The sequence below is a fragment of the Aythya fuligula genome, chromosome 28 (assembly GCF_009819795.1).
Source record: "Aythya fuligula isolate bAytFul2 chromosome 28, bAytFul2.pri, whole genome shotgun sequence".
In the NCBI taxonomy this organism is placed as follows: domain Eukaryota; kingdom Metazoa; phylum Chordata; class Aves; order Anseriformes; family Anatidae; genus Aythya; species Aythya fuligula.
The window spans coordinates 1190507-1262595 of NC_045586.1; the positions used below are offsets into that span (position 1 = coordinate 1190507).

General features: G+C 41.6%; 4 protein-coding genes across 6 annotated transcripts; 2 read left to right on the top strand and 2 right to left on the bottom strand.

Moving 5' to 3' along the window:
* Positions 1-1911: 1911 nt before the first annotated feature.
* On the top strand, positions 1912-2388 carry LOC116499716 (scale keratin-like). Of its 3 annotated transcripts, none has more exons than XM_032204542.1 (2): positions 1912-2255; positions 2310-2388. In XM_032204542.1, exons 1-2 carry the CDS (start codon positions 1912-1914, stop codon positions 2386-2388), a joined length of 423 nt encoding a protein of 140 aa, XP_032060433.1. The 3 variants fall into 3 exon arrangements, with proteins under 3 accessions (XP_032060433.1, XP_032060434.1, XP_032060432.1); XM_032204543.1 differs by having other exon boundaries at positions 1912-2126; positions 2235-2388; XM_032204541.1 differs by having other exon boundaries at positions 1912-2388.
* A 6221-nt stretch (positions 2389-8609) lies between these two features.
* On the top strand, positions 8610-9008 carry LOC116499767 (scale keratin-like). Its single transcript, XM_032204605.1, has one exon. The coding sequence runs from the start codon at positions 8613-8615 to the stop codon at positions 9006-9008; it is 396 nt and encodes a 131-aa protein (XP_032060496.1). The 5' UTR covers positions 8610-8612.
* Positions 9009-13726: 4718 nt separating this feature from the next.
* LOC116499597 (feather keratin 4-like) lies at positions 13727-14080 on the bottom strand. Its single transcript, XM_032204349.1, has one exon. It carries the CDS (start codon positions 14078-14080, stop codon positions 13727-13729), a length of 354 nt encoding a protein of 117 aa, XP_032060240.1.
* Positions 14081-19088: 5008 nt separating this feature from the next.
* Positions 19089-19307, bottom strand: LOC116499533 (beta-keratin-related protein-like; the record flags this gene model as incomplete). The annotated part of the gene is made up of 1 exon (XM_032204287.1): positions 19089-19307. A coding segment is annotated over exon 1 (219 nt), but the record flags the coding sequence as incomplete, so codon positions are not given.
* Positions 19308-72089: the final 52782 nt, after the last annotated feature.

A 72089-nucleotide genomic window follows, 5' to 3' on the forward strand; every position in this document is an offset into this window, starting at 1 on the left:
AAAGGATTCCTCTGTCTCTATTGCGGCATACCCCTAGGATGCTTTCTTTTGGGTGTCATATTGGGCTCATGTTGAGAAGCTGAAAGTGCAAATGATAAAAAATGATGACCTCCAAAGTTGCTCCAATTAACTCCATTTTATTTCCAGATAACCTAGTTTTCTAATGGAAAAACATGTGCACATTGGGTGACCACAGCGCTGATGAGCTGCACATTAAGCAGCCATGTTTTACCATTAATAATGGAGAAGCTACGGAAAGCATTAGCGTTATTCCTGTTGTAACACCAAGGATGTGAATGGAATGATAACAGGAATTAATATTATATATAATCTTTTGAGATGAAAGAGACTATTGTGATGAAATGCACTTATCATATTTCATGAGAGTTCAAACCAACAGTCAGCAAAACTTTAAGGACCTATGTGTCACATTAGTTTTGGGTTTGCCCCAATTATGCATATGCACAAATTGTACCTTAGGTGATCCCCATCATCTAGGGAATTGTATAAAAACTCTCCTAGTCCAGGGCTCTTCATTCCGCTTTGCTTGCTTTATTCTCCCCTGTGAAGAGGGTAAGTATCATTCTATGTGATCTCTTTCCTAAAATCGAAGTATGTTTTTCCAGACTATTTTAATTCAATATTTATGGAATCATCCATAAATGTACTAAGATTCTTAATAATGTTGGATTATTTCTCTGTGATTTTTTTTTTTATTTAGTGTTGGACATCAATATATTCAAGTTTAAAGTGGTAAAGTTAGGATTTTCAAAATTGGTCATTTCCTTTTAATACAAACTTGAGCTAGCAAAACAGCGTCCAAAACTTCAGCAGAAAGTTGTTCTTGTCAATAGGAATTTTTAAAGGAATTTGCATGTACATTTTTTATATGTGTCTATTTAAATGTATGTATATTTTGAGGGGACAGGCTTACCCAGAAGGGATACAGAAATATTGTCTGAAGAATGTAGAGATGAAACTAGGAAATCTTAACTTACTCTTCACATTGTCCTTACTTTGAGCAAGGAGTTGGACTAGATGACCTTCAGGAATATCTTCTAACCTAATATTTTTTATGGTTCTATGGTTCATTATAGTTCTAATGAAAAAAAAAAAAAAATCACAGGAGGTACTGAGTCACAATCTTCCCATGTTTTTTATTGGAGACTAGATGGAATCCTATGGTCATATTCATTCTGAAGTGCTCAGACCCCAACACACTTATCTGCAGTAGTGACATAGCTGTAGCTGAGTGTACCAGGTTCACATCTGGGAACTAATCTTTTTACCTACCCTGTGACTCTCAAACTACTTTGCAAGCACTTCAGGGCAGGGAATGCCTTCTTTAATCTGTGTTTATAGGAGGCTCAGCATACTGGTAGAACAATTTTAGGTATTGCATTTTGAAACAAGTTACAAATCAATATCCCAGAGTTGTTATTCCAGCTACTTTTTTTCCAGCTAATTTACCACATGAGCTTCACTGGTATTCAGGTTACTCTGCTTTGTTTTTGCTATTATAAAACAAGCATAAAACAACCTTTTAGACATGGACAATGTAAGAGTGACTGCAAAATATACTGAAAGTAATTTGCAGAGTAGGTGCTAGATAATATTATTGTAAGTGATCAAGAGTTGGGGAGAACAAAGAGCTACTTCTTACAGGAGAACAGGCATAAGAAATTAGGAATGAGACTATAAAAGAACTGACTTTTCAGTGTGCAATCTGGACAATGCTGATTTTTACAAGGAGAGTTTTTGCATAAATTATACTGAAGAGAAGGAAGCCAAGATCTGAAAGATAAAGCCACTATTCTAGTCCACATGTCCAAATTTTAAACCCTTTTTCCAACAGAATTTGTACTTTTAATTTACTCTTCAGTGTGTTTTGCAGACCTCCATCCCTACAAGATGTCTTGCTACGATCTGTGCCCCACCTACAACAGTGGTATCAGCTGCCCCCAGCCCATCGCTGACAGCTGCAATGAGCCCTGTGTCCGGCAGTGCCCTGACTCCACGACTGTGATCCAGCCGCCCCCCGTCGTCGTCACCTTCCCTGGCCCCATCCTCAGCTCCTTCCCCCAGGATTCAGTTGTGGGATCCTCCGGAGCACCCGTCTTTGGGGGCTTTGGGGGCTCCCTTGGCTTTGGGGGCTCTTCCCTGGGCTATGGGGGTCTGTCTGGCTATGGAGGCTCTTCCCTGGGCTACGGGGGTCTGTATGGCTTTGGGGGCTCTTCCCTGGGCTATGGGGGCCTGTCTGGCTATGGAGGCTCCTCCCTGGGCTACAGGGGCCTGTCTGGCTATGGTAGATCCTTTGGTTCTGGCTATTGCAGCCCTTACACCTACCGGTACAACAGAAACCGCCGTGGAAGCTGCGGGCCCTGTTAAACACAAGAAAATCCACTGAATAAAGTACCTGTGAAAAACAAAATGCAGATTCACCAGTGAGTGAAGGAGTGTCAGCTTTGTGCAAGCACTTGCAAATCCTGCTCAGTGTTTCACCTTCTGCAGGCTCCAACCTCTCCTTTTTTCATTTGAATTCTTCTCTGATATATTCATGGGTTCAGTTCCTTGTTATCTTCTATGTTATCATACTGGTGTCTGAATGCAGTGAGACATGTAACTTGGTGTCTTTCAAAATGCATTTGACTCTGACATCTTGGATATACATTCTTGATATTGTGATACGTGTTTGTTCTTTTCATTCTCATTAAAATTCCATTGCATCATTTAAAAAGAAAAGTGTCTTGTGGTTTACTGTTTTCATCCATTCTGAGTTTGCCAACTTTTTTGAGTAAAACTGCCTGTTGTAGTTGGAGCTGCAATAATATTGTGCAAACCCTGCTCACATGGTGAAAGTCTTCACAGGGCACCCTTGCTAGACCTGTTTCATCACTGAACTACAACAACATGGTCACAATGTACTTGCCATAGATGAAAATTGGCTTTCTTTGCATGTTACCTTATTAGATTCCCCACTCATTAGTCTGTGAGATAATACTTTGAACTACATGTTCACACTCTGAAGACTGAGCCCTTAGTTATTGCACTACAGACTTGTAATCCAATGTTGTACAATTTCACCATGACAGCTCTTAATTGAAGCTTGGTGGTTGATACCAAATGAATTTCAGATTCTGTGTCTCTCTAGCACAGATCAGCCTGGGTCCATACTGTTAAATTTTCTCTCTCCAGTAATTTTTGGCAGTAATTTTGTGTGCATGTGACAATTCAAAACCACAAGGACCATTTGCATAATTTCTAAGTATATCTGTTTGAGTTCCTTGGTTTGAGAGTTCTTTAGATCCGTTTAAGTAATATATATATAAAGTATACATTTAATTTATATAAATATTATATTGGTATCCTCAAACCAAGTAAAAATACTGTACCACACATTTTCTGTCTTCTGTACCACACATGGTCTATCTTTTCTTGTTATCCGTAAGGCATGTAACAGTCTTCTGATCAAGCAGATGGTTATCACACAAGATGTTTTTCTTTCTGTGGTTCAGCTGCCAAAAGATCTCAGGCTACGTATTTTACTAGAATAAGAAGCATGGCTAACCATACTGTAGGAGTGCTCAGTGAATGTCTGACTGGAAGCTGAAGAGAGAATATAAAGAAAGCAATGCAAGAGCTGCTAAGCATCTCCAGCTCCTCTCTCCATTTACAGAGACAGTATATACTGCACTTCCTCTGCACCCAGTAGCCAAAAAGCCAGGTATGAATCTGCCTTTTATTTGTTCTTATTTTCTAGTCATCACTGATAAATTGACTAGCTTTCCAGCATTAGCAAGACTCACAGCTTCCATAATGGTATCCAGCACCAAAACAACAGCCAGAAAGAATGTACAACTTGCCTAGTCCTGAAAATCTGAGAAAATCTGCTGTGGTAAAGACCACCATAACCAAAGTTCCCATTAACAAAAGGAGCCCTTAAGGATGGGTACTGACAAAGATCCCGCTATGCTGTCCTGGAGGAAGGAACTAAGCATCTGGTCTGGCAAGGTGATGAGAGCGAGTGGTGGCTGAATCACTACCCTCAGGTCAGGGCAGTCAGCTCATTGCAGCTCCTGGCACTGGGTCCAGATACAGACTGGTCAGCTGACAACATGACAACGTCTAACTGCAGCATAGCCCAAACCCCCTGCAACAAAAAGCTTTGAGCTCATGGTTATGGGAAAGGCCCAGTAGCCTGTATCCACAGGAACACTGACTTGGTTACAGATCCATCCTACCTGACTGCAGCTACCTAGCCCAGATCTACTTGGTCAGATCAATGTAGTTCCTCATATTTGTATGAGCCTTCTAAGAAAAAAAAAATTAAGTAAGAATGAATTATTGCTTAGAGGAAACACAAGAATATAGAAGGCTACATGCTTCACCAGACAGATGGCTGCTCTTATCCTAAGCCTTTTCTCTGATACAAGTCAGTTCCATGTTGTCTGAAATTTAGTGCAAAGATCCTGATGCTGTCCATCACTGAATGAACTGCCTAATGGCTCACTGGGCTCCTAACACCCAGAAGGCCCTTTTTGCACTGAGTAAGGGAGCTTTCCTTGTGTCCTTTTAATGCCTGGCTTTCTTCCATACAAACTAAGTTGATATGGCATTTGGAAGACCAAGAAACTAGGAGGACATGTTCTCCGTTCGACCTGACTGTGACTAGGAGTGTAGGAGTGCAGAACAATTTGTAGGATTACAGTCTGAGGTTTTGGCTTCTGCTTAGAAGATTATAAACCAAGATCTGGGCTAGTGGAGAGCTGATAGCTCCTGACAATAGATTTAAAAAAATACCAGTTCAGCCCTAAAAGACAGCATATAACATTGCTGCCTTGTAAATGACAAAAGAGGAGTAACTCAAATTTACATAAAACCCAATAGTTTGATATCTAAAGAATATTTTTTCTCCAAGAAGAAGGCAAGAGAAGCAAATCGCAAGGCAGCTTTGAGGAGGGACTTTTATACACTTCTCAAACTGCCTGAAGGACCTGAGGCTCCCATTAGCACCAGCCCACATTTATCACACATGGTTCACCTCAAAATGATGAAACAGTTTTGCTCAATATTTATGTTTATTAGTTGATTCAAATTCTCATGCTGCTTGAAATGCAAATTACAAAACAAATATTTCTTTCATCTTAACACTTAATTGGCAAGATTCATATTCCTGGTAACATTCCACTAACTCCATTAGAATGACAGGAGGAATTATGCTGGCTTCACTTACTTACCTCTTGTTTATATAGTTGACATAATGATGGTGGCTCAAATGTCAACCACAATTGACATCTGCTTTCATACGCAGGTTTTCTTTCCATCCTTCCTTACCCATGCTAGATAAAGTATAATTGAGACAAAACGTGGTGTCTTTCTTGTGAAATCAACAATCTTTGCATGCAGTTGGAACTTACATTTGAACATGACCACCTTGCATTTTTTCAGGGGAAAAATCAAAAGAAATATTGTAAAGTACTTTTTAAAATCACCCAGACTCATGCCTTATCTGCCAAATATCCAGTTCTTCTGTTTCTTCATATCTGAGAGGTAAATCCATTCATCAAAACAAAGGTAAATGGGGTAGACAGTTCACTGAACTTGACTTGGAAAGTCCTAGGAAAAGCTTTCAAAACACGAGGACAGAGGCAGGTGCTGCAGATCTTCGTGATGCAGACAGCAAAGGGTCTGTGAATTCACGCAACATCAGCATTGAAGGAGTCTGTACACAACGAAAAACAAATAAATACAAACCTACTTTGTAGTAAGAAATCAGCTGAAATCCTAGAGTTAGAAGTTATGAGCTGGTAATAAGAACAGGAAGAGTCCACTTGACCAGTAAAATTTCAAAAAAATGTATTTCAAATGCTGGGCTTCTTGAATACAACCACATACTTATGTTACAATAATGACGCACCAATTCATGCATAAACCATTAGAGAGGCTTTATGAAGTGCTTAAAAACCACACACAAAAAAGCAATTTAAAATCCTTTGTGAGTATGATTGTTCTTGTGATCCTCCAGTGCTGTCTCAAAGTCTGGAAGAAGAATCTCATAATTTAAATATAATTTCTGTTAGAAATGTTGTGGTGTTTGTAATTTAACAAACAACTGATCTGTAAGCAAACAAGGAAATCTGAGGTTGAATGAGGCACTGTTTATTAGGGAGAATTTCAGAATATGGGTGGGATATATCTATTTGAACCTTCCCCATTTAAATGCTGGGTGTTTCATTTAAGCTTGTTTTGTGTGTCAATGAAAGCAAAATTGCTATGTTTTGAGGATGATACAAATACTGGTAAGGTAAGCATCAGGATGAATTGTCTTGCAACAACTCTTGTTCCTCACCGGCAAATATCAGGAAAGCCTGAATAAGTGGTTCAGACAAGTCACTTGAGATCTGGGAAGTCAAAACAGGGCTCTGCAAGAGTATGCACTCTGCAGGTGATGTTCTGCTAATCAGGAAAGAAAGAGGAAAAAAATCCATTGCCATAATATTCCATTCCTTTTGCTGCCACTTACCCAGTGTGTCTGTGAAGAAAACACTTAAAAATGGCTTTCTGAAGGTATGGGTTCACTCTTGTATTTTATGACTGTGGGTGGGAACAGGATCAGAAGGTGTCTTCCACCTCACTGAATATCTCATTGCAAAATGTGTGAGTAGATTAGATTCTAGCCTAGTTCTGAAGTGCTTAAATATAAACACATATATGACAGCAAGTTATAGCACAGATTAAAATCATTACGGGAAGTTAATGAAGGAAGTGCTAAATAAATAGAACCAGTTTAATTCTGCTTGCAATGCCAGTGAGGAGGGTGGAATGATACTAGCAAAGAAGCTGGTAAATTAAGCTCTAGATGAAAGAGACCTGGGAGCTGGAATGTGCATATCATGCTATTCAGAGATTTAGGGTGATTTTGCAAACAGCGAGCAACAACAATTTCATCATTTTGGGAAGTTAAATGCTTCAAATTTGGGCTGGTTGGTGATTATGACCTCATGTGTACACTGCCTCAGCCCCCCCCAGGCAATCTGAAAAGCTGTATAAAAGGAGTGGGTACTCAGACCTACTTCATCTCCTCCTACAGACTCTCCTCTACATCAGGTATGTCTCATCTCTTTCTAAATGCCAAAATGTTTTTCTACTGCACCTTAGAATACAGTACCCCACTACCATGTTAAGTTTAAGTTTGTAGAACTATTTTGTTGTGTCGTACCCCCCTCCCCCCCCCCCCCCCCCCCCCCCCCCCCCCCCTTGTTTAAAGTATATTTGCAAGTTTTAGGAGACACAAAAAGGATTGAGGCATTTATTTCACTATTATTCATATTTTGGCATTTCTGTCCTGTTAGCAGATTGAAAATATAGGAAGGCATAAGCTTTAAAATGCAGAGTTCTCCTGTACCATTTCAGTTAATAACTAAATCAGAAAAACATGGCTATAATCTAAGCTGTTCAGGGACCCAGCTGAGTAAAGAGCATTATCTACATGGGAATTTTATTGCAAAATAATCCTAGCTTGCATTTAGTTTATACGGATAGGTAAAAACTGAATCCTACTTATTTTAAACCCTAGTTATTTTCCCTAGAGACAATAGCAAGGAAGGCAGGAAGTCTGATCTAGCGTATTTGTCAAATATCCACTTGCAAATTGAGATCCAGATTAGCTATTTGGATACACTGAGTTCAATGCTTTGATTCTCTGCATTGCATGGCTATTATATGAACAAAATATTTCCTCTTTTTTACTGGAAGCAGTGGCAAGCCACAAGCTTTAATAGCCAGTCTTTCTGTGGAAATGGTAGTTTGCAAACTGGATTTTTATCTGATGAAGAAAATCAGCTGCTTATATTTTCCCAATTTCCTCCACACTCAGTATAAAATTGTACAGCTATGACAAGAAATATGTGGATAGAAATATTTCATACGGTAACTTTATATATCAAGTATATGAATCTCTCTTTGGGCTCAAATACTTTGAGGGTTTTACCACAGGTATTAGAGAGATTAAGGGAATGTGGAGCTAAAAAGGAACAACTGGAAGTAAATTATCCCAGAGAGCTTAAAAGTAGACAGGGACCAGAAAAGAAGCATGAAAATCTGCAGTTAAAATAGTGTTGAGTTTATGTCTCCATTGCATGTTTCCTGACTCAAAACCTGCTTCTGTCTCATTTGGTACAATAAAGAAGTCATGTCTGGTGTAGATATTACAGCTCTGGGGTTTCAAACTGCATTGCTCAGGGAGGAGAACTTCTGTTTTCGTAACACTTACTGCTGATGCTTTTGTCCTCCAGGAGGGAATTTAAAAAAAAAAAAAAAAGAGAGAGAGAGAGAGAAAGAAAAAAAAAAAAGAAGAAAGCAGCAATTTCAGAAGGCTTGGAGGATGATACAATTGCAGGGATAGGATAGGGAGAGGATAAGGATAGGGAAGATCAAGGTGATGATGATCAATGCAAAATTTTGTGAATTCATCAATTTTGCCTGTGCATCAGACAATCATTTTGCTTGTTCCTCAACAAGCCAGCAACAAATGTCGTGCTCCAGTACAACTTGTGCTTTGTGTTTCCTCAGCTCTGTGCTCTGTGTTTCAGGTTCACCTCCCCTGCAGAGAAATGTCCTGCTATGACCTGTGCCCCACCACCAGCAGCATTGCCTGCCCCCAGCCCATCGCCAACAGCTGCAATGAGCCCTGTGTCCGGCAGTGCCCTGACTCGACGGCCTTCATCCAGCCGCCCCCCGTTGTCGTCACCTTCCCCGGCCCCATCCTCAGCTCCTTCCCCCAGCAAGCCGTGGTGGGCTCCTCCGGAGCACCCGCCTTTGGGGGCTCCCTGGGGCTGGGGGGCCTCTATGGCCCCAGGAGCTCTTCTGGTTATGGGAACTCTTTGGGATATGGAGCACAGTACAGTTACGGGAGCTCAGCCCTCTCCACATTCGGCAGCGGGTACTGCAGCCCCTTCTCCTCCCGACGTTACAGCCGGTTCCTCCGTGGCAGCTGCGGGCCATGCTAAAGGTAGAAGAGCATGGAAGAGTCTCTCATGAAGACATAAATGCAGAGCAGTGAGGATGGGGGTTCAGCAATTTGGCAGCCCTGCAGTGGAGCTGCTGCCACTTAGCATTTCTGATCTTTCATCTTCTTTTGGTTTTCCCTTCAGTTTCTAGTTTATTGTTCACTGTTGGCACCTGTTCAAGCTTTCCCATTTAAAAAAAACTATTGTGGGCCAGCATATGCGATATAAGCATCCCTCATAATGGCAACTGTCTTCATTAGGAGTGGCACAACAGACAGAAGAAAGCCAGCTGAGGACAGCAATATTTCTGAACAGGACATTTGTTGAACATTCTCTGAAACTGTCTGGAAACAGTTTTTTGTTGGTTTTTTTTTGTTTTGTTTTGTTTTGTTTTTTTTTCATATTCTGTGATATCTTGCTTTGCAAACAAAGGCATTTATTTCTCATTAAAGTTTTGTTGCATCACAGAAAGCTTTCTGGTTTCCCTTGCGCTTGTTCTGGGTGGTGTTCTGCCATGGCCAGGAACAAGCTGTTAACTGAGAATTACTGCTACAAAGCATTTTAGTACAGATTGAATTTACACAGTGTCATAAACATTTCCATAACAACACCCTGAGGAGGAGCTGTTCATCCTTTGAAAATGTTAATGGCTTGAAATAATGTAGTATCTTAACTTCTGTTATTTAAACATTATTTCAGTGGGGCCTTTCCAAGAGCATTCAGACAGATAAGTGTGGGTTTCCACATTGAGTTCCGCATGACCACAAATGCCACTGAGGTATTATCCAGCAGAGGACTTTCCAAAAGTAAATTTGCACCTGTAAATTCACAAATACAATGCTCAACTTACAGCCCTGACATTGCCCAGCAGTGTTTTAACTCCAGACATCGCAAGCAGCGAATGCAATGCTCATCCCTCCTTGTAGTCATCAGCCTGTCTGCCCCAGTAGGAAAGAGGAATAATCCCTGTTTCCTTTAAGAAATAACTAGTTCAGTAAGTATCGGGAGCAGAAGACACTCAGAGCTTCTGAGCTGTTGGTAATATAGCCAATTGTAATTGCAATGAAGCTGCAAATGAGGCATGTTCAGTGCTATGCAAACAAAGAGTAAAGCCAAACCCTGCCCTCAGGTGCTTTCAGAGTAAACTGACAAGACAAGCAAAGCATGAGCAGCCTTGCTCTTTTCCCTTTTTAGCAGATAAGCATCTTTTGTACAGAGATTAAAGGCTATGCTTTCCATACTGAGAAAAACATTAGTTAACATTCTCCCCAGGTGACATGGGAAATGCTTGGTAAAGCCCAGAATTGGATTCTCTCCAATGTCCCCATCTAACATTCAATGTACAGTCTCTGCTTCCAGAGTTCTATGCCATTGGTTAGCTCCAGGTTTGGTCTTCAATGGTGCTCACATCTCCTGTAGGAAGAGGAGGAAAATAGCAGGGATAAGGAGCTCACAGTGGAATATTCCTGTCTGGCATACATCAGGATGGAGAGCATTTCAGTAATGCTAATTTCTGTCTTAATATTCAAATTTACCTGTAGTCTAGTTCACTATTCTCACTACCATTTGTTAGTCAATTTGTTGGTGTTTAAAATTGAATATATTCCATTTACTTTATTTTTTTTTTTCCCCACGATAGAACTCTGAAAATGAAATAATCAAACTGGCATGTTTCCATGGACTTCTGATTATATTAGCTGAAAGACTGCATTACATGGCTAGTATACAGGACAGAGGAAATTTAACAGATTCAAGACATGACTTCTGAGATTGTCTTTTAAGTAAAAGGGGAGAATTAGCTAAAAAAGAGACAATTCTTCAGGTTTCTCTGACAGAACATTTTAAAATATCTGAAACATTCGAGTTCAGATCCTCTAGCTGCAAAACAGGTGAAAGGTTGACTGTAAGTGATCGATTTGCTAATTGCTCCAGGTCTAAACCCTGGAAGGAAGCTGGCATTCAGCAGGGCACATTTCTGGTTCTGCTATGCTAAGCAATTGCACCTACAGGACATTTACCAGTGGTGAGAGCCTGAGCCATGTAACAAACCATTAGGCTCCAGCAGTGAGTAAATATTTAGTGAATCCATCTATTTAAATCAAACATGAGAGGCTTAACTCCCACAGATATGTCTTGAGCTGTAATTTAGTGTGGAGGAGGATACACACTTTGGGCTATGTTTGCAACATCTTTATGAATCAACTTCTAATTGCATCTCCTTTAGTGATAGAATTACTTTGTACTAGGGTATAAACACATTTAGATGAGAGGAGAGTGTAGTGACCTCTATAGTTCAAGATGAGACAGTGACCTGATTTCATTTATTATTGCTTCCCATTTCTGGTTGTTACTTGTTTCACTGACAGAAGGAACAGGAGTCTGAGTCACTGGAACTAAGTGCCACCATCCTGAACTTCCCACGGCTGACCAAGAGCTGTGGGGGACCTCAGTCAGACGTGGTCCCTGTGTTGCAGTGGCTGACAAACTGTCAGGATCCCAGCACTCCTCCATAGGAACACCAGAAAGCAGCCGGTGTTCCTCCCATCTCATGTCTGCATGTGGTCTGACCTGAGATGCATTCCAGCTGCTAGTGAAATTAGTCCTCTTATTTTTCATCGTGTTCTTCTGTGATTACACCCAGGTGCAAGTGTAATCAAAGTTCAGCCTGATGTGCATTTAGGAAGTGGCAGATTGCTAATGGTCAGGAGCAGAGCAGAACAAAGGAAAGTGGTTAAAGAACTGTCCTTCTGTCTTTGCTCTGGTGTATGCTCCTAACATGCAAATTCAGACTGGCAGATGAGCATCGGTAATGCCAGTTTTGTAGCTCCTGCTCTCCAAAGGACTGTCAAATAACAGTGGTGTGCTCTGTCAAGTGCCATTCAAAATCATTAGAGATCACTGTTCAATTAGTACTGACTCCAATTATCTATTTATAGCATAGACTCCAGCGTCTGCTTCCCATGCCTGCCTTTTCTGTAGCATAGTAGGTGAAACATCTTCATCCAGGTCTGCTGACACCATTATTGAAAAGAGCCTCTTTTGTTGTGATCAATACCATAGTAATGTGGCTTAAAAATATCTGATTTGGTTGCCTTAGTGCTCTGCATAGCTGTGCAAATGAGTGCGCTTTTTTGACAACATCTGTGTGACTCCAAGAATAATCATACAGAGCACTGCAGACAGAAGAAGCATAAAAACAAGACAAAGCCTTCAGACACATCCTAACAAGAAAGAGGTGTTGGCTGGCTACCTCGTTGTAGCCTCATCTCATTTCAGGTACTTTTACAAGTGAAGTCACACCTCCAACCTCTTTGAAGTTATTACCACATGCTTGATCCTGCCTAAACAAATTTCACCAGCATGACGCTGGGCTTTACCCAGAATCAGCCTGCTGAAGCATGGTGAGGTTTGCCAGTGCAATACTGGCGTTTCACATGGGGAACAGCAGCAGTGCTGAGCAATGTCTGACCTCTGGTCCCTCAGAGCCCTGGCTGGTATTGCAACTGTAAGCAGTGTCAGTAGGAGGTGAATGCCTCCAAATGATCTCTTCTTCCCTATGCATGCAGGAGGCCACCAGATGACCGATAGCTATGCTAATTTTATGCAAACTGTCTCTCTAGAAAAACAGCTTCAAATGACTTGCTAAGCAGCTTGGACTTGTGCTGTCATTTATGAGTAGGTTGAAATTTAGGTGTAAGCCTGAGATGGAAATTAGTATTTGACATGAATTATACGTATGGCTCTTCAGAGAAGACTAAATGTTTTTTCTTTTATTTATTTTAACTGAAGCTGCCAAGAATTTAGAGGTATTAATGGGCTACTTCAAGAATGCATAGAATTTCAGTGAAGATTCACTATGCAGTTAAAATTTCCTGTTAGCCATTCAAAGGAATCTACCCACAGATTATTACGTGCTATTTTTAAACAATGGAAAATATCGTAAAACCAATCTAAGAGGTGTTATTAAGTCGGAGCCTTGGGCAAGTAGCGAGACACAGGGAAGATCTTCAAAATTACTTGTGTATTTAACTTTCTTCGCTAGCATGTAACAAATACACATTGAACCACACCTCTCCTGGAGGAAATTTCAAACTTAGTTGTATGAGTTACAAAAGCATGTTTATCCAGCATGAAATTACTTTTGTGCAGAAGGCAGTCATTATGCTACCTCCTGCTTAAAAGGCCTGGTCATCTTCCAATTTGAGGTGTTGAAAGAATGTGAACACTGTCACGGCTGGCTACAAAGACTGATGCTCAGTCAGAATGGTATATAAATAGAGAATGGTGGGCAAATAAAGAACAGGAAGCTCAGAATGTTGATGCAGAACTATTTATTGAGAGAATAAGAAGGAGAAGATGTGATGGAGCATGAAAAATTTGTCAGGGTCCCATTAAAGACTTCAAACAGAGAATTGTTCCCAGGCTGTGCATTCCACATACATTACTCTTTCTTTTTCATAGCAGAGGAAGATTTACACAGTGCTGTCCAACTTTTAAAAAGCCAAAGATTGGTGATACACCTAGGACATTATTATATGGAGCCACTGATAAGAATAGTCAGAGAACTGAATTAAATCATTAGCCTGATAAATACATGTAATTCTGGTGTTCAGAGATGGTGCTCATGCCCCAGAAAAGCCATGCCAGTAACAGAGTTTGTGGAGATGCATCTTCCTCTGTGCTGAGTGATTGCTCCTTTTATTTTATTCACTGCCCATTTAACATGGTCTGCACCTCCCAGCGCCATAGCCACTGGACCCATAGGAAGAATATGACTTCCCATAAGTGTACAGGCTTCCAGAGTCATAGAAGCCCCTGAGACCCTGAGAGCTCGTGTATCCAAATGAGCTCCCAAAGCCAGCTGGTGCTGAGCTGCCCACAATGCTCTCCTGAGGGCAGGAGCTGAGGATGGGTCCTGGGAAGGTCATGACAACAGGTGGTGGGTAGATCACAGCTCTCGAATCACCACAGGATGTAACACAGGGCTGGCTACAGGCATTCACCATTGGCTGCGGGCAGGTCACCTCGCAGGGTGCAAGGCAGCGGGAGCTGATCTGTCTGTAGAAAGACATCTTCTGAAAATGGAGACAGATCTGAAACACACAACACCGTGGCAACTTGAGACTGAAAGATCAAGAACCAAAATAATGGAGATTAGGCTAGGAAGAGAAAGAATGAAAGACAGGGAGAAGAGGTGGAACATGGAGATTTCAGCTGTCCCTTTTCTCATCTTCTTTTTATGCCCTCTTCCTTTCCCAAAACAATCTCTGTTCCTCCTGGGTCCTAATTTGGTACCTAAAAATATTATTAATGAGCAACGAAATTGTGTATTTTTGCTTGAGCTATCCCACTATCTACTATTTCTCTTTTCTGCCATTCCTTTTTGTACCTGAATTCTGTGACACTTGACTATTTTTTTACAAGTATCTGCAGAAAAGAACAGCAATACCAGCTAGCACTTATGTAGTAGCATCCCCTGCATCACCTGTAATCATTGCAGTATCTGCATGAGGCAAGTCATTGTTTTCCCAGCTTTAAGGAAGAGGTAACTGAGGCTGAGGAGTGAATGCATTGCCCAGAGCCATTTGATGAGGTAACAGGAGAGACCAAGTTAAAATTTGGGCAAGCCTGATTGTCAGTGATAGTGTTATTCCAGAGCCCTGCAGATGCTACAGCTTGCATCAAGATTCCCTGCAATCACCTTGCAGCTCCTCTGGATCTCCACCCTGCCCTACTAAAACCCATAATATGAAAAGCTGGAAATAGAGTAGGAACAATGTCCTACTGTAACAACTACATCATGTGATGCCTGACAGGCTTCAAATTAATTCAGAAATAATTGCAAGGAACAAGAAAAAAAACATAGCTAATGGTGGCTTCCTTGCTCAGTTTCAGAGCCAGAGTTAACTTTTTTTTTGGTAGTCACCATTGCAAGTCAATGTATCCAAAATAAGGCAGATTCCTGAAGGAAGAATGGTCAGGCTGAAGGGCACAGGAATTCAGCACATCTCACTATACATAAATTTGCATATCCTAAACTATCAGCTGCTCTGAAAATTCTTTTCCTGTTTTTTTACAGCCTGTCACTAAATAAGTAGGAAACAACTCATGCTGAAAGAAAGCTTTAAACATTTTAAACATTTCTTAAGTCATAGTTTTGTGTCAAAGTCCTATATTGCTACAGCAATATCAAAATAGCTGTAAGGAAAAAGGCTCAGACTTACCCCTCCACAGCAAAGAGCAGGTAAAGAGAAATGGTTAGAGCAGCCCAACACTATGAGCGCTTTTATGTCTTTTCTTAGGCAATCGGGAGGATGTGAGACATTCTTCATGTATGATGTCCTAATGCATTATCAAACAAAAATTCACTCCACCTGTAACTGCCCCAGATAATGCAATTATTTTGCTCAGCGACAGTGATTAGTATCATGTTCTTGTCATTATTACTCTGACAGACAAAGCTGTATGAAGCCTTTCCTCACTAACCTTCAAGTGCTAAATTCCTTTCAGGTATTTTTTTTTCCTCATTCCACAATGAATCTGTCTTCTTTTAATTGTTTTATTTCCCCTCTATTTCTCTGAATGCCTCATAGAGCAAAGATTGCTCAGAAGTTTAACAATAAACAGAATATGGTGACATAGCCGGAATACCACACCACTTTTCCAAATCATCTTCCAATAAGGGGGCATTGTGCAATTTATCCCATCATACTCATGCATATTATTTCCCATGACTGATATAAGACACATTAAACTCTATCCGCACCTTCCAAGACCACGTGAAACTGTGCATCACCCTAGGAAAACCTTGGGCTGAAATCTCAAGTCCAGTTTCAGCTGATGCAGAAGACTGGTGCTTATTTCAGCAGATATGTTCCTCTGCTCTAGCACCCTGTCTTCAGTTCTTCAGTTTTTTACTAGTAAAATTATTTTCGATAGAATCTATGCATTTCGTGTGTTCACACTGACATAATTTACAATAGCTTATTTTTATCCTCAAGAAGGTGTATTCTTTGCCTCTTTTCTCCTTCTGGGGAATTGAAGGTTTAATGACTGAGTTTGAATAACTTTCAGACTCCTGTCCCAAAATGCAATTTGTGTTCCAGTTTGCCCACCTGCACTTGGTAACCGTTTGCAATACAGTAGTGTAACGCCGTGCAGGTGAAACTTGCAGGAAGGCTGGGGAAACCTCTGTCCCAAGGACGCCTTGGGATTTCTCTCAGTGTTTCCCAGCACTGCCTATGGAGACGCCCTTCATGCTACTGATAGTGAAAGACTCAGATTAAAAAAAAAAAAAAAAAAAAAAAAAAAAAAACAAGGAAGGAGGGAACGTGTTTTCGGCAAACAAGCCACACGGTCTTCTCTTCCTGCCTGAACCACACCTGGTTTCACTTTGTCTGGAAATGGGTGATGACAGGGATGGTGCTACCTGCAAATGAATCACATTGTTCTTAGAGATGCATCCCTCTCCAATCCATCCTGCTCTCCTGAAAGGGCAGAGAAAGCAATGAAAGGATCTATCAATGCTACTGACACCCCAAAGTACTTCTCTTGATTCATGATATTTAGGGTGACATCCATATGCTTTAATTTTATAATTGTATGGACCCACAAATCAGGGTCTGGATTCCTGTCGTTATGCTTTTTCCAATATAATGGAAGTTTTGGGTGTTTCACTGACCTGAACCATTCTGTGATTTTGGCCGGTGCAAATACATTACAGAAAAATATTCAGAGACAAATAGCTCTTTGAAAAGCAAAGTTAGCACGACACATGGAATACATCTACACAGGTTGTCAAATGACAATACCCCTGTGGAACACTTACATCTATTTGATGTGAACTATCAGCAAGCACATTTACTAAATTAGCATAACATTTTTTCTATATCAAATATATAAATATATATTATTGTAACGCATCAAAAAAGACTTTGAGATGTATCTGCAAAAACTTCCATGCATTGACTTTGGATTATTGAACTACAAGAGCAACTGAAAATTCTTCCTGGCTGTCATGAAGTGCCACCACAAGAATAACAAACAGACACCTTTCATTGCAGTTTCTAATTGAATTCTTAACTTTGCTCATGATGCCCAGATATCTCTGTATGATTCTTCCAAGCCCATGGTGGATAGTTATGGAATCATCCACCCGAGAGCACATCTCATACAGTGTGGGTGGAATTTGTCTCATCTGGTAATACAGCACACCCAGGTTGCAAGGGCATGTCTACTACACCCTAGGAGGAGTCACATAACAGCACACTTGGATGAGCCACCTGAAAGAGAGACGGGAAATGCAAAAGAAAAGGAGCATTTGCTAAGGAGGAGGGGTTGAGCAGCACTTTCTGCTTAAGCACAAATATTTGTAAGTGCTTTACAAATAATTCTTATGCCTTGGCATTACTATAACTCAAGCCCAAAATCATGACTGTTTTTGTGGCCACATTAAGCTGTGGCTGGGATGGCCACAAAGCCTAGCCTGGACCACAAGATAAACATTTATAGGGATAAGAGGACTCAGCACTGCACTCTTGTGGCTTCATGGAGAGCGTGACTCGAGTGGAGTAAACCTGAGTTACTTCAGGAACTGCCAGAGGAGGAGGAGAATTCACAATTCTGGGCTGAAGTACTGGCATACCCTCAACTTGTCGTGAAAATTGCAGTGCCCTTTCCAGATCAGAATTAATGATGCAAGTCTGGGACTTTTAAATCATCCTTAATTATCAGAAGTGCTTGTATAGTTCTGTTGATTTAACTGTGTAACAACAGATTATTTTGTCTGATATAAGTAGAATAAAACCCTAATAACCTAATGAGGCACAGACGTCACCTTAACACAGTCTGTTATTAAAGTCCTTCTAGGCTATATTCCCTTATGTCCTATGACACGATAATCTTGGCATTTCTGCAAAACATACAGTGAGTAAGATTCAGCCAGCACCTTGTGCACAGTGATGGTCATGATACAAAGTGAGGACAATAGTAAAGTGACAATATGTATCTGAATATAAAAATAGACCTATGTTAAATGTTGATATATTCTAACCCAAATAACCACACTCAGCATCTATATTTTTTGGCTGAGTCATGAGGCATATGTACTTCCCAGCAAAAAGGGAATTCTGTGATGACATTCACTATTGTAACATGATAATTCTGGTTCCAGTGGCTGGGAAGGGGAGAAATTATGCATTGCACATGACTTATGCTGGCCCTGTGTTTGTATGAGGGTTTCTAATCACTGTTTATATAAGGGATGGATATAAGGGTGAGAGGTGTGAAGAACATGGGAAGAAAAATGAAAGCAAAATGCCAGTGGTAGGATGCAGTATGATTTTTTATTTGGAACAAGAAATGGCATTTACAATAACAAACCACAAAATGTGAAAGAAAGCTTCCAGTTTCTCAAACAAGATTATAAACACTTCATCAGCAAGCACCGAGCATTTCACACAAGGTACTTTTTCTTTCCTGTGACAGAGCTAATTTTTTCAGCCAAGTTCTGCTCTGGAATATACAAAAAGGTTTTGCTGATGATAAAACCTACCTGGAGAGCAAAGTAACTTTCCAAACAGGAGTTATGTTACATCTTCCAGGTTAAACACAAAACCAGAAAATCAGTATGTGTGTTCTCAGACAGGCTAAATAACAAATTGCTCAGTTTCTAACCCCTATCGCTCTGCCTCTGGCCAGTGAGGATAGAAAAGACACAGTTTGAGAAAACAGTGCATGTTCACAGCAGCAACTTCAAAAGCAAAAAGATAAGAAAAGCAATCAGAAGAGCGATTCCCATGGGTGCTGAGCAGCACCCACAGGTTGCAGAGGATTAGCTGGAGTCGTGGGTGACCAGGGCCTGGGGGAGCTCCTCAGCTCAGATGCACATCCACGTCTTGTTGTTGGGTCCCCGCTGTTTCTCCAGCCATCCACACGCTGCAGTGCTCAGCAGGGCCTGCAGGGCCTGCAGGGCCTGTAGGGATACCTTCTGGACTGCTGGGAGAAGGAGGAAGAGGAGGAGGAGGAGAAGCCCCCATAGGAGAGGGAGCCCTGCAGAGCCCTGGGCTGTTCCAGCCCCAGCCCCAGTGGGGCTGAGCTGCCCACAAAGCTCTCCTGTGGGCAGGAGCTGAGGATGGGGCCAGGGAAGGTGATGACCACGGGTGGGGGGTAGACCACGGCGCGGGAGTCCCCGCAGGAGGTGACACAGGGCTGGCTGCAGGCGTCAGCGTAGGGCTGCGGGCAGGTCACCTCGCAGGGGGGGAAGCAGCGGGAGCTGAGCTGCTGGCTGAGGTAGGACATCCTTCGGGTAGTGAGGTGAACCTGCAAGGTGATAGGAGCCTGAGTCAGCCCGGAGCCACCGCGGGGACCTCCTAAGGAGCTCCACCAGGCTCTGTGCACCTTATGCTGCCAAGGTGGCTGGGAACTTGTGGCAAGGTGCAGCAAATCCCTGAGCTCAAAGCAAAAAGCATGCAGGCTGACCCCATTCATTCCTGAGCCCCTACAGCCCACACTGCAACTGCCCAGTTTGGCCATGAGAATACCCAGGAAAAGGTTTTCACACAAAGCTAGGGACTGACAGTGCTGCAGCTCAGGAGTCGGTTAAGAACATCCCAAACCCACTGTCCCTAAGTAGATAAAGGAGGGTTAAGGGATCAGACTTACTCAGATCAACAAGGAGGAGAAGTGGAGAGCTGTGGTCTGAGGGCTGCTGAGCCAGGAGCCCTTATATACCATCCACCGGTTTGCCTGGGGGGGTTGAGACATCCTGTGTGTTTCATGTTTATTTTGTTGCAAAACACAACAGAGCTTGGCACTCCCCAGGCTCCTATGATTGCTTGATTCACCCTTTGTCTGGTCAATTATCAGTTTCTTCCTACACCCTCTTGTTTCTTCTTTAAACTTGAAACACCTTCACTTCCTGAAACGCTTTGCTGATTTTTCTGGCATTCCAAATATGCTGGAAAACTTACTTATGCGATTGCTCCACTAAGCCAGTATTTTTCACACACTCATCAGTATCACAAGTAGTGCAATGCTCCATGGGCTAAATGTCTTCTCTTAAATCCTTGCTGATGCTGAGGTGAAGCATGGTAGGGCTTATACCTAGACTAAAGATGGTAGATTGATTCTACCTGCCTTGTTTCTCATTCCGGCTATTCCCTGCAGGTCTGATACAACACACTAAAGCATAGAGTTGATTTGTTTAACTAATTCTTGCAGATCTGCTGTGATTTATTTTGCCCCTGAATGCTACACATTCCCTCCTGTGCCCCTCTGAAACCTTTGGACCACAGACCTGGCTAGCACGTCCTTCTGGCTGCAGCAATACTGTGAGCCTGTGTCAGATGTGAACAAAAACCTCCAGTAACTGTTAAAATAGTGCTTTTTTGTTATTATGTTATTAGCTTTTTTTTTTTTTTTTTTTTTTTTTTTTTTTTTTGGCTTGGATGTCAAAAAGAGCAAGACAATCAGATTAGCACAGTCTCATGTGACTTCAATTTGGTTTTTCTTAAGAGAAAAAAAAAAAAAAAAAACATCAGGAGAGCTGACAGCACTCCTGCTCTCAGAACTGGTACTCTACTTTGGGGTAAGCAACGTTGTATTGTGGTGTGTCACAGCTGCATTGCAACCACCTGGCTCCATTACCAAGAGGGGAACAAGTGTGTCCATCGGTTTGTGCTGAGCGCAGAAATCTTAAATCTTACAGGAGACTGTTGCAATGCCGCAAATCACTTGGAAGTTTTCAGTGTCCTCAGTGATTCAATGGATCATCACTGACCTGCATCAGGAAAAGAAAGGGATTAAAGCTTTCCATGTCCCTTTACACTTCCAGGGAAAAAATAATAACAGTCCCCAGGAAAGTAACAAGATATCTGGAGTTAAAGCACAATAATGAATACAGTGTATGAAAACAGCTTCTGATACAGAAACTTCAATAGCTCTAAGATAAAACAATCAAAGAGAAATATTGCAAATCAAGGGAAGTCTAACAGATGACTTCTTAGAAGGAAGAACGCTGAGGAAACCATGGGCTGAGTAATATTTCTTAACAGTGAGGAAACCATTAGCGTGAATGAGGAGTGATGTGTAATCTGTGTGTTTGTGCACTAATTAAGATTTTGTTCACGAGGTGTAAGAGACTCAGTGGGAAGCTCAGGAAATGGTATAAAAAGGGCACACAGCACAGACAGCTCACATCAGACAGCTGCTCTTGACTTCTCCTCTTTGGTGCTTTGAGTAAGTATGACATTTCTGACTTAGAGCATCACACTAGAAAATGTTTAACTGAATCTTTGTCAAATACTCTCTCTTTCTCTTGACATCCTTATGCCTCTCTTCCCTTGAAAACTTTTTCCTCTCACTGGCTTTAGTAGATGTAGTTGGTTTTGCTGCAAAACTTGTTGATGGGAAATCTCCAGGTAGTCGGCAACCTTAGCAGCACGAGGTGCACAGAGCCTGGCGGGGCTCCTTAGGAGGTCCCCGCGGTGGCTCCGGGCTGACTCAGGCTCCTATCACCTTGCAGGTTCACCTCACTACCCGAAGGATGTCCTACCTCAGCCAGCAGCTCAGCTCCCGCTGCTTCCCCCCCTGCGAGGTGACCTGCCCGCAGCCCTACGCTGACGCCTGCAGCCAGCCCTGTGTCACCTCCTGCGGGGACTCCCGCGCCGTGGTCTACCCCCCACCCGTGGTCATCACCTTCCCTGGCCCCATCCTCAGCTCCTGCCCACAGGAGAGCTTTGTGGGCAGCTCAGCCCCACTGGGGCTGGGGCTGGAACAGCCCAGGGCTCTGCAGGGCTCCCTCTCCTATGGGGGCTTCTCCTCCTCCTCCTCTTCCTCCTTCTCCCAGCAGTCCAGAAGGTATCCCTACAGGCCCTGCAGGCCCTGCAGGCCCTGCTGAGCACTGCAGCGTGTGGATGGCTGGAGAAACAGCGGGGACCCAACAACAAGACGTGGATGTGCATCTGAGCTGAGGAGCTCCCCCAGGCCCTGGTCACCCACGACTCCAGCTAATCCTCTGCAACCTGTGGGTGCTGCTTAGCACCCTACCCATGGCTTTCTTACGATCTTTTTCTTTTGATGTTGCTGCTGTGAAAATGCTTCTTTTCTATTCTTAGAAATCTGAATCTTGACTAAGCAAAACATGTTCCTCACTGTTAGAGCAATAAAACACTATTATCATTGAAACCAATTTGTATATGTTTTTAATTTTGGGGAGACTTGCATTATTTCTTTAGTCTTTTTTTTTTTTTTTTTTTTTTTTTTTTTTTTTTTTTTATAACCAGATGTTTAATATATGAAAGATTCACAGATGTGACCTTGCACTGTGATTTGCCCTTCCCATCTGAAACTTGAGCTGCAAGGAAGAGCACCGTACTGAACGCATTCAATGTAGATTACCAAGTTGTCCTGTTTGTCAAACACTGAGGTCCATCTTGTACACTTTCCTTTATTTTGCTTAACCTGTATAGTTCTTGCTTCCAATAAACACTTGTGATTGCATCCAAATACTATATATGTTTGCTTTCTGTTTTGGGATACTGCAGCCTCTGCAAACCAATTGAACCAAACCATCCCCTTATCTTGGAGATCAGTGAGATTAATATTATGCTCTCACAGACCTAGTGTTTATTTAATGCCTATGGATTCATTCATCAGGAAACTCTGCTTACAACATGCTAGGCTTGCCTGCGTATGTGATTTAATCTTTACAAGGAGCCAGGTGTGAGAAACTGCCCAGCCCTTAGTTAAAATTTTCAGGACTATAGTGAAGTTCTAAATAGCCAGTATAGTTCAACCGTACTTCCTGTGCATTTCTATGTTTCTTTTTTTGTTTGTTTGTTTGTTTGTTTTTTGTTTAATCCAGAACTATTCTAATTACATATAACAGAGTAATAAAAAATGAATATTAGCTTATTATAGTTCTATGTGACATAGAGAAGTGAAAAGGGAATATTGCATGGGGCACAGCACGTTCCCAGAGACAAGAAGTTATTTAACAATGAAACCCAAGTCTGAGATACAAGAAACTTGAATCCTCTTCCCTGTTCTGTATGTTCATAGTCAGAATTCTGAGAGCATAGAAGTACCCCAGCTGGGATTGCAATTAACCAATAGCAGATATATTTTAGTACCTTAGCTTCTTGTTATTGTACAGAGAAAAGGAGTATCCTACTGGAAACCTAAGAAATAAGGAGCATAAGTTGGAATCTGAGGAAGGTCAACAAACTCACATTTCTGAGGATAGCTTAGATGACCAAGAAAAGGCTACATTAAAGTGAAGCAGGTGCAGGAAGTTCTCAGAAAGTAGGCAGCAGTGACCCAACAGTGCTCAGGGACCAGGTGGAAGCACTAAATAGTGTGTTTAGCTAAGCAACCTCTCAGATGTAGCTTGCTATCACATTAAATCTCTTTAGCAGAGCAGTGTATAGTAACCCTGCTTGATTTCAAGATCTGGGCTCTTTTAGTTCACTGTCCTAACAAAAGTGTACTGGAAGATCAAATCTGCACCTCTGCTGCACATTGTGCCAGGTGTGCTTAGCTAGCTCCTGTTTTACAGTAAATGTCCTATGCTCTTTTGTTATGCTGTGTCTGGGCATGAAAATTGTGATACATCTCTTTTCCATTCCCTGTATTGCTTTCTGCCTCTGGTAGTTTTCTAGAAGTGCAAGGGATAAAGCAAACAACAGTATGGGAAAACTCATTGTTGAGAAGAAGACCAGAATGATGCTACTGATTATTTAGGGTCTCTGTTTCCCTCCTGCTATGGGACTTAACTAGAAAGGAAGCACCAATGTTTTGTTCAGGAGATTCTTTCAACCATGTTGTGTTATAAAACACATAGAAGAGAAAACTAGAATGCTAATATTATAATGCAGCATGACTTTTTAATAGGAGATAAAGCCGGAGGGTTTACAATAGAAACAACATGTTTACACAGAAACTGGAGAATCTGAGGCTTTAACAACTGAGGCTTCTTGTTCAGGAAACTTCATTTCAAGCACAGTGTTCTTTTCTTCTTCTGTAGCTGTAAGTGTGATGGACTGGTCCAGTTTTCATCCCTTAACATAGTCCTTGATGGACATCAGGCAGCATCAGGTCATAGCATCACAGCTCTTCCATTATGCTTGGTGTAAAATATAGGAGTGAATGTAGAAGCAATGCTAATGCATTTGAAAATCTGGACCACAAGAAGAATAGAAAAGCATGCTTATAATGAAGGAGGAAGAAGTGCAGAAGCAGATATGAGCACAAATATAAAATTTTAACAAGATTCAGCCTTTTTAAGACAGCATCTTAGAAACTTCTCTTGCTCATCCTATGCTTGAGTTTGGATCTTGCATTCACTATCCTGACTGCTCTTGGTGCAAGTATATTCTTGCTGGGTTTGGCAGGGCTCACTCTTCCTAAAGTGGTAGCCACTTAATCTCTGAGAGCAATAAGGGTATGCAAATTTGCTCCCCTGTGATCCCCCATAAACCTGAGAGCCTCTGTAGCCATAAGATTCCCCATAGCCAAGTGAGTTCCAAATGCCAGCTGGTGCTGAGGATCCCACTATGCTTTCCTGAGGACAGGAGCTGAGAATTGGCCCAGGAAAAGTGATGACAACAGGGGGTGGGTAGACCACCGCCCTGGAGTCACCACATGATGTGATGCATGGCTCGTTCCAGGCACTGGCGAGGGGCTGTGGGCAGGCCACCTCACATGGACTGAAGCTCTGGTAGTTGCACAGCTGTCTGTAGGAAGACATGGTTCTGCAATGGAAGTGGATCTGAAACACAGGAAGACAGAGAAATACATGTAAAATAAGTGGCTAGCTGGACAGAGATTTGTGTGTGCTCAGGTGTATTTGATGAAGATGTTATATGGTTGAGTAGCGTCTTGAGCAGAGATAAGGGTTTAGTTCCAGGCTCTTTTTCCCATCTTTTAGTCACACTGCTTGAATTATATTTATCCTCTCTACTTGCCAAACTCTTATCTCTTTCTAACCACCCTGAGTACATCAAACAACCTATATTTTTGCCATGTCTATACATGGTGCATCAGAACAAATCCATAAGCGCTACATCTAAGCAGTGCCAGGTTCAGCTGTGTTTCTTTCTCTTATAAAGGAGCACAGATCTATCTGTACTTCAGGAGACCAGTAGCCATCTCACCCAGCACCCTTTCTTCAGTAGCTGACCTGCAGGACAGGATTTTCTGCACCCCTGGTTACAGCTACCCAATTGCAGCAGTTGGCACTTTTATCAAAAGTTTAAAGGTCTCTAGTCCTAAAGATTAAAATTGTTGTTTGTACAGCAAGGGAAGTAGACTTTCTACACCAGTTCAATGCAGGACTTCTCAAAGACAGGACCTAGGTTTAATTAGAACTAGTCATTTTTTATTTAAACAAATTTGAAAACAGTAGGCATGACAGCAATAAAAATTTTAGAGCACCCTCTCACACAGGGCTTCAGAAATGAGTTTAACTTTCTACTAAATCCAAGACTGGGCTGCAGCTAGCCTCTACACTAGCTTTAGGAACTAAAGTCTCAAAATGCTCAAAGCTCAGACTTAACCAGGTCTGTGGGAATCCCTCAAGAAACTGGGTAATGCCAACCCCAGGTCTTCAGCAGGATCCATGACCTGCTGGCCCTGTCACTGCAACAGCAGACATCCAGGTAGGATTCAATTAGAATTATCATTAAAAGAGCATATCAAAAAGGCACAGAGAATTAAAAACTTACTTGAGTCCTAGAGGAGAAGTCAGGAGAAGCTGTTGGCAGAGAGATGAGCAGTGCGGGCTTATATACTGTTTCTCAGATAGCCTGGAGGATCTGAGGCACCTTTTGCGCATGAGGTTTGATTAGATTCAAAACAGAAGCGATTACATGTAACACCTCACAGTGTATAATCATTTTGCTCACTGTTTGCAGCTATTAGGCAATTCCCATCTTCCCCTCACATCTTACTATGTCATCCTACCCTAAACTTCTTGATCTCATTCAGATTCACCAGATTTCAGCCTCTATGAAATGAATCCCAGTCTTTAGCCCTCTGTGGTAATGAATGGTAGCTCAGTTATGATAAAATTTGCTGATGCATGTATGGTATTTTATCTTTTTATTTATTTACTTATTTTAAAATCCACTTAGAGCTGGGGCACGGACTGTAAGTATTATCTTTGAAACTCCAAGGTGCAACTCTGTTTATTTTGCCTTCTTCATGTCCCCATTTGAGCCACTCAGTATCAATCTGAGGTTTTCACTCCAAGACTCAATACTTTTAGAACAGGGCAATATCTGTATTCTTGGCCACAGACAGCCTTGATTTTGGAAGCCAACAGTGCAGAGCCCATTTAGGGAACATGGGGATGATCAAAATTTGTTCATGATGTCTCAAATGGAGTAAGAAAATTAATGGTAATTCTAGAAGATGTCTTTAAAAAGGATTTCAGTGATTTTGAGAAACCATTAACTGCTTTAGCCCTTGAATTTCCCTGTAATCTATCCACTACAGGGGACACATTTGGAGAAGGAAAATTCCATCTATTTTTACTTGCACTACCCTCTAACATGACTCTCCAGGGCAAGACTTAAAGTGCCTGCAACCAGACTATAAGCAAATAATGAATTACAGCAGTATATTCCACTAGACACTGTCATGACATCACGGACCATGCAACCAGGTGCCTAATACTACTTGGGATGGAGAAGTAAGTAAAAACTAGAAAATCATAAAAAAGAATCTTGATTCATTCCCACCCACAAACAACTAAGGGAGTGGATTGATACTAGGAAGGATCTGGTCATTGAAGTTTTGAAAGGAACCGAAACACAAGGTGTAGCATTGTGTAATAACATGATGAAGCAGGGAACACCATAGTAATTATGATAAGTCAGAAAAAAAAATTTGCATCATCTAGATGAACTGCATATGCAACAAATATCAGTTGGTAAAGCAACATGTTATCCTGAACACTGCTTTTTCATACTCATGAGGACTTTGAGAAAGTGGAAAACAGTGCTTACTTGTCAACACTTTTCTGGGCACTCCTTTTGTTATACAGTCTCTTCTAATTTGGTTAAGACTGAATTTATTCAACAGTTTCCCAGGTATTGAAATGCAGTCAGAAGAGCAGCTTTATGCAGTTGACAATTATTCTGCTAACATCCTGATTCTTCTAAGAGTTTGATATGAGTCTATCTCCAGGGAAGCTTTTCCATGAAACAGTGTGAAAACTCATTTATAAATTATTAGGTGGGGACTTCTTTGATGGCAGAGGATTGCTTAGGGTACCCCACTGCTCTTATTTTTTTCCATGGGTTAATCTTTAATGCATAACCTTTAAACAGCTTCATAATGCATAAACATGAAAGCTTTATGAAAGTTTTTTTTTGGAGGCAACCTTAGTTTTTGCATGTTCTGCTTTGGTGTAAGGTTGTCACTGTCCTTGGAAGACTTCACCAGCTAACTGACAACTCACACCAATTTCAGGAATTTCTAGGTGGCCATCTTAAAGTGTAATATCATCAGACTTTTAAGTAAAATAAAAACATGTCTATACTCTGTTTACAAGAATGAAAGACAGTTCAGGGATCTCAGGTGGCCATAGGTGGTTTATAACCAATTAGGGTCTCAAGGGAAAATGCAAATTTCAGAGACACCAGAGATGAGATATCTGATCCATACCATAGACCTGTAACAGCTCCACTCACAGATCTTTAGTTGACACAGACGGAAACGAGGAAAACTGTATCAAAATATGCAGCTAAGCACTATTTCTTCAGAGGTTTCATGGAAAGATGACTAAGCATTGCATAGCAGGAAATACTATTTACAACTTCAAAGTACCAGAGCCATTCAGCCGCTCTGAATTTAAGCAAGGAGGCAGTGGCTGTGGTCCTGCCCCTTGCCCTCTCCTCAGCTGTGTTTTTGGGGACTGATGGAAAGAAAAACAAAACAAAACACAAAACAGATAACCCTGCACAAATGCCCAAAGTTCTGTTCTTACTTTTCTTAATCATTTTTCTTAATCCCACTGACTTCATCTCTTTCACTGAATTTCATCAACATTTTTGAAGGGTACCATAGAAAACTAAACAGCAAAGAAGAAACAAACAAACATAAAACCCCAAACACTATGAATCAGACAACATGAGGCAAGAAACTGTCAATGGTGGTGCAGATTGTTGGGATTTTTGGTCTGGTTTGCTTTTTTTTTCTTCTTCTTCCCTGGCTTCATCGTGAATAATTTTTTTTCTCTCCTGTGATCATTGTGGGCTTAATGGTGACAGCTCATAACTCATGAGTGAGGCCCAGTGCAGGCAATGCTCAGCTGCATCTGTAGCTTCTCCTTGACCTTTGTGACCCTTCTGCAAAATTACATCACTCACCATTTTTCCTTCCGTGTTTATTTTCTATTGTATGGAGACAGGCTCTCTGTCTTTTTCTCTAGCTTAGCAGGGGAGGACCCTGCTGCTGAAGGTAAAAACCACCCAAATGTTAACTGTAACACTGTTGGGAATAGGCACACCTGTATTTTCCTACCACCTCTTCCTCTGAATCAGCAAGTGATGCTAAGACACTTTACCCTGATGTCTCAATTACCCTTCCTGTAACAACCACCTAGTCCACAGGTGTGTAGTGAAAATGCTGTCTTTTAACGTAAGAGTTGCATTCCTGACCACGTAGTCTCTAGCTGGGCTTCACCACACCTTCACCTGCCCTGCAGCTGGCTTTGTGCAGGGTGATGTCCCAGTGAGACCAGGCTCCAGGTATTTCCAGAGGGATGCACTCCATGGCTGGCGTCCAAAAGACAGACAGACATATGTCCCACTTGGCTATGGTCTGGCACCCATCATGGTATTGCATGTCCTGGCTGAGTTTGGGTACATGTTCCAGGACTTTTAGGAGATGGATCATCATCCCAGGGAACATCATCCCTGGGGCAGCAGGTATAGGGAACAGCAGGTCTGAAGAACTTTTGTTTCTTTCATCAGCAGCAACGGGGAGATGTTTCTACCACTGTGTCCATGATCTGCATGCTGCACTGTGGCTGCGCATTGGTGCCTTGGGTCTCCAACATCATATTGCAGGCTGACTCCTTTAAAAAAAAAAAAAAAAAAATAGCTGCAGCATGCAATTTTGTCATGGTCAGTAAGCACGGCTGTGATGTGGCTAAGCCCAACTCTGCTGCAAGTTCACATACTCTAGCTTGCAGAAAGCTAAGCATTTTCAAGACTGCACAAGTCAGGCCCTCAGAAATGTTGATGGGAGAGGAAGTCAGTAATCCTCATCAGGCTTTCTGTCTCAGGATGCATTTTTTTCTCTGTTCAGGGAGGAAGATAAGCCCCAAAGAGCTTGTTGTGACAAGGACTGAATAGAGCCTTTCCCTGTAGACCACACCCTGAAATGTGCACCTGGATTCCAGGCTTCTCTTGCCCCTGATTTTTTAGCTGCTGTGCCTGACCCTCATTGCTTTTCCTTCCCCATGTCCTTCTGTGAAGTACTGGGGTATATGGTACGGTTATGGTGGCTGGACGGTAAGTCCAGCCAGGAGGTCTAAGGAAGGGCTTCAGAAATACCTCTGACTGCTTTGCAAGGTATGGAGGCTCACCATGCTCTTGGGATGGTTGCATTTATATCACAAGATACTAAAGAAATAGGGGGATGAAGGAGCGTTCACTGTCTTTGTCAGATTTTCTTTTTGATCCTCAGGCTATCAAATGCAGCAAAAATGTAGTACACGTATAACATCTGTGTGAAGCATTCGGGATCCATATCATGGCCTTTTCAGACCTTAATTAATGCAAGAGACTAGTCATCCAGGTTTATTTCAGCATCAGTGGGATACAAATTTAGAAAACAAATTAATAAATGCAGAAAGCATTATAGTGTGCAATAGAAAGGATTTTATTGGGACTAACAAATAGAATTTATCAGAGCGTGACAACACTTCAAGGAACAATGCAGAAGAATTAAGTTAAATTTACACAACAGCAAAGTAAAAAGGGATTACGTGCAGAACAGGATCATGAGCAGAGATCTAATACAAAGGGGAACAGAGTGTCTGGGCTTGCTTCTCAGGGAGGCGATAGTGCCAGACAGCCCCAGAGGACTCTTGCTGCAGCCCTGCTGCTCACTCAGAGACCGTGGTTTTGCTTTCCCCCCTACAAGGTCTTGGTGCTGGGGAGATCACAGCGGGGCTTTGAGGGGCAGTACGTCGTCTTGCGGGTGTAGGAGCTGTAGGAATACCGGCCACCTGGGGCAACCCCAGACCCCGAAGGGCTCTGGACATCCTGGGAGCTTCCAAGGCTGAAGGAACTGCCCAGCCCCAGCGGGGCTGAGCTGCCCACAATGCTCTCCTGAGGGCAGGAGCTGAGGATGGGGCCCGGGAAGGTGATGACCACGGGTGGGGGGTAGATTATGGCTCGGGAGTCCCCACAGGAGGCGACGCAGGGCTGGCTGCAGGCATTGGCGAAGGGCTGTGGGCAGGTCGCCTCACAGGGTGAGGGACGGCTGTAGTTGCAGGTCTGCTGGTAGGAAGACATCCTTCTGCCTGGAGACGAGCCTGAAAGACACGGGGTGGGGAGAGCACAGGTCAAGGGTGGGAGCGTGGTAGTGTGGCAAAGGGGAGCCTTCACTTATCCAAAACAGTGACAGCGAAGGAACACATTCAGAGAACAAGTGCCCCAAGTAAATGCTTTATAACCAAAAGTCAGAAAGATAAAATATATTTTACTCTATTCCCTGTTACTCTGTTCCACATCTTGAAATGATGCTTACAGCACTCTCTACCTGAATTTCTTTAAAGTAAACAGAATTAACATTTTTCGCTTAACCCTCCCATGTCCCCCAAAGACAATTACTTACTTGGTTCAACAGCAGATGGAAAAAAATGAGAACTGAAGTGGTTTGGAGGTGCTTGGCTGCAGGTGCTTTTATACCATTCCCCAGTTTGCCTGGGGGAAGCAAAGCATTCTTGTCCTCATTAGTCCTCCTTGTTCTTCCAACCACCAAATACGCTTTGTTTGCATGTGTCAATCAAGGTAATTGCTTTGCATATAGTTTCTTGTAACTGAACTACTCCACCCAAGATGGCATTACTTTTAAGTTGCTGTCCACAGATGTCATGTCAAAATGGTGGGGGGCATTTCTGTCTTTGCTATAGCTCTTTTGACTTTGTTGTAAATAAAGGGACATTGTATTTACTTTGCTGTGAAGCTGCAAAATAAGTTTTCACAATATGTTGCTGCATTTAACTTTAAAATCTGTATATGATTTGGTCACATACTGGTGCTTGCTTGTATTTCTTGCTATTATAAATACTAAGTCAAAACTAGCATTAAAGGTCCCAGACTTCTGTCCAAAGCCATAGCAGTATGATTCTTTAATTACTGTTTCAGTTTAACTTTTCATCTTTTCTAGCAATTCATTTACAAAGAAAGAAATCTATGTTTTAGAAGAAATATTTGCAAATCATTCTTTTTAAATTTAAAGCCCATCCTTAGCATTGGACTGTTAGCTACAATATGCTGTTATGGGAAATAGTTTCACAATACCCAGATCAGACCATGGCAAAACAGGATTTTGTGTTTATTTAGATAATCAGATTTACTAGATTGTGCCCTGTTTAATGTGACAGGTCTTAAATTTTACACATACAACATGGAAACTCATGTCCAGCTCTCAGCTGATGTACCTGGCCTTAGAACCAACATAGAAGTATTATCAAATTGGTCAGCCTTAACTTGGGGAATATCCTTTAGTCTTAAAGCTTTCGTATATCATCACACATTTCTTACCATATTTGGAAACAGTACAGTACAGAAATAATACGGTTACATGTTGGCAACCTGTGTTAGCCACCACATCCCTGCCCTGTTATTTTCTAGACTGAGACAAGCCAGAAGCTCTGTGTGTTATGTTTGACAGTATCAATTGTACAGACTTAAGTTCCCGTAAATGAGTTTTTCTTCTGGTTGTGTACAGTAATTTTTCTTCCCTTTGTCTTGGAGATGCGTATTTAGGTTGTCAGTAGCTTCGAGCTGGACAATCTTCTGTTTTGTTTCTTGCAGTTCTCCAAACAATGGTACTTGACTCAGTGTCAAAATACGGGAAATAAAAGAAAGAGGAGTTGGCTGCTCAGGTGCCCCTCCCAGCTCTCCCACTGAATCAACGGATGTCTGAGTGCATTACTTAGTCTGATTTCATGATAGAATTATTAAAAGCCAATAAAAATAGTCTAATTCACTTGAGTGGTTTTGTATAACACAGTGAAAAAGCAACATTTTTGCATGAAAATACAGATTTGGTATTTCCCATACCCCACTGCCCTGACACTCGACTGTGCTCATTCTGGCAGCAGGAACTGACTCTGCCTTGTGAGCTCCTCAGACCTTCAAGTGTGTTGGCAGCATGGGTATGTGTTATGCAGCGTGCATCTTGATGAGCAGTTGACTGCTTTTACAGTCATTTCCATGGAGTAGTAGCCACCTTGTAAATACGGAAAGAAATTGTAGCCTTCCAGGTCCGCCTGGGTCACCATCCTTCATTCTATCATCCATTTGAGAATCCACCCTAATGCAGATGATCATTATTGTTGCATTGCCAAACTTGACCACGATCCATCTGGCTTACTAAGGATTTAATTCCAGAGGGATTTCACAGGACCAAGGAGAAGGTGTTGCAAGGCTTGGAGAATCCCATGCAAGGACTCCCCAGTATGGTCTTCTAGGTCTGACAGATCCTGGGGGCTGGCCCATAAAACTCATTTCATCTTAACTGCCTTCACAGATAGTTGCATACTTTCTGTACACAGTACAGTGTTTTTTGTTTTGTTGTGTTTTGTTTTTTGGTTTGATTTATTCTGCCTCCAAGTCAACCTTTCCCTTTTGCAGTTTTATACTATATTAAGTATTTTGCCCAGCAGGTGAAATACTGTTCTGTGCAAGCCTGTCTAACACCCACATGAAATGGGAAATTACTACTGATGATTTCTAGAAGGGATGATTAAGACGGAGGCCAAATAATTTACCAAACATCTCTTGGCAATTAAGTGAGACTTTGGGAGGAGATCTCAGGCATGTCTTGTACTTGTTAGTATTATTTATAATTGTAACTCTATTACCTGACAGCTTATGTAAATGAGGTTGGCACCCAGATACCATGAAAATGGAGATCTGGGACAGTCACTGCTGTCACTGTATCAGAGCCGGCTAAGTCTAGGTATGAGAGGAAGGATTACTGTCCCCTCATTGCACTGGAGAGGCTTACGCAGGGGGCGGGCTGTCCTCACCCCAGTGCATGTAGAGGATGACCAGGGTGTCTTAAAAACCTCTCCCCAGATTCTTGGCAAAGGACCTACTGGAAATCTGTTTTGACTGCTGTGCATTAACTGGAATGTATTTTCCCTGTCCTGGGTCTAGACTTGATATGTTGTTTTCTGTTTTCTGTATTGTAGTTTCCCTAGTAGAATCAGGACCAAAACCAGAGTAATGTATCTTTCTTTAATAAATAGCAAAGACAAGAGTGCATTTCCATCCCACCTGATACATCCACAGAGGCACAGATTACAGCTCACAGCAGGGCAGGGACATGAATTTTGCTGTCAAGAGGTAGTCATCATGTGTAATCTAATTCAGCACTTCAATTAATAAATACAGTAAGCAATATCTTTGACATGTAAATCCTTTAAAAAACATTAAATTTAAACCTAGGTACAGGAGGGCACACATCATTTCACCACTCACTATTGTCTATGGTCTCTTACATCAGATGAGGAGCTGGATACAATTTCCCGTTGTAAATGTATTTATTCCAAAGTCCCATATGTAGCTGGACCAGGATCCACAATCTGAAAGGGTCCTCCATGATGTTTCAGAATAAAGGAGTGGTTAAAACTGATATATTTTGGAATACCTTGTGCATGATATTAATTCTGCCCTAGTGTCTTTAAGCAAAGACATTCTTTTTCACCTCGTTTGAAATCCTGTTTCCAGTCCCTCCACAACCCTTTCAAAATAAGCTGTATAAATCAGCTATTAACATCAGAAAGGCTCCTGTATTTCTCTGTAACTGTGAACAGGATGATCACCATAACTTAAGCATTGTAGTGCTGCCATCTGTGGATTTTTCCACCTGTTGAGGAAAATGAATGGAATTTAAAAACAAACAACATCAAAATATACATACACACACATGAAATGTTTCTTGTTTAGGTTTTGTATTCAGGTATTAGTTTCATCTCACCTTCTAGCTAAAAGGTTTGAACAAAACCAACGCATTATATCCCCCCCCAAAATTACATATATTTTTTTTTCAAAGCAGTTCTCTCTCCTGCTGATCTGATTTACATGTGCTTTGAAGCTTGGACAAGTGAAGGAAGGAAGTTAATCTCTGCAATGAATAGTAAGAAATGAAGGATGAATACTGTCCCTATTTTGAGGTGTAAGATATCCTCATGCTGCCACGTGGATATGAGACCATTCAACTAAAAATTGCTTGACAGCAAATACGCAAAGAGATTCCTCCACCCATAAACGTGACAAATGCAGGAAAGTTTGTTTTGTAACAAGGAAGGACCGCATGCCCGATGTGTGGCTCAGACCCTGGAGTTGCTCTGAGGAAAAGTATAAAAGCAGTTGGAGCACGGAGCAGTTCATTCGACTTCTGCCTTCTCCTCCATCGTGAACTGAGTAAGTTACACTTCAGTTAAATCTGTTCTATGAATTTGAAGGCCACTTTAATGAGAATTTTAATGTACTTTTGTCTGAGCATTTAATGTCTTTGATTATTATTGGAAAAAGTTATTTTCATAAAAGGTTCTGTAATTTTGTTTTGCTTGGCAGATTTAGATTCTGAGAGCAATGGGCTTCAAGACCTAGTTGTAAATTTTGGTGAAAGAACACCTAATATTTTTCTCTAGGTCTCAAACTGCTTTGCAAAGAAAACAATACTTTCAAGAATATTTTCAAAATATGTTGTGAGACTAAAATGTTGTCTGTCCTTCATGAAGCTTCAATAACTTCTAACAGATCATCTTCAGTATTTCTGTATATAAATTGCAATCAGATTTTATACTTAGCTATAGAATATTAACTTTCTGAATACTGTGTGATGTGGATAAGTGAGGGCTCCCCTTTGCCATACTACCACGCTCCCACCCTTGACCTGTGCTCTCCCCACCCCGTGTCTTTCAGGCTCGTCTCCAGGCAGAAGGATGTCTTCCTACCAGCAGACCTGCAACTACAGCCGTCCCTCACCCTGTGAGGCGACCTGCCCACAGCCCTTCGCCAATGCCTGCAGCCAGCCCTGCGTCGCCTCCTGTGGGGACTCCCGAGCCATAATCTACCCCCCACCCGTGGTCATCACCTTCCCGGGCCCCATCCTCAGCTCCTGCCCTCAGGAGAGCATTGTGGGCAGCTCAGCCCCGCTGGGGCTGGGCAGTTCCTTCAGCCTTGGAAGCTCCCAGGATGTCCAGAGACCTTCGGGGTCTGGGGTTGCCCCAGGCGGCCGGTATTCCTACAGCTCCTACACCCGCAAGACGACGTACTGCCCCTCAAAGCCCCGCTGTGATCTCCCCAGCACCAAGACCTTGTAGGGGGGAAAGCAAAACCTCTGAGCCCTGCTGCAGGCATCCTCTGGGGCTGTCTGGCACTATCGCCTCCCTGAGAAGCAAGCCCAGACACTCTGTTCCTTTTCCTCTTAGACCAGCTACCTGCTAAAATCCCAACTCTGCATTCAAGAGGACATTTGAAAAATAGAGAAAAAGCCTCACTTTGAATTAAAGTGGCTTCCAGAAGACTAAAGAGCACCACATACTAGCTCACATATGTACAAGCCATTCTAGATATCTGAACTGATGTTTCCTGACTTGTGAAGTATAATGGAAAAAGTCACAAAGTGCTTGTTTGCTCCTAGTACCTGCTCTGTTTCAGGTAGTCTGGGATTTTTTAAAAATACAAGCAGTGGAAAATCAAACCTGACTTAAATGTAACAAAACAAGAAGGTCATGTTATGAGCTGCAGCCCCTGAAGAAGACAACCATGTCCTTTTGCTGCAAACCCTGCAAATACGTTCTGTACTCTCTGGATTGTAATGTTCTGCTGCTGTGAAGTCCTTGTCCTACTTTAATTAAAGCTTATATTGCACTGCATCATTTGTCTTCTGATTTCCTTTTCCCATCAGACTATAACTATTGGACAGAGATGGTAAGATGATTCCTCATCTGAGACACAGGCTTCTTTGGGTGTCCTTTGCTGTTGATTGACAAGGTGTACTGGGTGTGGGGGCACACTCCGCTCACCCACAAGCTGTGAACATCCTCAGGATCTTTTGTAAAGATTCCTGGTGGAAGGGGTACAACCTAATTTCAGTGCAAAAGTCTATTGGTAGATGTTATCTTCACCCTCCCCTGCCTTAAAAGAGTTGCACTTGGTATCCACACTACATTTTAAGTGCATTTGTTGCTCAGAGCCATTTGCCAGTGGCAGTCAGATGTAGGTGACAGATACAGGTTTCTGTCCCGGGAAGGCCCTAGTGAGTGCTCCTGCCAGGAGCTGGGACCAAACAGCTTGGAATCTGCAGTTTGCAGTAATATGTAGGTTCCTGTTGGGGGGGGGGGGGGGGTTCTCTTGCTCTAAGAGCTAAAAGTGAAGGGCTCTGACTCCTCTTTCCAAGGTGCTGAATACTTTAGGCCAGAGGAAAACTGCTTTTTGGTGACTACTAGAGACAGAGCATCATCTGCAAGAGCAAACAAGTAGCTCAGGACAAAGTGAAGTCTTTTCTTTGAGACTGAGGTGGAACAAACACAAGGTTGGTGCTGTGCAATACGGCTTTTAATGTGTGAGAGAAGCAGAGCTAGCAGTTGCAATAATGCAGGGAGTAAAGACAGACATTTCAGGAGTTTCAAGTATTAAAACCAAAGTTTGATATGGAGTCATACATTTGGTACAAGAAGTTCTGCTTTCCTTATTACAGCTACAAACTTGAGTTATATGTCCCATTTTAACCCTTTTACAATATACTTATTTTAAAGCAGCTAATAGTAAGACAAATGAGGTTTCCATTATTCTTCTACTCTAGTTTTGTGGAAGACCACAAATAATATACACAGTCTTGGACACATTAAATTAACCTCAAGGACATTGAGGACACCTCAAACAATACTTGCAATGCACAGATATACATTGTTTTTGTGTGTGTGTAGCTGAACATCCAGCCCATCGCCAAGGACAGTGCAATAAATGCGGAGGTGGAAAGGTAGAAAAAAAAATGCCAAAAGCTTGAAGAGTTAAGTGGAAAACATGCTTATAGGTTGAGCTGGTTATATTTTCTAATTAAAAGGTAAATTTTATTGAAAGTGGAGCTTCAGGTCAATTAAAATTGTAAGTTAAATCCATTTACATGGAGTGAAAATGACATAACAGTTTTGCAAAGGAAAAGTGGTTAAAAAATGTTTTAAACCATTTAACTTTGAGCTCTCCCTAGGACTAATCAATTTTACTCACTGCTTTAAAATCTAAAGTGCTGTTTTGAAAGGGCTCAGATTTTAAAATAATTATTTTTATGTTGTTTTCAAAGAGGATTTTTTATCTTTTTCCTCTTTGAATAATTAGTTTTCTTCGCTGAACTAAATCTTCTTTACTGTGTGTGTGTGTTTGCCCAGCTCTACCTCTAAGCCTGTTTTTCTGGACACTTCAGAAAGCACCCAGCTCCTGCTGGCTTCATTCAGAGCTGGGAGGTCTCAGCTCTGCTCAGATTCAGACCCAGTTTCCCATCCATAATTTTCTGCCACCCTGGTCGCTTCGTGCAGTGAACTTCACTGTATTTAGCATGGCCCCGAACTTCCTCGGCTGTAAGTGCTGTACCGGCGGTAGGAGTATGGGCTACAATACCCCCTGCCCAGTGGTGGGAATGCAGAACTGTAAGACTTGTTGTAGTTGCATGCACTCCCAGAGCCATACGCACCCCCAAAAAGAAGGGAGCCCCTTAAACCAATGGGATTTCCATAGCCCCTGTAGCCAAGACAGCCCCCAGCACCAAAGGGGGCACCGATGCCAAGTGGTCCAGCACTGCCCACCACGCTTTCCTGTGGGCAGGAGCTGAGGATTGGCCCTGGGAAAGTCAGGACGACAGGTGGTGGGTACACAACTGCTCTGGAGTCATCGCAGGACGTCACACACAGCTCATTGCAGGCATTGGCCAGGGGTGGAGGGCAGCTCACCTCGCATGGGTTGCTGTATGGTACACAGGCATCTCCACAGTAAGACATTGCTCTGCAAGACAGGTAGGTCTGAAATGCAAGGGGAAGATCAGAATAACATCCCCTAGAGTGATGGCTAGCACACACCAGCCCCTTCATGCACCCAGGATGTAAGGTGCATGGGCAGAACAAGTGGCAGAGAGGTTTTGGAAGCTGGATGCTTTGCTGAAGCATGTGAATACATTGCTTTCTGTAAATAGCTAGCCAGAGGGGAACAACAATATCAAGAAAGTTTCATCCCATTTTCAAGCTTAGCCTGGATTTATAACAATCTTTGGAATCAGAAAAGTCATTTCAGGGTTCAGCAAAAGCTCCAGCTCTGAGCTCAACTGTCCAAGACTTCTGTGGTTGCACGTGGAGCCAGTGCAGCAGCAGGATCCTGCCCTCAGCAGCTCTCCCAATGGTGCCCTGTATTTATTAGGTGAGTTTCGGCATCCCTTGGGGCACTAACTGCAGTGCATCTTCTTGGCTTAAGGCATAGATTAAATATAGAATGATTTTCCCACAAATGCTTGCAGTCAAGGAGCCTGTTACAGCAAATAATAGCACAAGTACAGTGGTAAATGACACCAGGCAGGGCCTGCAGCTAAAACATCTTGTTCTGTAGTGAAGGGGAGAGCTGCTGCTTGAGATCAAATCTGGAATCAGGCTAGCCTACTGCTTTCTCACTTACAGACACTTATCCTACTTTCTTCTAACATTCTGTTAGAAAGACAGCAACAATCACCACCCAGTAACAAGAAAAACATTGTTGGACTTATTTTTCAGGACAAAACCATGCCCTATCCTGAAAACTGAGGACTTCTATATGTTTCCACACACCTAGACCTTAAATACACACGAGATATGAATCTGTGAATGCTTGAAAGGAGAAAAAGGGTTACAATTTTAAACTTCAGTAGATGTATATTACATAATGAACATTTGATTAGATGAAAATATGGCTAAATAACCACCTTAAAATGATCTCCACTATCAGTGTACTTCTATAAAGAGACTGTACAAAACAAGGGAGAGAATTTAGACCCCATATGCTCAATAGCAAATGTCTAAAATCCACATGGGACTCAAAGTCCCCCATTACCTCCCCAGATCTGTCACAGAGCCCACAGTAGACTGCCTGCAGTCAAGACATGGCTATAGCTGACAGCTCTGCCAATTCTGAAAGTCACAAAGCTTTGCACCAAAACTCAAAGTAAAGATGTGGTAGTCAAAATAATAAGCCCAGACTTACCTGAACTGCTGAAGAGAGAAAGTTCGGAGAAGTAGGTAAACAGCCTTGAGCTGGAAGTGCTTTTATGCTTCCTCCAACTGCCTGGAGGCTAGAAGACCTATTTGTTGGCGATTATCTCATTTACTTGTAAATCAGATGATACCTGTGGATCATTCAAGTGCTGTAATTATTCTGCTTAGGGTTAATTGTTAGACAGTTCTGAGCCCCACACAGTGTGACACCCATCTCAGAAGTGACTGAGGTTTTTTTATGATCACTAGTTATAGCTGAAAAGTTTATTTTCAAAGAAAGTGTGCAAAATCCCCAATTAGATTTTTGAAAAGCTTGGCTTGAATTTCTTGTTCAATGTGTTGAAGAAAACCAAATCCTCTGGCTGGAAGCAGAGCTGGAAACTAGATATATCTGTGGCCTCTCCATTTCCATGGAGAATCGTAACTTCTTTACACAAGGAAATAACAAAGCTATCACTGGAGAAGTAGAGCTTGTGTCATTTCTGCTAGATAAGTTTAATCAGGAGAACTTAATTTAGCACACTGCAAGGACAGTTTTCTATCTCTTTTGAAAAATGAAAGTCCACATTTTATGTAGGGTAATCCCCTTTGCTATCTTTTCAATTGATAGAACAAATTTGTACCATGACCGGAAGGCTCCTATACTTCTGAACTCAGTTTCAGTATAGCGTGACCAAAATTTGTCTTTCATGGCAAAGCTGATAACCTTGACCTGCAGAGATATGAAGGGTCTGTTCAGGGGGATAAGATCATGTTTTAAAGTGAAACTATTACTCATTACCAAGACTTAAAACTGTAGCAACATGTCATTAATTTTATTATGGCACTGGATCTACACCACGTTAATCACACAGAGGTACTTTGAAGTCTTTTATTCTGTGGAAAAATTAGAACAACCTAGATAAGCATTGCTGAGAGCTTCCTCATAACCATCCCACATACTTTAAACATAATTTATGCCATAATGGACAGGGCTTAAATTGTCAAGGGTGTAAACAAGCATGAAAGAAGAATGAATTGCAGAAAGGCATTTATGTTTATGCTGCTCAGCCTACCCATGAGGCACCCTCTTTTATCCTGCTGAGCCAAAAGGCAAAACGCCTGCTCAGAAAGCTGCTTCACACCACCCATCGGGGTTGGCAGTGGCAGCTTGCAGCTGCCATGGCAATGGACATTGTCTGAAGGCCCACTTTATATTTTTATAAATGCAGGGTCTGTGTCCAGAGAAAGGAATGTCTGCCAAGATAACCGTGGCTATTGCAACCAAAGCCTCTGTCAGCGTCTGTCATTTTGGCAAACTGTGGGTTTGCCATTACATTTTATACTTGTCCCATGGTATCTCAAGGGGACACTACCTTCAGCCAAACCCAAAGCAGGTGAGGATGGGGAGGCACTATACCCCATACCAAGGGTGTTACCATCAACAGCTACAGGCACCTACATTAACCAGATACTGCACTGGGCTCATTCCTATGGAATTCCTTAGGAACCACCTAAGAAATTAAAAAAGAAATAACCAAATCATCCACCATAGACAGAGAGATCTCTGCAAGGGCAGAAGCTCAGAGGGGCCATGACACATTGATCTAAAACCTGCCAGGCTGTTTAAAAACTGCAGCCAGTGAAAAGAGGGAGATTCCTCCAGAAACACAGAAGAGAGCAGCTGGGGAGTGCTGACGCTAGTATTTTCTTTTGTATAGACAACAGAGGGACTTCAGCTGTCTGGCTAAGCCCTAAGTGAGGTGTCTGAAGTGAGTTCCTCCTACGTCTTGTCTCTATGCATAGGACAAAAGTTTTTGGGGACAGAATGTCAAGTTTCTCTAAGCCTAAAACACATGGCAAGAAGACATAATGATAAATCAGTAAAAATAACACATAAATGTGGCTGAATTCCTGGAGGAAGATTCCAGACCTGTCTTTGACACAGCTGACACATTTCTGGGGGATCAGTAGAAAAATTCAGATTGGAACTGTTGGACTCGTGAATTTACATGTATGTAGTCTGTAAAGTCCAGTACTTGTTAGAAGCTTAGGTTATATTGGACACCCTCAAGGGACAGATACTGCACAAACTCAGGTCATGAGACATTATGAGTTTACCATATAAGTATAAAATAATAGCATTCAAAATTGCAGGGGACAGCTTTATAGTTCTAGTAGTGGTACTTCTATTTAACAATTAATAGGTGCAAGAACAGTAGTGACTGTTAAGGAACAATGCTCATGCTAATTGTTTTAAAGCTGACTTTAACAGCTTTACCTGCACATTTACTAACATTTATCCTCAGCAGTCCCGCTTCCTCTGGTCAGCACTTTGGTCTCTAGCATCTGTGAGTCAGCAGCAATAACAAATGAATAATTTATAACATCAAAATATGACTTTAGGGATGAGTTTTCTGGGTGAGTTCAGAGCTACTGTAGCTTTGATGAAGATTTGCTGACCAGGGAAAACTGGACTTATTTTATTTATTTATTTATTTTAATGGGGAATGTATGCATTTTCCTGTCAGATCAGACCAGATCTTCCCCTGCAAGCCTTGGAAAGGACAGGATGGATGCAGCACTGCACAGTACCTGTCTCAGGACCCCAGGAGTGCCCTGGCACACACCCATAGCTCAGGTTAGATGCTGCAAGGCTGCCCAGCAACAAAAATGTCTAAAGAAAGCCTACAATCCAGAAGTGATGAATTACACATGTTTTCGAGCTATTGCCTCCAAACACCCATCAATTAGACCGGATTAAAATCACCACTGGGATGGATCCCAAGCTGTCATTATGGAAATCCTTCACCTCTAACCATCTCACAGGTCCTTCCCATTCATTACCCTATTCTCAGGAAGCTAAATAGGCTTCCCAGCCCAGCTTCAGGCTTCAGGAATGCCGCACCATCAAAGTAGTGAATGTACTTGTGCAACCCTTCTCTAAATGCTAAACACAGATGATGTGCAGTGGAGCATCCTTCAGTCAGCAGCTATGTGCAATGCAGCCATCTCCATGACAATGGGGGCTCCCTGTCATAGCCATGTTTTCAGCTTAGCCTATGGGGCTTCCAAAAATGTTTTTTAAAGTTTTATTTTAACCAACATACTGGGACCATCAGCTCTAAGGCTGTCAGTCAAAACTTGCTTGGGGAAATAACACCAGTGTTATGTTTCAGAGAGGAATAATTACTCAACAGTGGGGTGTCTCGCTCCAGCAATTACCAGGATACTAATAAGCCTGTGCATCACTGTGGTCAGAAAGCCACCTTTAACGTCTCCTGAAAGTCCTGTTCTGAGCAAGCCCAAGACTTTCCCAGGCTGTTGCTCCAGGGATCTCCACAGTGACTCAACATAATCTAGAGATCATTTTGAAACACTGGCAGTGAGCAGATCAACAAAGAAAAAATATGAACAGATTAAGTACAGAAACACAAATATGGTGAGTAGCGATGAGTAATTGTGGGGCACAGAGAGGTGTCCTGACTTTTTCCAATGAAGTACAGCCACCATCACCAAGAACTTTGTTGCCAGCCTGGTTTTGCTATAGTAATTGCACCATGTCTTTTTCTCTGTCCACAAATAGGCTTTGGTCTGCATGTATGTGCCATAATGTGGTCAGATTTGATTTTGGATGGTGCTTAGCTCCAGATGTGAACATTTGAAAGAATATTTTGAAGATAGGTCTCTCTAGCTCTCTTATTTGGAATATATCTGTTGCTTATGCCACCTAGTGTCTGGTGATTGATTTTTGGAGGCTGGCATAGCAGTGCTGCAGGGAGGGAATAGAAATTTGCATAGGAGGATCTACCTCTTACACATTACCTTTGCGAAAGAATATCTTTTGGTTCATTAGCATGTTTTACTGACTCAAGTTTTGGGAACTATTACCTAGAAGATTTTCAGGGGTGATTCATGTGCATTGATTAAATCTTGATGAGGGATATGGCACTGCAAGCATTGTGCTTGCCCAAGTGTGTGAAGAAACATTCCTAACTGCTCTGAAAATACTGTTTGCTCATAATGCAATAATTGCCGATACTTGTCAATCTTTTTCATACAGTATTGGCCTTTGTATTGCATTCTAACATAGCTGTTCTAAAGAATAACCGTAAGTAGCCAAGTGCATGGCTCAGAGCCAGGTAGCTCTGAAGGGGAGCAACATGAAGGTGAAAGCTTCTGAACTCACCCCAAAGGGGATTTTTTGTCCTTCATTGCTCTATGGGGGCCAGACTTTCCAGATACATTATATTTAATATGCTGTTCTAAAAATTTGCCACTTACCAGTGTCCCTTCCTCACCTGTAAATATGAACCAATACAGCCCTGAACCGTCTTTCTTCTCCTCCTTGTCTAGCTGTCTTTCCTTGCTACCATGGTGAAATCTGTCTTATTTCATTTATATCAGAGCAACTACACACCAGAAATCAGCTATGGTGTTGAGGAAATGCTACAGTTTATGTTAGACATGTCAAAAGATAGCAACAGCTGAATGTGATCCAAGCTTCTCCATGGAAGCAATTCATTTAGCTTTAAGGAAACAATTATCTTTTCTGTAAAAAGTGATGTAATAACTACTCTCTTTCCATAAAAACATTAGCGATGGCATAAAGTGGTGAAAAGTAAAACATCAGGGAAAGTGAGCTGTTTCACGATGTAAACAGAAAAAGACGTCAAGGGAAGGAACTGGCACAGGCTTTTCACCAGGCTAATTTTTACAAAAGGCAGCAGCGAAGGTTTTGCAGAGGCTGTGGATTTGCAGCAGCTTTCCTGGGCATGCAGTTGGCAGCAAGGACTCTGGATGTGAACCTAGACTATGTTCATGGCTGGTTCACCATTACCTTGGTCTGGGGTGTGCACCTTGACTTGCAGGTGGGTTTGTGCTCCTGGACGTGCTTGGAGCATGCAGCTCAACTTTAACGCAGGGCCCGAGTCAGAGCAAGCAGACGCCACAAGAGGGCAGCAGCTCCAGCACGGAGCTGGGCACCCAGACCTGCATTTCAGTCTGGTGCTGCTGCCCCACCAGCTTCTGGCCCCACAGGAGACACCAGCCTGCCCCAGAGCACGTCCCCAAAGGCTGCCAAAGGAGATGGAGATGAGGAGGAACTTTCGAATCTAGTGATGGAGAAGTTTGCTAATTGCCCCATCAGACTATTTCAGCCATAGGAAGAAGATGTGTTCCTGGCTTGTGCCAAGTGTCTGCATTAGTAGCTTCTGTGTTTTGTCTTAGGAGAAGGTTTATTGCTCTGATTTTCCTGTTTTCCTGTGCTTCCCTAGCTTCCCTAACATTCTATTTGTTTAACCTCTGGAAATAAGCTTGTGGTGGGGAGTTGGGGGGAGAATGTTGCTAATTGTGAATGCATAGCATTAAGTTCTTGTAGCCTGAGAGCTTGGGGCTTGACAGGATTGCAGTCTTAGAGGCTTCTTTAACAAAAACACTTAGGCTGCTGAGGTATTAGCCCTTGAAGTAGCAAAGTGTATTTAGAGGGATAAAAACAGCTTTGCGTTTTTGTTTGTTTTAAGTGTTAAAAAAAAAAAAAAAAAGGATCATTTAAAAAAATTTGATCACCTAGACAGTGTGCTTGTATTCATGGAAGTATTCAGGTAAGGGACCCAAATGTATTTCATGAACCCCTCTGTTAAACTTGAGATGGCCGGAAACAGCCATGCATCTTGATCAGTGACATGAAAGTTACCATCATAAAACAAAAGAAAAGCAACTTTATATTGAAAAACATCAGTTTACTAGGAAAAAAAATAATATCCTGAGTAAATATGGAGATAAATGCCTGTGAAATCATAACCTTTTTTTTCCAAATCAGAGTTATTACAGAGTCTTGGGGAATGTAACCCAAGTAATATACTATTAACGTTATATTAACATACCACTTTACATGTGTAATACATCAATAGGTGCTTGTGAAGCACCCTGATGGCCCTTTGTTCTGCGGAAGTCTTGGGATGTTTCTGGGTGGTTATAATTGCCAGAATGACATGGTATTTCCTAGGCACAGAAAGACCATGACTTAAATAAGCCAACACACATATGTAGCCATTAGAGAAGAAGGAAATTAACATGATCTTTAGAAGAAAAGCAGCATGTGAAGTTGCTTGGCGTGAGCAGGACCCACCTGACATCCCAAATGGCGTCTGCCCAGAGGGACCTGCTGCTGGCACCAGCTGGGCAGACAAAAGTATGTGGGTCTTTGACCAGGACGCCCAGAAGCAAGTAAGAAACTGGTGCTCCAGGTCCCCACATGGCTGCTAATATTTATGCATGAAGAGGAGTTCTGTGCGTAAGCAGGCTGAAAAAGTTTTAATGCAGAAATATGAAGAATAACTGCAACCTCAGTATTGTTTGTTCATAGAAGACTTCCAAAGTGGACTGGAAACATGTGAGAACATGACATTCTTTAAAAATGCACATTTTGTTATAATCTTGAGGTATATACTTTAGAAAACACAGATCCGCATTTCCCTAGAACTTGTGCTTACCGTTTTCCAGGCTGCAGCCTGGATTATATAGCACACATCCCATTTTTGCACTGATGCCTGCACTGCAAAATGAAATCCTTAATTTTCCATGGGCATCAAGTTTTGAGTGGCTTAGGAAGAGTCTTGAGGCCAGCTTCTGTTCCCCTATATAAGGCTGAGTGTCGCCAAGAGAGCATTGCAAATAAGTAGCAGAGGAAAAAGGAGATTCAGAAGGCCAGTGGTTTGATGCAGCAGCCTTTTAATGTAAATGTAAAGTGGAGTAAACATTTGCAGAAAGAATAATGCAGGCTAAAAGAGTATATTTCTAGAGACAAGAAAAGCTAAAACCAGTCACCCATTCCAGTGTGATACATTTCTTTGAGATGTTCACTTTCCTGAGATTCTTGTTGAGTATGACATTTAAATCCCTTTGTGTGCTTTAATTTTTTATTTTTATTTTTTAAATCATGGTCAAAGTCAAACTGGGTAGAGAAAGTTAAAAGCGCAGATGTAAGATGCAAAGCCACAAGGATAAAGAGAGCACTAATCTAAGCTAAAGTACTATATAGGAATTAGAAGTAGGGTCCTGATTTTCAGAGTTCTTCTCTCTACAGTAGGAAGAACCCTGAAAGCCATGCCTGTAAATCATGCACCATATCCTTTCACTTCTTTGCTTGTTCTTTTCCTGTGATTATACTCTGCTTTTGGCTGATCAGAGCTTCTTGCAGAAGCCCCTCTGGCAAGGATGCTTCCAGCGGGTGGAATAGGTGTAGGAGCACTCTGGTGCACATTGGGGCACGCATGGGGGCTCACATGGGGGTGGGCATGGGGGTGGGCACGGGGGCGGGCAGGGGGGCGCACACTGGGGCACGCACTGGGGCTCACACTTCGTGACAAGCTTCGGGGCACATGGTTCGGCGCAGGGCAGCACGCACTCAACACCCTTCTGTGTTGAACCGATGGGTACACCCGACTCGATGACCGTGGCCAACTCAGCTGATTCCGTGGAGCCCACGACGGTCTCCTGTGGGTAGGTGGTGAGGATGGGTCCTGGGAAGGTGACAACCACAGGAGGAGGGTAGATGATGACGCGGGAGTCAGGGCAGGCGACAACACAGGGCTCATTGCAAGCGGCAGCACGGGGCTCAGGGCATTTCACGTTGCATGGAGCAGCACATGGCTCAGCACACACAGTTTTCTCACAGGACATCGTTTATCCCTGCTGTAGGCCTGCAAAAAAGGAATGAATATAAACCCCAGGAGCCGGTAGGACAGGATCAATGCTGGAGTTAAGCTAATGTGAGCCTTGAAGAGACACCAGGTAGTAGATGGGTTAATACGCATCCTGTTGTGCTTTGCTTTGTTCTTCCCTATGTGTCCTTTCAAAGCCGGATTCCTTCCCACAGATGCCAAAAACCTCTTCAAGGCTGCTACTTAAATAACATAGATATGTAACATCTGTTCTTCTATGTAAATTGGACTCCAGAGGTTGAATTCACAGTAAAATTAGGATAACACCACACCAGGCATTGAAGAAATGGAAAACATGTGACAGGTTTTACTGTGGCAAATTGACATATTCTCTGGACTACAAAGACAAAAGGCAGAGAGGTGTAAGATCCCAATCTTATGTGTAAAAGAGTCAATCCCATAAAGAATGAAGATGTTTTCAGGGGAGTTAGTTTGTAACAGGTGGCTTCTATCCAGTATATCTAATATCAAGCTCACTTGGAAAATTAAAAAAATACAAGACTTCTGCAAGAGCACAAGGGATAGCTGAAGCCTAGCAAAAACTTGAATTCAGGTCTCCTGAATTTAAATATCAGAGGGAATTAAACTATTCAAAACCCTGAGCTGGCTTTTTTTTTTTTTTTTTTTTTTTTTTTTCTGTGTGTTTGTGTGTGTGAAACAAATTGAAGGGTGGGGAGGTAGTTTGGAAAATATAATAAAACTACATTTTGAGATGTCATTTCAAACTTAACCAAATTCCAAATCAACCAGCCAAATGAAGGAGCTAGGCTATCTGTTGTCTGAGATTGAATGGAATATTTCAGTTTTAGCCAAGGAGATTACTTATTTTTTTGTCTGGTTGAAAAGCCTGGGTGGAGCTCAGTTTGACTCAAGCTCTTTTTCTAGGATTAGTTTATTTTGTCATTGTTGTTTTAGACACAATGCCAAAATACACATTATTCACCTAAACTTTTCCTGACCCTTAAACCCTAATCCAGACATTATCTTCAGGTTCCCACCCTTTCATGCTAATTCATCTATTAGTTCCATCCTCTTCAGTTGACCTGCAACACTCTCAGCAGAATGAAAGCCAGAGAAAATGAATGGCTAAGAAATCAACCCAAACACAAACATACAGTACAAAACATTTATACTGGATAATATATTCTTTCACAGCCTGTTGAGTGTTTTGCATAAGAGCACTGCTTTGCATAAATAGAACAAAACCACCCAAAGCAACTTCCCAAAGAATATGCACCTTAAGCAGACATTCTCCATTTCTTCTGCATAGCTGCACTGACAGACAATTTGTCAATGCCAAGACGTTGTTCTGGGCCACTCAGACTGGCAGCAAGTGCCCAAGAGGGTCTCAGATGGAGCATTTCCAAAGTCCAACTGGGCACCCTGCAGGGCCACATCCACAGACATTTGGTGTCCCAATGGCTGGCTCCAGTCCGATGGGTGACTGCAGTTTTCTCATTGTCTCAGTATTTGTATTGCCTATCTCAATATATACTCTACATATCTCCATCCAAAATTAGATAGTAATCAAAAGCCACAAGGTCTGAACAATGCTGCCAGATGTATACCGCTTGCTAAGACATTCTAAGGCTCCCTAAAGCATTAAATCTCCATATAACAAAAGAAGAAGTTGCCTTTAATATTACCCAGATTTCAAATATAATTTTAAACTCCAGTCCATCAGTGCCTTCAAATTAATAAACAAATGACTCTTTCATGAAAATTAATTCCTGACAGTAGTACAGTCACAAAATCAAAAATTCAGCCCTGAAATAAACCCAGACAATTTTAAAAATGGTAATCCTCTCTTTTTTTTTTTTTTTTTTTTTGTCTTTTTTTCTTTTGTTTCTCTTTAGGAAGAAGAAATTTTATAAGAATCCAACTTACTCAGTTCACCGTGGAGAAGCGAAGAGAACCTGCTGGAAGGTTTCTGAATCATGAATGGTTTTATATACCTTCCTGGACCACCAGGCTGATGCAAGAAAATAACGTCATATTTGTGCATTAGGTTCCATTACTCCCCAAACAAAATTTGACGTGTAATTACAGTAATTGTTTTGCTTACTGTTTGTGTTGATTATCCTATTCTCACCAGCATGTGACTTGAACAGTCCCATCCCCAGATTCCTTTCATTTCAGGGTTTTAAGCATCAAACCCATTCTTGCAGCCCTGAGAGTGTAAAGACAGCCCGCGGGACTAAAGTCAGGCTTTTGTGGGAGCCCTGGCCATGTTGCCAGACTCAGAGGCTCTGTGGAACTCATCCTTGCTGTTCCTTAGAAAACAGGGGTTTGTTTTCCTTCCTTAACATCCTGACCTCCAAGAATGCATAAGAGCCTAACCTAATATTAGTAGTAAGTGTGCTCGCTAGTTTAAAGCTTGTTAGGACATGTTTACAGAAACTGTAGTCACTGCATGACTGTAGTGTCAGGATTGCCTTGGAGAGACACTCCTAGCAGGGCCAAGCATTGCCCGTGGTGCCCTGGCTCCTCACTTGATGTCCGAGTCTCTTCCAAGCAAGAATGACTTACTGTACAAAGGCTTGGCATGGCAGCCTCAGACCCATTTCAGCATGACAGGTGTCTTCCTCTGCAACAAGATCTCTGACCAAGCCCAGGAAGGAACATGAAGGGAGAAAGCTCCTTTTGGTTAAAGCGGGCTGGTGAGAGGGATCTAGGAATTGTTCAGTCTGGTTTGGATTAAGTCACCGTTCCTGCAGTCCCTTCCACTGTGGTTACGGTCACAGTTGCATCAGAAAAATGAATGGGCATGGAGAGTTGAGCTGTGGGAGGACCAAGGCAAGTGAGCAATGCTCTGGCAAAGCTGGTAATTCCCCAGTTGACACGTAGGTGGGCCAGGGAAAAGAGGAGCAGCTGATTTAGTTAAGATTGCTCAGGAAGGCTTTGGCAATGTGGAGGTCTAAGACTTGCCACTCTGTGCCAGCTTGACCTGCTGTGATGAACAGCATCTCATGCCATGTTTGAAGCAGAGACTCAGCCCCCTTGGATGACATAGTACCATTTAAATCACTAAATATGCCCTGATTTGGAAAGGTGAATATTTGTCCAACTTGTTTTAAATAGTATGATTAGGCTAACAAATGCAGAGCTGGCTTTTAATCAAAAAAGAGAGAGATCCAAATTCCCAAGGTGTTTATCATTGCCTGATTCAGAGAATCACGTGGGTGGCCCTGACATATATATTTTAAAGTGACGCTATGATTCAATACTATGGAGTTTAATACTGGCAGCCTGTTATTAACATCATAACACCTCAATACTTTGCATGTATAAAACACCAGTGGGTGTTTGCAAAACGATCTGAAAGCATTTCCTCAGAACATTTCCAGTAAGTGTTCTTGCCTAGAGGAGCCTCTGAAATCCCTTTGCTTCCAAGAGATAATTGATAGCACAGAAGTTACATCAATAGCAAACAAAAATGCATATGTATGAGAAGGAGGGAGGGGAAAGGAACCCAGAAACTCTTCAGTGTGTGCATGTACCCTTTGTTTGGGCTGGCAGATCCCAAGATCATGGTGACAACTAGAATTGTTATTGCCAAGCCAGAGCTGCAGATGTAAATTTTACCCTCTGTCCTGGAGCTGTGTGAGGAAGATGAGAAAGGATTTTAATAGTGTCTGCCAGGTGCTGTTGTTACAGGCACAGCCACTGGGAGCTTTGGAGGCGCGGAGTTCCTGGCATTCAGCTCCAGCTCCTTCCAGCAGCACCGACCCTGCCAGCAATCCTCCTGCACCCTTGCTAATGCTCAGCTCTCATGACAGCCTTCTCCCACCGCTTTTACCTGCATCTAGTGGCCTCATAGGCAGCTCCAGCTTCAGCCACCCATCCTTTGCCATGTTTCTGACTCGGACACATTTCCTGCAAAGCCAATGGCAGGAGTAGGGCTGTGGGAGGAGCTGCTCTCAGCTCGCCCAGCATCAGTTCATGATGTGGGAGCGGCTCCAGAGGGAGCCTTTGAGCCCAACTCTTGAATTCATGCGTGCATGTATTACCTTAGGTACATTTATTTATTTACATATATGAAGTCAGTGATGAGGAAGTACTTGCACAGTCACTGTTGGCAAAGGATTTTGGGGTAAATGGAAAGCTAGTGAAGTAACAAATGCTGTTGTGAACAGGAAAATTAAATGAATGAGAATTGTTTGAGGAGACCATTCTTCGGAAACAGTGCTGAGCACTGAGTTCAAAGAAGAAAAATTATTCAGGAAAAACTGGAATTATAGGAAACAGCTGTAGAAGAAGACTTTTCCCTGAATTATTCCTGGAAAAGGTTCTCTAAGCTGTTCTTAGAAGTGTTCCAGCACAGGGATGCTACTGTCTCATTTCTTAATCTGTCAGCACCTAGCTTCTCCAGCAACTGGAAGGGGATTTTTTTTCCACCTCCTCAGTCTTCTTTGTTGGAATGTAAGGTGGTGAATTCATCTCCTATTATCCCATTGGATATAAAGGGGTCTTTATTGCTTTTCTTCTTGAAGTAATGTATTACAATTTTATATCCTTTCATGTGAACTTCTCTAAAATAGACAAATCAAATGTGCTGGCTAGTTTCTGTGAAATAAGACCAGGAAGAGTTTTGAATAAATACACGTAAGTGCAAGGGGGAGATTTCTCCAATAAGGTAACACTGTAATTAGAGAAGGAAGAATACGCAAACATTTCATTATAATTATGATTAACCATTGAAATAACTTGGTAGATATGAATGATTACCAATTGACTTTAAATCGGAAGTGGGTGTTGTGTGTATGCATGTGATCATTTAAAGAGAAATTATGGAATAAAGACAAAGTAATGGGTAATATTTTCTGATTCATATAGTCCAGAAGATTCCTTCTGGCCAAAAAAAATTTACTCAGCAATAGACCTAAAATCACATTTTTTTTTGTTCTTGTTTTTGTTGTGAATTAAGGTACAAGGTGTCACCAACATCCTGTCTTAAAACCTGTGACTTCCGTGTTTTCATTCCAATTCACAGACTAGCACAGATATCTGAGGGGGAAAAAAAAAAAAAAAAAAAAAAAAAAAAAAAAAAAAAAAACACTTTTGTGCACAGACTCCAGGAGGAAAGAAGACATTACAAGATTTCTGAATTATTATTATTATTTTAAAATCAAAATCTATATATTTATTTAATAAACTTTATGGTTATGTCTATATTGACATTACAAATGTGTCTACAGTCTTTAAGTCTATATGTCTACTAGTTTTAAGCTAGTTAGTGTACCCATTTTGGGGCAGTATGGTATGGAATGGAAAGAGCTTCTTCCCATTGCCTTAACACTTCGGTAGAAATCTATGATTCCCTTTCCTGTTGCATCACTGGACAGGTGATGTCTGTGTGGAATCACTGCTTCTGTCTTGCTTTTCTCTCCGTTGCCTTTTCCAAACATTCAGAGGTATGGAAGAGATCACAGCAAATCTCATTTATTATTTTTGCATTCCAGTTTTTGTCTTTTCCCTTATTCACATACAGGTCTTATAAAGACACATACATGTGCTTCATGTTAGTCAGCAGAGAAGTATGACCAAATTCATAAGGATGATTTCAATATTACAGGATAGTACCTTCCTGGGAATTCAGTGGAGCAGGGAACGCTTAGTCAAACTAGAGCTCAAGGGCATATGTGCACACAAATCCAAATATTCAGTGTTTAATCTAAAAAACAGAGCCCTTCACATGGAAGAATTATTATATAACAATTAATTTAAACTGATAATGGAGGCTCCTGTTTGCAAGAGGAACGTATCTACCACTAGACCATATTTCTAGGAAGGCATCAGCTAATTAAACTTTTTGATTCTATGACAGGTGACGTTACCACAAATGTTAAAGGGTGTGGTATGAGATATAACTTCCCCCCATCAATCACAGCATTATGTCATAACAAAGGGGGCTGATTCTCCTTCAGAACATTCAAATTTCTCAAGGATACTGCTGAATTACCTACAAAATGACTTGAAAATATGGATTGAAAGAAAAAAGAAAAAAAGGCCTGAGTTTGAATGCAATATAATTTTAATGACAGGGAAGTACAGACATGTTGGGTGAAGACAGTCATACGGAGTACAGAGAACATTTCCATGTGAGGTCAGCATGGGCCATGGGTGCTGGAGTGGGAGACGTTGTTTCTTCAGAAGTTACCAGAGCTACAGCTTCCTCTGGTAGACCTCCGGTAACCAGAGGAGCTGCTGGCACCCTGACAGCTTCCCGTGCCAAAGGAGCGTCCTCCTCCATAGGAGCCCCCACCATAGGAGCTGCCTCCTCCATAGGATCTTCCAATGCCTCCTCCATAGGAGCCTCCCATGCCTCCTCCATAGCAGGTCCTGGAGCTGAAGGATCTTCCACCTCTGAATGAACCTCCAGAGCCAAATGACCTACCACCTCCATATGAGCCCCCCATTCCTAGGGAACTGCCTCCTCCGTATGAGCCCCCCATCCCCAGGGAACTGCCTCCTCCATACAAGCCACCCATGCCCAGGGAACTGCCTCCTCCATATGAGCCTCCCATTCCAAATGAGCTGCTTCCGCCATAGGAACCCCCAAAATCAAATGAACCCCCTGATTCAGCAGAGCCCAGTGACCCTGAATACCCTCTCCCAATAGGTATTGGGAATGAGGTGCCCACGATGCTCTCCTGTGGGCAGGAGCTGAGGATGGGGCCTGGGAAGTGGATAACAACGGGTGGGGGGTACACTACAGCACGGGAGTCTCCACAGGATGTGATGCAGGGCTGGCTGTAGGCGTCGGCATAGGGCTGTGGGCAGGTCACCTCACAGGGGGAAGAACATCCACTGCTCATGAGCTGTGATCCTGAATACATCTTTTGTGGTGCGTATAAACCTGCAGCACAGGTTAAGGAGTTAAAATAACATGTACACACAGCTCTATGCTTTTATACAACTTCCATGATGACCCAAAATATGTGTTTCCTCATAGAATATAATTTTCTCTTATAGTATGAGAATTACTCTTGTTATCTGGCTTTTATCTAGTCTGAAATTATTGTTCAGTATAGGTAAATCTAAATAATACAGAGCCAAATAGAACTTTTCTTGCAGTCTATTGTAGCTTACACAAAAGAATATATCTTTCTAAAGTACCTTCCTCCTGCCTTTGTTCTGAACTAGTGTTTGCTCTGGTTAGTATTCCACCACTAGTTCTGTGAAGGACAAATTTCTGCTTGATGTCAACTAATGGGTTCTTCTGGAAACAGATTTGACAGACCATGTATTTATAAGCAGAAGTCAACTGCATTTCTTGCTGCTGTTTATATATATATATATTCTAATAACTGGCAAACTGTAAGTTGTAACCTCGTTATCAAATTAAAAGGATTTAATTGACCCCTTCCCTTTGTGGCTTGGAAGAACACATTTTAAGACCTTTACCTACCAATTGCTACAGCTAAATTGCTACAAAAGACTGTATTTTACAAATCTGACATTGCTAAGCATCACAGAGTACTGACGTACAAGTCATTCCCCCATTTAAACAGTGATAGCAACATCTCAGCAACTATAAAGGAACTTCAGAAAGTGTACTTACCAGGTTCACAGAGAAAATCAGATGAAGTGAAGTCGTTGGTGAACCTGGAAGAAATGCAGTGCTTTATATACCCCTTCAAACTGCTGCCAGGCTATGCAACACGCTTCTGCACATGGGGCATAATAGTTAGCCAGCAAAACTTTTTTGCTGTATAAGCTACTTCTAATTGTAATAATTGTTTTGATAATTGATAATGGTTAGTAAATCAGCCCCACATCATACTATATGTGCAACACACCCTTTGTCTTACTTTAATCCTTAAATAGTTTTTATATTCATTTTATGACTAGTGCCATCTTCTGACCTCATTTGAATTGCAATGAATTTGAATTGCAGTGAATTGAGCTCTGTTTGCTTAGCCAGATAAGACTTTGGTCTTTCTCTTAAGCAAGAGAAATATACCAATTTGGCTTTTCTGGAGAAACATTTTCTGTTCTGCTGAAGATTCTGTTTAAATTCAGAATTTCACAGGCTTGGGAGAGTTGCAAATTTAATTTTTCCAGCTCATAAGATGGGGCATGTTATTTCTCCTGTGTGTTTAACATCCACCCAAATAATTGCTTATTGACATGCTTAATCAAATGGGCAGTATTATCCAATTAAGTACAAGGAGACATTGTGTGAGAACACATAGAATAATTTTATTGTCATCGTTCTCCATTTGTCACCCTTCAGGATAGCTGTGGTAGCCTAGAAAGATGCATTCATGTTATCCAGGAGGCATCATTTGAGACAAAAAAAAAGACTTTTTGGACACAGAATGGATGCATGCAGAGCGTGTCTGAAGACAATTTAAACTAAAATGAAAATGAATGGCAAAGGCTCTTTTTATTTATTTATTTATTTATTTATTTATTTTTCCCTGAATACTGGTGTGGTATTCCTGGAATAGTGCTCGAAAATCACATGTGTTAGTAGACAGAGATACAACACCATAAATGGGAGGAGATCTCTCCAATAAAATTTTCGTTTACCAATAACAAGAAACACAGGGAGAACATTAGTTGTGATCAACCTTCTTGTGGGGTTAAAGCAAGTGTCACGTGGATACATGCCGGCAATATCAAATGTCCAACTTAAGTGTTTTGTTTCTAAGCCAAAGTAATCCAAAGTAATTGTAGATTTTGATTCTCAGTCACAGACTACAGTCTTTCTGAAACTAACTGGTTGTGTTTCCAGCCTGTTCCACTTGTCACACTATGTTTAATGCTTCCGTCACAGGTTTCTGGAGTTTTCAAACACCATTAGAAAATAGAGCACAAGGAGCTTATATGGTTAAAACCTTGCATCAGAATGCAAACGAGTTCTGTCAGGCATAAGTGGGCAGCTCTTGATTTGACGTTTTTGCTAGTCAGCAGTTCTTCGTTAACTCCTCAGTTAGCGTCAATCTTTCTACAGTTGAGAAATAACAATTTACATGAAGGACCCTGGGTGCTGCCTTTTGCTTCTACCTGTGTTTCAGAACCACTGGTTAGTGGTAGCATGCTGTTAACCACCCAACTATTTCCAATCCAGACTTTGAAAGAGAAAAATGTAATATCATGTGTAAAAGCAGTTTATTAGCTCCATATGATCCTTACATGCACCTAGACTTGTTCCCATTTCAACTATAGCTGGGGCCAGAGACAATATAAGCTGAATTTGTTGTGGTCAGAGGATAACATGAAACATATATATGCTTGGATAATGCTTGTAACGTGACTTGGAGTTGAGAATAAAGTTGTGATCACATCAATTAAGTGAACAATTAGAACAATTAATGAAATAATCCATACAGCAAAACATAGTTTGGCAATACATATGAAGCTCTTGCACAAAGCGTGGCTCACATCCTACTGGTGGTCTGAAAAGGTATATAAAGGCTCTCTGAACACTTCAGTCTCATCAACAGCCTCTCATCCTCTACACTTCTCCAGACCTGGTAAGTCGGATCTGCTTCGTTCTCTATATGAAGTGTTAGGAAAATATTTTCTCCATTTAACTGAGGACAGTCTTCTGCAGATAGTGGGGTGCTAAGTAATGTCATTTGCCTTTTGTCATACTCGAATTTTTATAGTCATTTTTATATATGTCTTTATAGACAAGGACAATTATTTGTAAGACTGGATTCTCCTAGGCATAAGGATCAATTTGATATTGTCAGTTAGCTCCAGAGCTGTGTGTTATGATCCAATAAAATCTACTGCATGAGCTGCATCCAAAGACACACAGAGTGTGGTTCTGCTCTCCATGATTATCAGTATTTGTAGAGCAGCAGAAAGTAAGTTTGGAAGAAACAGGTGTTCATTCATGCATGCTCAGAAAAAATGTATAATGGAGATGAGCCTGCATCTTTCTAAACTCTCTTCTCTCACTCTTTTTCTGTGCTCATATAAGATCTCAGGTCTGCAAGTTGTTTTCCCTCCAGCTTCTGAGCATTGTTCTTATGCTTTATGTCCTGCTACAGGTTTATCTGCACCACAAAAGATGTATTCAGGATCACAGCTCATGAGCAGTGGATGTTCCTCCCCCTGTGAGGTGACCTGCCCACAGCCCTATGCTGATGTCTGCAGCCAGCCCTGCATCACGTCCTGTGGGGACTCCCGTGCTGTAGTGTACCCTCCACCTGTTGTCATCACCTTCCCAGGCCCCATCCTCAGCTCCTGCCCACAGGAGAGCATCGTGGGCACCTCATTCCCAATACCTATTGGGAGAGGGTATTCAGGGTCACTGGGCTCTGCTGAATCAGGGGGTTCATTTGATTTTGGGGGTTCCTATGGTGGAAGCAGCTCATTTGGAATGGGAGGCTCATATGGAGGAGGCAGTTCCCTGGGCATGGGTGGCTTGTATGGAGGAGGCAGTTCCCTGGGGATGGGGGGCTCATACGGAGGAGGCAGTTCCCTAGGAATGGGGGGCTCATATGGAGGTGGTAGGTCATTTGGCTCTGGAGGTTCATTCAGAGGCGGAAGATCCTTCAGCTCCAGGACCTGCTATGGAGGAGGCATGGGAGGCTCCTATGGAGGAAGCATGGGAGGCTCCTATGGAGGAGGCATTGGAAGCTCCTACGGAGGAGGCAGCTCCTACGGTGGGGGCTCCTATGGAGGAGGACGCTCCTTTGGCACGGGAAGCTGTCAGGGTGCCAGCAGCTCCTCTGGTTACCGGAGGTCTACCAGAGGAAGCTGTAGCTCTGGTAACTTCTGAAGAAGCAACGTCTCCCACTCTGGCAGCCCTGTTCTGTGCTGACCTCACAAGGGAAACTGCAGTCCAGTGATACCAAGCACTTGTCTTTGCTGGCACATGTGGAGCTGCAGCCCTGCCCAAAGCCCTGGGAAATGTCCTTTGTGCTCTGTGTGACTGCTTTCACGAAATGCATGCTGTATTTGCCTGTCATTAAAACTATGTTGCATCACTATGTTCGCCTGAAGTTTTCTTTTTCACCTTTTCACCTAGAAGCCTCTTTGATTATGAAACACATTGCCACACAGCTCGCTGACAGCTGAGTTTTTTTCACCTCAAATCTTTAAGAAAAAAAAAACCTTTTTTTGGTCTCTCACCAGAACATCTTTCAGTTACTATAATTACTTTTTTTTTTTTTTTCTTATTGCCAGTTTCACCTTAGCTTTGTCAAAGATATAAAAGTTAGATTTTCAAAGGGGGACCAGGAACGTATGACCAGCATTCCTCTTCTAACAGACCTGGTGTTTCTGTTCATCCTTCATGATTGTCCAAACATGAATGATTTTGTAATTCAACGTGAATTATAATATATATATCTTGCCTTGTTTCCTGATCGCAGTCTTATTTTTTCTATGAAGTGTCAGTCAAAAGCAATAGAGTCAGGTTTAGACATATCTTTAGCATTCAATAGACTTGTCTGGGAGATTCACCCATTAATCTCTTTGCATTTCTACTCCCAGCAATAACTACAGGAAAGAGCAACACAAGGCATTATTTTTTAGTCTCCTGTCACTCATGGCTTATGAAAGTCTCCCTTGCACACCCCTGAGATCTGAAAGCAATTACGTTGGCATATAAACTCAGCCCTCTGATAAAGCAACAGTGAAAGGAAATTCCTAAATTCCTTCTGGAATTTATACTGCAAATTCTAGGTGGCAAATCTCAGAAATGAAATAAAGCTTATGTGGTTGATTTTCTTTAGTTATCATGCAAAATCCCCAGAAAATTCTGGGAAGGAAAAAAAAAAAAAAAAGTCTTTTTATATTGGTTTGTATTCTTCAGGCACTCAGTAATGTATTTAAATCAACTGGACCTCACACATCCCCAAGGTATTGTGGTAATCCCTATAAACTGATTTTAAATGAAATACAGTGGTGAAATGAGTGATCAAACAGACTTCTTTAGAAGAGAAAAGCTGTGCTACCCCACAGAGTAAAGAAACATGAATCTCCAGACTTAGATGACTGCCTCATCCCTTACACTTTCTTTTTCTGCACTTGTTCCTGTCAGTAAGGGAGAAATAAAATTAAACAGTCCAACCAGTTCTGAAAAGTGTTTGTAGATGTGGCATGTTTAGATCTCATCCCTTACTTGACATGAAATTAAATAGTTGCACTGATGGATAAAGATTTACCTGATGGTTATCTGTGAGAACCATCTATTGTTTGTACACCAGCACAAAGTACTGAGTCGTCAGCTTCAGAAACCTCTGTGCCTATGGAGATGCAATACCAAACTGCTCTGCATATTTAATTTTGAATGCATCATTCAATTATCCATTTTTACAACACCTTTATTACTTAGGCAATTACTATAATATTACCATAAAACCGTATAATTGTCACTCACAGGCTATGTAAAAAGCTCTAGGAAGTAGAATGAACTAGTGGAAAAGATAGGACCAAAACAGTCTTGGAGAGAAAGAAAAGCTGAACACAATTTGATGAAGTGAGAGAATTGTAGTACAAAGAAAAAATAGGACACACTACAGAATGACATGGCAACACAACACGAAGCAGATACATCCTCGCTTCCAGGGAGGGCACAGCATTCACTGCCTATGAAGAGCTCATTTTCCACCAGTTATTCTTCTGCTGTCACAGTTTTATTGACAATAGCTGCAATAGCTGTGTCAGGCCTTTCAACTTTTTTTTTTTTTTTTTTTTTTTTTTTTAACATTGGCACAATGAAAATAGGGATCTATAATCATAAGGTGATTAACAAAAGCTGTCATTAATTAAGTCAAGCCAAAAAGAGGTGTGGGCCCCATTTTCAGAGGTATGGAGCAAGGGTGGTTTCCACTGACACAAAGGGTTTTTGCCATCCCTGAAACTTTGTAGGAGACTCTTAAACTGTTCCTGCTTTTGTACCTTTCTGCAGGTGACAATAACAATGTGAAGCACCACATAGAATCTTTAACAATTATAAAATGATGAGTTCCCTTTGCTAGGTGACTCTTCTAATGTCTGCAATTATTTACATAGCTTCTATTTAGTAATTCATCCAGAAACCTACACAACGTGACTCTCATATAATGAAGTTGGGCTTTCTGTTGTGCTGTAATTGTACAGCCAAATTCCTACACAATATTGTACTGCTGCCAACACTAGATTTACAGTGGAAACTTACTGAATCCTGCTTACTAGTTTTTGTTGACTATTCACCAAGAATGAGTCCCCAGAAAGATCAACCCTGCAAGTTGACTTTCAAGAACAGCCTGATCCCAGTGCTAAGCAAAATGAGATAATTTAAAAGTTACCTCATTTCAAAGCTTGAGGTCCACGTTGGAGCAAAAAGATTTATTGATCCGGGTATGCTCTTGCAGTGGCCTTACAGCCATACCCATCACAATGCACTGTGCATTACATCCCAAAGCAAATTTTGATTTGTACTTGGGTGAAATTACTCAGAGGGCTCAGAGTTTAAAGGAGTCATCAGAACCATCATGTGCCACTTCAATCCTGTTTATCTGCTTTTTGAAAGACTTTTTCAGGGCCTTGTCCTGGCCAGTGCTCAAGAATAATTCAAGAGGCCCGATTCTGCCATGTTGCTCAGTCAATAGATAGAGGTGGGGATGCAAAGATTGCTGACTTCCCCATCAAAGGGAGATGATTCAGTTTGGAAGGTATTATACCTAAACCTAAGGCTTGCAAATAAATTGTGGGACTGACACATTAGTAAGCTACTAGTAAGTACATGGAGAGATCAACTCCTGCTTCAGCTGGAACCAGAATCATGCCAAAGGGATTTTTTTTCATGAAGTTTGGACAAAAGGAAACTGTTGGGTGTTGGATAGCTGTCACTCAAAGTAGGGCTGGAAATGGATCACTAATTATGAATTGAAAGGAAAACAATTACAAGGATTAGAAGAATAACTTTTTCTTTGTGAGTGACAAGAATGTGATGAACAATGAATGACTGCATGTCCTTCCTATTGTCTAAGAATGTGTATAAAAGGGTATGGAGCTAAGAAGTCTTCTATCCTTCCAGCTCCACTGACTTATTCCTCCCAGACAACAGGGTAAGTCTAACTTCGATGCATGTCTTTGTAGCTGTAAATTGCTTGAAATTATATATATATATATTTTATCTTGCAAAATGCTAGTAGTTTTAGAAAAGATGAAGTAAAGAGAAGAGTAGAATAGGCAAAAATCTTCAGAAAATATAGGGTAAAGGAAAAAAACACAGAGTAGGGAAGAGTCTGTTCCTTTCTTCTATAGATTTTCTTAGTTATAAGGAAACCTTTCTGTAGGTTTACTTTGAAAAGAGAATGAATGGGACTTTTCTAAGCAAGTAATTATATAAGGATCAGATAACTTAGTCTCAAAAACAGTATTTTCTGAGATTCTGAAGAATGAAACATGTGAATGGTACATAAAAGAAGAAATGAGAAGCCTTAAAAAGGGGTCAATCGGGTAGAAAATTTTGCAGAGAAATGGAGATTGGAAGGAAAGCTTGAACTAGGATTTAATGAGCAGCTGCAGCAGAAGGATAAGGTGTACTTGACTTACACTGGAAACTTGTTTTCACCCAAGTGTGATGGCTTCCTGACTGCGTATTATCTTTTCTAGCTTCACCTCCACTCCCCAAGAAAAATGATGAACAGCATCAATTCCGAGTGCGTGCCTGCCTGTGAGGTGGCATGCACACAGCCCTATGCCTGCAGCAGAAGCCTTGAGCCCTGTGTTGCATCCTGTGGTGACTCAAGAGCTGTGGTGTATGCCCCACCGGTTGTCCTCACCTTCCCAGGACCAACTCTCACCAGCTGCTCCCAGGAGAGCATTGTGGGAACTTCGATTCCCCAGCCTTATGCTGCTTTGACCCAATACGGCTCTGATGAATCTAATGCGATGGGGGGTGCCATTGGCTCTGGAGGCATGTCTGGGAGGGGGGTCTCCTTTGGAGTTGGAGGCATGTCAGGGATGGGAAGCTCCATTGGAGCTCGGGGTTCTGTTGGGTTTGGAGGCATGTCAGGGATGGGAGGCTCTGCTGGGTTTGGGGGCTTTTCAGGGATGGGAGGCTCTGTTGGGTGTGGGGGCTTGTCAGGGATGGGAGGAGGCTCCTTTGGAAATGAGGGCTCTTTTGGGTTCGGAGGTGCCTCAGGCGTAGGGAGCTGTTACAGCAGGCAGACCTACAGAAGCCGCCGTGGATCCCGACTTGGAAACTGCAGCTCCTTCTAAGGTAGCCTGAACACCTGCAGACCACGCATCAACTTCGGAGATGAGAACACGAGATCTGAGTCTGCAGCTGGGCCTGGGTTTGAGATGGCGAAAACCCTTTGCGTCAGCAGGAGCCACCCTTGCTCGATACCTCTGAAAACTGGGCCCACACCTCTTTTTTTTCCATGTCATGCCTCACCTTCTATCAATAGTAGTTTCGTATAATACCTTCTCTCTTTTAATTGTTATTAGCCTTGTACTATGTCCTTTCTGGTGGAGTAGAAATGTTTTGGTATTTGAAAGTGGGACTTGGCTGCCAAGATTTCAGCTTTACCCTGTAAAGTGCAGTGCCTGTTACTATCAATGCTGACCTTCTGGCTGCCTTTGGACTGTGGAATAGACCATTAATGAACTGCACTCTTCCTTTCTGTAGCACTTATTTCATGTCATATTAAAAGTCTTGTTGAATTATATCACTGGCTTTCTGGTTTTTCTTTTCCTCCACTATGCTTAATAAAGTAGGCTTAGTGGAACTGAACTCAGCAGGAGTCAAAATAGTAGGTGGAGATCCACATACACAAGGGGGAGTGGAATTCAATAGCCTGATGCGTGGCTGCATGAAAGCACCAATCCCACTGTTATTTTTGTGTAGAAAAGTATTTCTACACTTTTTAGTGACAGCCTGGAAGGAGTCACTTATGCGTACTCAGTTGAATTTGAGATTTTTGGATAATGTGGTTTGCAGAGGATGAATGGGACTGTACCTACACTGAGCTTCATGCACTCTTACCTGCATATTACTAAGAGGATCAGAGCTCGTGATCTTGAGGCTGAGCCACGAACATTTATATAAATTGTCATACACATGACTTGAGAGAAGGTTATGCCTCACAATTTACAAAGGAGAGCTAAACCCCTCATACTGTTTTTACTCAATAGATTGAGGAATGAAACACCAAATAACAAGAGTGAAAATTGCTGGGGCATTGCTGCCTCTGTCTTATCTGCATTACATTAGAGCAAAGTTGGATGCTCCTGAACTAAAACTGCAGACACAGCAGTTCAGTAACTCCTTTGCTACTTCAGGACTCCCACGCATGCACTGGTACACCTCTGTGTGTGCCTTCAGTCTGCAGCTGAGAACACCACTTCTGCACTAAGACAAAGGATTTATATACAAACAAAAGTTTCTTAACTATCATATTACATATTATTACTTAAGTCTATGGGTTATGGTCTAACTAGCAGAACATCATTCTTTTTTGCGATAGACTTTCCATAAGCTAACACTGGAAGAGATAATTCTGGCAATATTCTGTTAACACCACATAGCACTGCATGCATAAGTACCACAATATGAGTATAGCTATCTGGATGTTTCTCCTAAATCTTCGGATTGAAATTACGGTTTCATCAGAAGGCTTCTAGGAGATCTATATAAGAGATTATAAATGATTTATTTATTTAAAATTCAGGTGTAAAGTTGTGGTGGGAGAATCTTTTTCCTAGCCAGTTCTGTCAGCAAGTGTACATGAGATGCTTCATGATCCTTAATTCTGAGGGAGTGTGAGTGCATCCGTGTAGCAGTTGCCTGAGGGATCTCACAGTGATGTTCCTAACAAGATCAGATCATTTCCTGGATAAATGCTCCAATTAAATTAACAAACCACAATGATTAAGACACTCAGAGGAAGGAAGTGAATGTTGTGCTTGGCACAGCAGCCCTTGCTCAGCCTACACATGAGCTCTTTCTTGTTGTGAACAACAGTACAATCGAAACAGCTCCAAAAGATTGATATAGCCATCAAGGTGAGTTTCTCAGCTTACTTCAAGGCATGATACAGGATGCAAAAGCTTCAGTCTGATTCTCTGTTGCATATGACTAACTTCTTACCATTCATTTTGGCCCTGCCTGCAATACCCAGGACTTAACTAGCACATAATTGGATAAGCTATTTCACCATTTAGACTAGATAAATCAGAGCACAACCTTATGTTCTGATGGAGTCAGGACACATGCAGTCATTCAGACCCTTGTGGGAAGTCTAAACAATTTCATCAGGGATATTCAAGGTACTGCTGGTAATGATCCTGAGTAACTGACCTAGCTTCAAAGTTATCTTTGCTTTGAGTAATAACTATACTACACCATCTCCAGAGAACCTTCAATCTAAATTATGATTCTGTTCTATTTATTACTATGTATATTTTGATGTATATATCATAAAGGAGAAAGTTACTCTAATGAATTCCTGACAAGAGATATTGTCCATAGAAAGTAATTAATTCTTCCCTGATGATGCTCTTTGAGGCATCAGAATTTATGCACAAGGTTAACTTCTTTCACACTGGTTTGTAATGAAGGAACTGCAGCAAAATGAACACCAAAAGACCGAGCTATGATGCAACAGGGTTTTAATACAAACAAGAAGTGGAATACATTCTTGTAGAATGAGGCAACACAGAGACAAAGAATGTAATTTCCATTTCAACAAAGACTACCATCAGTCAGAGTAGCACAGGGCTCACAAGATATTCTTCTTTCAGCTGGACCCTTTCACAGTTAAGTCCCATTATTTGTTTTACTTTCTTCAGTTTCAGAAAGATCAAAAGACCAAAACATAACATGAGCAAATGACAAAGTGATGCAACATTGGGATTGTAAGCCTTAGATAAAACATAGCACAAAGAGATCCCAGGTAACCCCAACTCCTACTGACATCAGCCGGAGCAGAGGCTGCTTGGCATGTCTAATTTCCAGGCCTATATATCAATCATTAGTTTGTATCTTATCATTTCTTCAGTCATGACTTTTTCTTAAGGACTTAAAATGGCCCACAGTTTCCATAGCGATACCTATAGTATCCTCTAGAAAAGGGGAAATAATTTCTACCATATCCTGAAAAAAAAGAGTTTCGGTAAAAGCTTCCCAAACGAGATATTCCACCACCGCAAGAGCCCTCCCCACCATAAGAGCCCCCAGAGCCATAGGAGCCATGGGAACCCATCCCATAGGAGCTGCCTCCACCACAGGAGCCGCCAGAGCCCATTCCTCCACCTCCGGAGCCCATTCCCATTCCTCCACCTCCGGAGCCCATTCCTCCACCTCCGGAGCCCATTCCTCCACCTCCGGAGCCCATTCCCATTCCTCCGGAGCCCATCTGACCCTCAATTTCAGGCATGGCAGTTCCCACAAAGCTTTCCTGAGGACACGAGCTGATAATGGGTCCAGGGAAAGTCACAACAACAGGTGGTGCGTACACAATTGCTCTTGAATCGCCACATGAGCTGATGCATGGTTCATTATAACAGTTGACATATGGTTGTGGGCACGTCACTTCACAAGGTGAAGCACAGCGGGAGCTAAGCATCTGTCCATAGGTAGACATCATTCCACAAGGCAAGTAAACCTGAAAGGCAGAGAGAACTGGCCCAGTAGAGTTAAGGCCAGAGGAGTGAATGAAAAAACAGTATTAGAGTACTTTGGTTTTTGTAGATGTATTGAAAGGCAGTCATCTGAACAGGTGCAAATATATACCTCCAAGTAGTCTACATTAAACTTAAGATTTAGTGATTAAAAACTAATTAAAAAAAACACCTCACCATTTCTAAGGCACACTCCATTACACTTTGAATCTTACCTTTTTGTCTACTTGTTCTTAACCCAAAATCTATATATAGCTCTTTTTTTCCCCCATTCCATTCATTGCTTGAAAAACGTAACAAAGATTTTCTTAACAGCCAAAGCATGCGAAGGGTCAAAACTACAGACCCTGGTAGTCTAGATGCAGAAATACTTTTAGAAAATTATTGCAATATAAAGTAGCAAAGGAAACGTTAATGAAGAAAAAACTAGTTGCTTATGTGGGATGAGTTTGTTCAATTTCAAAGTAGCAATATCAGTCAGGTCCCGGTAGAGTTGGGAATCCTCTATTTAATTCTATTGCTAAGTTCTTGGAAACAACAATATTCTCCTTAACACCTGGCCCAGTATCCTGTTCTCATATGGCATATGAAAACCTTGCCTCTCACTAAACATTTTATGTCATTCTTTTACAACATTTTTGGTTTCATTTTCTGTATGTGAACTCAGAAAGAGCAACGGAGGAAGGTACAGCATCTTTCATTTCTTCTAAATGGGTATAACTGCTCAATTCCTAGGAGCTGCTATCATCCACATTTTTGAAACTGCCATTCATTTTTCCACATGCTCATGGTGATGCTTATATGCACCCTATTTGCACATTACAATTTCAAAGTAAGATGTTCTTAGATAATAAGTTCCTACCCTAAAATGGGATAGGACAAATAACCTCATAATAATACTACCTATAAAACCATGTCTATAATTACAAACGGATACAGTTATATTGGACTTACCCAGTCACCAAGAGGAATAAGTCAGCAGAGGCAGCTAGAGACACCCGAGTTACGAGCACTTTTATACACTGTCATAGAGAAGAGAAATTGGGAGACACCTTTATGCAATCATGCTCTACATCTTGTGAAACGGAATGTTTTCCCCAGTGATACCATGCTTTGTTGCAACTACTTTGATAACAGCCTGTGATTAGCAGATAATTTCCAGTCCCACACAGCATGGTACATGCATTCCCCTACTTCCCCCTCCCCTCTTGTCTTTTTGCAGAAAAATCTCATGGTAAAATTAGTGGATTTCTTTTAAACACTTGAGATTGTGAAGATAGCTCAGAAGAATAAAGAAAGGAGGATTCCAATCTATCATATGACATCTCATCTATTAAAAACAAATGACCTACTGGAATTTTCTTTTTAAAGAAAGGATATATTTTCACATTAATATTTTTTATTATTATTAATTAGCCATTAATGTCCACAGCCATTGTGTACACTAGTCCAGGGTCTTTGGAACTAGAGTTTATAACTTGGTACCATCCTTTGAAAAGATACTCTCCTGCACGTGAGCACAAAATTCAATTAGAAATTTAAATGAAGAGATGCACTAGGCCAAGCTTTTTACAATCTATCATCAGTTCACATTCTCAAGAATTCATCCTTTTCTAAGATGCTTTCAAAGTAAATGTAAAAAAAATACAAATAGCTATGAAGAAATTGATTTTTCCTTCTCCAACTTTCATGTTGAATGCCAGCATGGAGAGAGAATACATGTTACTTGTGGGATTAGAGGTCTCAGAGAAAACATTATGTGAAGTACAGGTCCATAACCTCAAGCAGAATAAATTCACAAGGCCTGTCAAATGCTGATGGTGTGATTCACATAAACCTCCTAGCTATCTTCTTGTGGCAAATTATTAAAACTGAAACTGACAAAAAAAAAAAATAACAGATGACTTTATTTGTGTTTCATAGCCATCAAAGCAGCGTAATAACTAGAGGAATGTAAGCAGCCAATAGAGATATGACAGCAAGCTGCTTAGAATAATGAGTCATATAATCTGTGGGAATGAGAAGTAACTAGTAATTACAGTGACTGACAGCTGAAGCAATTAAAGGAGTTACTAAACTAAATATTTTATAAAAGTATATAAGGACTCAAACATTTTGAGTTTTTTCTAATGCAAGTACAACTTGTTGATCTTACAGGTTCTTAGCTACCAACAATAATATCTGCAGAACACCACACTGGCTTGACAATCCATGTGGTGGTATCTGAGGCTTTTCCCCGGCAGCTTTAAGCAAAGTGAATTGATGGTTTATATAAAGTAGAAAACCATAAGAGTAAGTAAGATCTTTCAAGCCCAAACTGCTTTCAACCTTCACATTTTATTGATACACTTTAAAATAAATAAATTAATCAATAAATAAATTGAATGCAAGGGTAATTGGCAATATTCCAGTATGCTTTTTCACATCATCTGGAAGTTAGTTATCTTCCACCAAAGAATTATTAGAAGAATCACCTTCCTCCCTCAACAGGTGAAAGCTAAATACTTCTTAAAATATAAAGAAAAAACATCAAGGATCTTGTATTTTACTCTAAAGAATTTATTGCTTCACATACAGAAGCAGCAACCTAGGTAAAAAACGTAAATCTGGGGTATAGCTGAGGACTCCTAGACATAGGGTTCACAGATCTAGATTTAAAGTTACCTCAATGTAAGGTAATGCTGAAGAACTACCCAAAAGATTTCTCCTCTTACTTTTTTCTGGGAAGATGAAGGTGATGTTGTTGCGCATTACTTTCTGGTTTTAGAAATCCCCATACTGCTCTCTGATGCTTACACAGCTGCTTTACATACTAAGATTAAATCTTAAAGACAAAGCCGGCATAATTGCTATTGCTCTCACCTGTGCCATGCTATAATTTTCTAAATTGGTCTGAAGGTTCATTTGTCTGAAAGGAAATTGCCTATGTTATTATTGCAGATTGTAACAAAACATTATCCTTAGCCTTTATTTTTTTTGCAGATTTTATCATATCATAGCAATTCCAAGCAGATGTGGAAAATGGTTTATTGGGGACTGTTAGTGTTAGGTCAGAGATTGGACTCGATGATCTTGAGGTCTCTTCCAACCTAGAAATTCTGTGATTCTGTAATATAGTGGTTGTAAGAAAACAGAAAACACCATTATGCAGGAAAACAAAAAGCCAAAGGATGAGAATCATGGTAGAAGAGTACAGATTTTAGTCTACAGTCCTTCACTGGACCCTGGACATCCACATTTTGGTACAGGTTTCCAGTGTGGTTTAAAAGCTGTCACCTGGAAACCTATTTTCAAAGCAAACTCAAACTGGAGGGTTAATATTACTGAGTGCTTTTTCACTGCCTAATTGCAAGGCTGAAGATGGAGTTGGGAACTAAAGAACTGGATCACCACTGCCTGCTCTTTCATTATCTATATATTCAGTGCTATTATATTGCTTAGACCATAGCAGTATATCAGTTTTGTACCTTTATGTTCATTGTAAATTGTGCTTTGCACTTATTTGATTTCCTTTGCTCACCTCTATTGGAAATAGAAAACAAAATGAAAGGACTTTTTTGTGCTGGGAGCCAGTTCCTCTTCCTGTGTTTGGAGCTGTTTGAGGTGACTTAACCAAACTGTGCTGAAAGTATGGGAAACTTTGTGACTCTGGACCAAGGAGAGCAGAAGACAACAGAAAAATAAAAGAAAAAAAAAAAAGTCTATATTAATGATAGAATTCATATTTTGCCAGAAAACAAGCTGATTTTTCCACCAGTACCCCAAATCAAAGGAACTTTATTACTTCTTAAAATCAGATCCATATCTGCCTTCCTTTTTTCAGGTTTTATATTATGTTTATAGCCGTCTTCTCTAGAAACAATTTCTAGTAATCTAAAAGCCCTGGTTGCTTGTCCTGTCAGTCTTTCAGTAGAGCAACACAAATCATTGTGTCTGAAAGCTGGACTGGGTTGTGAAACAATGTGGTTGCCATAGGAGAAAGGAGGACATTGGGTTGCAACTTACTTCCAGATGGAAATCTCTACAATTAGGTATCCAAAAATATGTATTTAAGCTTCTCTTGTAGGCACAGACACATTCAGTGGAGACTTTTCCATAAACACTTAAGTGGCACTAAAGGACTTGCTTCAGTGATGGGAGTTGCTAAGTCAGGTAGATAGTTGGACTCAATGCTCTTAAAGGTCTTTTCCAACCTAAATAATTATATGTTTCTAAATGAACATAGAATTTCTGCTGTGTATTTGCCGTGTCAGTCTTTGAGACCATTGGAAGTTCAGAAACTCCACCTACATGGAGATTCTTTATCCAGTCACCACTGTTTTCCATTTTTGTTGACATTAAGATGTCTTTCTTCTATTTCTTGCCTTTTCTACATTTGTCACTTAATCCCTTTCAGCATAATCGACCCTGCTTCTAAGGGGAATTCATAGTCAGCAACTCCAGCCTGCTCATGTCCCACTTACACCCTAGATACTGAGTCTCATCTTTAAGTATTTAATGACAAAATACAGCTTTCTTATTATGTGGATTTCCTCCCTTACAGAAAGGTTTTCTAGCTATGGTACAACAAAAAGCAGTGATTAAATAGTTATACAAACAAATAATTCTGAAGCTGAAGAATTCTTTCCCACCACTAAATGAGATGCTTGGTGCTCTGGAATAATTACACTACTGTAACCTCACTGAGCATCTTTCATCTTAAAAACAAAACAGAACTGAATTTCTTTAATAGGTGAGTACTGCTCTCCTTGATAAAACCTGAGGGCATGCTAAATTGCAGCCCAAGTTGTAACTGCAGCTTGCATGTCCACGTATAATTTAGCTTCATATCAAAGCTAGCCAACGTGCACCTCTTGAGCCGCACAGCATACCCATCACCCAGACATGTTCCTGAGGTCAGAGCCACCTCATTTGGGCAGTGATGGGGCTGTGCTTTCTGGGAGGATGTTGGGCCATCTGAATCCCCACACAAGGGAAGAGTTGGCAGAGTGGCATGGATGAGGCTTCTCCACAAAGTAGCCCCACCTCGTCCCACTCCATAAGACCTGGGCTCTGAGGAAGAAGAGATTCAGGTCTCTGTACCAAGGCTGGCGCAAAGGGGTGAGGGACCTCAGTGAGAACCCAGAGGTTTGTGGAGGTGGGAAGGATGTAGTGTCACTGCCTGTTCAGACAAATACAGCCCAGAACAACAATTTTGTCTCTCGGTGAAGACCATGAAAAGTGCCAGAGGTTAGCTGAGCCTTCTCAGAATACAAGTATGGTAGAATACAAGTATGGTAGACCCATTCTGACAATAGGGGGTCCAGGTTTTGGAGTGTAGAGCCTCAGGACTTCAGCTCTTGCCAATAATCCATTTTCAGTATTTCCTTTTAAATATTTTTCTTGGTGTTCATGTTATGCACTGATACTGTCAAAGGGAATCCTTATCCCTGTACTTTCCTATGGCTCACAGAGGTGTGGTGCTAGCATCCAATTTAAAAATCTATTAATTCTAAAGCTATTAATTAAATCTTCATTCTAGTTCATTAGCTGTTCATTAGCATTAAACATTCTAATCTCAGAAAGAAAATCTGGCAGCTGACTTTTGGTTCCTTCAAGCCTATTGCTCTGAAAGAGCACTTTTAATGTCACAGAGTGCTGTTAAACACAGTAAATTTAGAGACAGAGGAGGCTCTTGTCACCAAATAAATAAAATACACATTAGAGCTATGCCTTCCAGAGGAAACATTTGAATGACAGTGCCAAGTTCTCTTCTGCAGTAAGAATCTGCATTGCATTGGTCCTTTCAACTCAAGTTAATAAGGCTAAAGCATGAATAAAAAGCTGCTATAAAGGCCAGTGCCCAGAGAAGCTGTGGAGTTTCTTCCTTGGGGATCTTCAAAAGCTTCTGCACATGGTCCTGAGCACTCTGCTCTGGGTGGTCCTGCTTGAGCAGCGGTTGGACCAGATGGACCCAGAGGTCCCTTCCTGCCTCAGCCAGGCTGTGATTCAATGCTCTCCTTGTAGTTCAAGTCACAACTTGAAAAGGGATTTAAACAGTAAAAACGCCTTCCCACCAGCACCTACTCTGTGTACAAGATGCATTCTGCCCCTTCTCTTGTCTGTCCCATGCCTTGGCCTGCCTGGCTCTGTCATAAGTTTGGCTAATGTGCAATATTGAAATTATAATGACAGGTTATAAGTAATAAGGCTAATAATAATTAGGTGTGTCTAAATACTAGATCCACCCTTATATATACAGTGCCCTTAGACAGGTTAGGTGGCTTTCAGGCATCAGTTATCTCATAAGATGATAATTGTCTG

What these genes read in the sequence shown, in the direction of transcription:
- LOC116499716 (XM_032204541.1), top strand. Translation starts at nt 1,912, where the DNA reads ATGTCTTGCTACGATCTGTGCCCCACCTACAACAGTGGTATCAGCTGC.
- LOC116499767 (XM_032204605.1), top strand. Translation starts at nt 8,613, where the DNA reads ATGTCCTGCTATGACCTGTGCCCCACCACCAGCAGCATTGCCTGCCCC.
- LOC116499597 (XM_032204349.1), bottom strand. Translation starts at nt 14,080, where the DNA reads ATGTCTTTCTACAGACAGATCAGCTCCCGCTGCCTTGCACCCTGCGAG.